This window comes from Tamandua tetradactyla, chromosome 12 (genome assembly GCF_023851605.1).
Source record: "Tamandua tetradactyla isolate mTamTet1 chromosome 12, mTamTet1.pri, whole genome shotgun sequence".
NCBI classification, from domain to species: Eukaryota; Metazoa; Chordata; class Mammalia; order Pilosa; family Myrmecophagidae; genus Tamandua; species Tamandua tetradactyla.
The window spans coordinates 8,385,967-8,447,644 of NC_135338.1; the positions used below are offsets into that span (position 1 = coordinate 8,385,967).

A 61,678-nucleotide genomic window follows, 5' to 3' on the forward strand; every position below is an offset into this window, starting at 1 on the left:
CAGTTATGTCAGAGCTCTATTCCACCCCAGCTGAGCAGATCCACCACCATGTGTAAAATTCTTCCCCTTGTTGCTAAGTGTTCTAGTTTGCTAGCTGCCAGAATGCAACACACCGGAGACGGATTGGCTTTTAATAAAAGAGGATTTATTTCATTAGCTCTTCAGAGGAAAGGCAGCTAACTCTCAAATGAGGTTCTTTCTTACGTGGGAAGACATAGGGTGATCTCTGCTGGCCTTCTCTCCAAGCCTCTGGGTTCCAACAACTTTCCCTGGAGTGATTACTTTCTGCATCCCCAAAGGCCTGGGCTGAGCTGCGAGTGCTGAGATGAGGTATGCTGAGCTGCTTGGACTGTGCTACACTGAGCTCTCTCATTTAAGCACCAGCCAATTAAGTCAAACATCATTCATTGCAGCAGGCACGCCTCCTAGCCGACTGCAGATGTAATCAGCAACAGATGAGGTTCACATACCATTGGCTCATGGCCACAGCAACAGAACTAAGCATGTTCATCTGGCCAAGTTGACGCCTGAACCTAACTACCACACCAAGTAAATCCAGGACAGATCACATATCCTGTTTGTGTTGGTCCCCACAATAGCCAAGGTAGGAAAAGTTCAGGTGCAATCAACCAGTCCCCCCTTCCAAGGGAGAAATGAGTTATAGAAGGAAGATGAGCTTTAAAGGTGCTCTCCACCATTAAAAATCACTGTCTAAGGCAATTATAGTTGTGACTGTTTACAGTTTTTTATTGGGGGGAAAAGTTGCCTATTGGATCTGTAAATGGAGATAATAGTAGTAGATGCCTCATAGAATATAATGAAGATTATAAGAGTCAGTTCTTGCGAAGCAGTTAACCTAGTACCTGGATTAAGTACTCAAAAATGCCAGTAGTTATAAGTACCAGCTATTAGTTAGTATATTGCCCACTAAGCTACACTTCATCATAAAACTGGGCAGTGTTGCAAGTATTTAAACATAAAAAGTAGTGCTTTTTTTAAAAAGTGTGTATTTTTCCACCTGAATTTGTAATTTAAATGATTTTCACAAAACACTGGTATCCAGTGAAGAAAATAGGTTGTCACTTTAGGAGCCCTAGTTTTTTGTTTTTAGACTTTTTTTTTTTGGTCTTCTTTCTAGTGGTGCAAATCCAAATGACAATTAGTGGCTGCCTGTAGTGCTGTGCTGAAAAGGGATCTGAGGACCAGTCTGGGACACAGTGTCAGGATGAGTGAGCCTGGTACCTCCCACGTGTCTCACATTTGCTAACTCAGACCAGAGCTTCCAACCGCAGAGGTATGAAGAGTTCCACAGATTTACCCCAAGGTCAAGGGTCCAAGATATTAAGACTTTTTCAAAATCTAGCAAAAACAAACAAAAACCCCAGTACATTCATCAAGCAACTGTGTTCTGAGGAAGAGTCATCTGCAACACTACTGTTTTTCATGTCTCTGAGTGGCTTTAGGGAAAAGCATAGGAGGGAAGGGACCTGACGTGATAAATCTCATTACCGAATCCGGGTTTTATCTGTCTTCAACGTTTTTCTTAGTATAACAGGTTTACAAAGAAGGAAATAGAATTCATAATAGCGCAAGCATCATTTTTCTTTCTTACCTTTTTTTTTTTTTGCATGGGCAGGCACCGGGAATCGAACCTGGGTCTCTGGCATCACAGGCGAGAACTCTGCCTGCTGAGCCACCGTGACCCACCTGCTTTCTTAGTTTTGGTTTTCACTATATGGGAAGGAAAGGATGAGACATCTCACTTTGGGTTCAGAACTACACAAAATTATTTTGATAGATTATTTCAAACCACATATACATCCAGAGTTACCTATAGTCGAGTTTCAAATCTCATTAGTGGAGATTTCTTACGGTTCCTCGGATTGTTTTAGGTGGAGCTGGGACTGATAAGAGATAAGGCTTGCCTGTAAAATTTCGGAGGCTTCAAATAGAACAGAAAGCTGGAAATGATTCAGGGAATTCTGGAGCACACAGTCAAAGGGCGTTTGTGAGAAGTACAAGGGGCTGCTGGTTTGAAGAACTGGTAGATTTATTGGATCGCTGCATTATTTTTTAATCCAAATCCTCACTCCTAGAGACTAGAAAGCCTTTTATAATTTGAAGATTATTTGATACCTGCTAGTGAAGAAATGTCCAAAAAAAATCACCTCCTTTATAATTCGCTAGGACTATATTCTGTGAAATGCCAAATAAACTAAGAATTAGTTTGGGAACAATCACCTGATATTTTGCTTAAAATTCTCTCTAAACTCAGTAGAATTTCAAGAGATTCTGATTCTAATTGTGCACACACACAAACACATACTGGCAAATATTTTTTGGGTAAAACAAATTGCAAGGTATTTCTCACCTGACTTGAGGAAAGCTATCCTTACTGATATTTTTATACATGTCACGAAAAGGCATTTTTTTCAAAAAATTTTGACTGTCGAAATTGGGGGTACAAAATCTAAAGCACCCAGAGTTGAGATGTCATACATCACACTAGCTGCTGCTTCCAAGGAATCACATACACTCAACCACAAGGCCAGCATCATCAAATCCCTCCTTTCATTGCCTTAGTTCAAAATGCTAAACTCAAAAACTTCACTGCCGCATAATTTCTAAAACTCCTGCAGTCAATAGGAATCTCATGTACAAGTTTTTGCATGGATGCATGTCTTAAATTCTCTCTAGAATAAACCTAGGAGTAGAATTGCTGGGTCATATGGTAACACTATGTACAATTTTTTGAGAAACTGCCAAACTCTTTTTCTAAAGCAGCTACATGATTTTACATTCTCACCAGCAATGTATGAAGGTTCCAGTTTCTATATATCTTGTTAACACTTATTATTATCTGTTTTTTTTTTTTGATTATAGCCATCCTAGCGGATGTGAAGTGGTATCTCATTATGGTTTTGATTTACATTTCCCTAATGACTAATGATATTAATCATCTTTTTATGTGTTTATTAGCCATCCATATATCTTCTTTGGAGAAAAATCTTTTCAAAACCATTCCTCACTTTTTAATTGGATTCTTTCTTTCTTTTCTTTTTTTTTTTTTTTGGAGTAATGAAAATGTTCTATTTATCTTCTCATTGTTCTGATTTCTATTTGTGAGTTTGCCAACAGCCAGACCACATACTATCAATATTTCAAAATAAAGGAAAATTCCTGGCAGATTTTTAATAGGGAGAAAAAATCCAAATTTTCTTTTCCTACATCTTAGTGAAAGATATGATTAATAGACTTCCTTTTGCAAATACACAGCTAAATGAAGAAATTTTAAATATTTTTACATGAGTTAAAAAGACATTGGGGTAGTAGTTTAAGAATTTAATGAACATTTTATTTGACCACTGTATCAGTAGAACTTAGTAATAGTAGACAATAAATACAGATTGAATAAATTCAGAAAGTCCCCATAAGAGTCCCTCAAACACCTCAGTGAGTATGTGCTCCCTCCCCATTCTCTTTGGGAAACTCGAAAGAGGAAAGAAAAATGACACTAGCAGATTCCTTTGAAATAACTGAATTATTGTACATTCTGAGTTCAGTCACTTGTCTCCTAAATGCTATGAGACTTATGGAACCCAATAATTAAAGGGATGTGAGCACTGCAACCCCACCTGCCTTCACCGAAGAACGAGAGATTGAATGTGTGAAGGGCACTTGGTTTGGGAAGGTAAGAAGTCCACATAAGCGAAGCGTTTCTAACTTTGTGAGACTGGCAAGGCTGTGAGACCCTTGTCAAGGCATTTTAAGGCTTGATATTCTGAGGGTCAGTAACACAGACTCCCAGGGAGGGGAGTACATCACCCTGCAGTCTAGAAACAGAAATAAGGAGAAGGTAGGTGGCATACCAGGCAATCAGGACACTACGGGGAATCAAAGACAGGACTGTTGTTTGTTCAGAACCATTGTAGGGCTTGTGTTGCCATAATTAACATTTCAAGTAAACTTTGGTCTCACTTCCCACTCCACAACTCCCCCTCCCCTGCCACGTACACTAAGTTTATTCCTCCAGAAATACTGAAAGAAAATTCATTGCCCATCCTCTAATACTATAGAATATTATAATACGAAGAATTCAACATAACTCCAAATGTCCTGCTTATTCATCTTCATAAAAGCATTTCACTCTGGACCTGGGTAAAGAAGCTACTTACTGCAAATTGGAAATTGCAGTTCCTGTGATATGAAATTGCCTGTTAGGAGCATGACTCTTCATAATGCCTAGAAAGTAGAAATGACTTACTAATGCAGTTTAAATTAATGCCACATGAATAGCTGAAGGCAAGAATTAAAATCATTAGCTTTTTAATATTTAAAATGTAGACAAATAAGAAAAATTTTAATTTGAAAAAGTACTGTAATGATCAACAAAATTCAGGTTGCATTTTTTTTTTAAATAAAGACGACCCTATTTTAAAATATATGTATATTTAAATTGCTGAGCGCCGGTAATAACGATGTTTGACCAAAAAAAAAGGAAACTTTCCTCTTTAAACTATTAGACTTCAAGAAAAACATCATGAATCTATTCTGCTGTTAGTTCCCAACCTAGGTTGTAGCTAGTTTCATTTTGAGAGGGAGACAAGAAGCAAAAACTGGAAGATGAAGATATTCTGGCAAATTTAATGAACTCTCCAAGGTCGATGATTTGGAATATATCGTCTAACAATGAAGAGAGGCTTTCACATCTGTTAATTATGTGCTACCCTAAGACAGTTCTTAGCTTTACTGGGCCTGAAAAAACAGGATTTCCTTTTAACATCTGGTATTTCTTAGCAGCTGCTGCCTGTGGTATGGGCACCTGATGCTGTACTTTTGGCCAGCTGTGTAAGTCTCTTCACGGGGGGTTTGTCTGAATTAAAGAACATTCAAAGAAAAGGATTGGCTAATTGCAGATAGGAAATCTCACTAGCTGAGATCTAGGGAAGACTTCGAGATAAAGCTAAAGGGAGTAGGATGTGCTTTGCGGAGGAAGGGATAGCAGCTGTAAGATTATAGGAAAACATTAGAAAAGATAAACTTGGAGGAAAAAAGATCTATGAAAACAGGTGAATGTCTGTTTTAGCTAGTGGTCAAATCCTTGGAATTCGGGGCGACCAAAGACAATTGCGCAGTTCCGCCAGCGCGTGGTTTATTCGGAATCAGCAGAGAGTTTAGTCCACCGGGATTGAGGAGCGGAAAGGCGGTAGCAGAGAACCATGGAAACACATCACTAGGACAACTCGGGCAGATGCCCGAGGTTTTAACATGACCAGTCACGTCCACCGCTCTCGGTGCAGCTAGCTCTAAATTGGATTTTGCTTGTGGATATATTTTTAACTCGGGAAATTCAAAATCCACAAAAGATGGCACTGGCATGTTTCGGAGACTAGGTGGAATGAGTAAAGGGGACCTCAGGATCCAACCAACTCACCTGCTCCATTCCTCAGGCTCTCTGTTAACTTATGATTTTTTAAAGCCTGTTCTGATTTTTTTTTTTTTTAATTTAACGAAGTACTGTTTTAACCTGCACTTATGTGTAAATACACTTAACCACCCACATAGGGATGAGGCCATGATTTCAAGTATATGAGATAAAGACTCACCTCTGGAGAGATAGGCCTTTTGAAAATACCATATTACATAACAAGAACCCTGTGAATTGGTTTTTTTTCCCCTCCAAGCACGTGCTTTTCAAAGTCATAGCATCCTGCCAGAACGATTGTGCTTATTATGCTTACAAGAGGCAAAAATGGAAATTGTTGAAACAAGTGGCAAAAATGGAAATTGTTGAAACAAGTTGCTCAAATGATCTAACAAATTCATAATTGAGCTATAATTTAACCTGAATTGCTAGGGTCCTTGCAATCATTTTTGCTGCTGTTTGTTCAAATAAAAGGACATTGATTTTAAGGAGCTCACAACTGAGATGCAGTTAATATTTCTAATAATTTTCTCAGCAATACGGTTTCATTTCTCACCTGGAAGTAAAAGCATGTGTAAATGTGTTTAAATTGTGCATTGTGACAGTAGCGTCTCTACGTTTTCTTAAATAAAAAAAACTATAAAGTGAGGATTTAATAAAGAGTCCAAACAAGAAATGTTAAGACGTATTAATACATAAGGTACATATAATACTTTTATTTCTTGGAGAAACAGCAAGGTGAAGAAATAAGAGCCTCAAGGAGGGAAATCATATTAAGATACTAAGACTGGCTTCCAAAGTAAAACAACACCTGTGTCTCTACCAGGTAAACCCAGCAATGGGGTTTATTTCATTGGTTAACTGATTTTTTAAGTTTTGAATTTATAAATGATTCTCAGCTTCAGCTAAAGTTAGTATTCCTAGGCATAGATTATTGAAAACTGAACAATTAACCCATATTCATTTTCCTAAGATAAAGATGGGCTATAATAAATTATTCTAGATAACTTCCTGGAATACTTGGCAAAATGGAAACTTGGAATACTTGGCAAAATGGAAATTGCCAAGATTATGGCCATAGAGTTTCATTTTTTGGAAAGGATAAGAACAATTTTAAAAGATCACTAATTGAAATGAACCTATCTTCTGAGGAAAAATGGAAAATAATGGCATAATTAAGCACATATAAAGTAAAAGAGATCTTATTCAAGAATGCCTACAGAACAATTACATTTATGTTGACATTGACATCAATAACATGCATATATTCAGATATGTGTACCATATTTTCAACAACTCACATCATCACATTTTATCATTGACAATAATAAATAATAGCAAGATACCCATCTTAATGAATACACCTTTTATGCAAAAAAATTAAATAATTAATATAATCAAAAGCAAGTCTCCTTTATTGTGAAATAAAGGGATCAGAAACAATGTAGTTAACAGAGAACACACACACAAAAATCTCTCAGGCAAGGGAATGGCTGATCAACTGTAACTATCAAATCACTGCCGGGAAAAAGAATCATTACAGAAATTACTCATTATAACAGCAACCGCTCCAAATCCAGCTGTAGGTTCAAGGGCATGTGTGTGTGTGTGTGTGTGTGTGTGTGTGTGTGTGTGTGTTTTGTTTATCAGAGCATTTTGATGTTTTTTATGTATTTTATTCTAATTTTTAAATCAAGAATGATTTTATAACCCACATATTCAGGTGATCACAATCCTTTTTCCACTGAAGAAAAAAATGCCAAACCACACAGACTCTTTTACCAGTTTTGTTTTGTTTTTAACCTGTCTCAAATGTTTCTTGTTTTACTATCTTCTACTTCACTGACTCCATTTGCATGTTTTATTCTGTGGCATAGTTCTGCTACCTCAGGAAAACCTTTATCTTTGTAATCAGGAATATTTTTTTTTCTTTCCTTTTTCCATTGAATAGGACTATTTAAAGCCTTCCTTGGCAATTATGATACATCTTTCTTTGGGGAACAAATTCTTGTTTCTTAGACTCTAAAAAATCTTTTCTAAACTTTTTTCCACTATTCTTTCTGTGGTGCCTTATCTCCAGATCTGGGAATTTATGTTGGCTTTAATCAACATTGTTTTAAAGGTAGAACATTGCACATGACCTCTAACCTCTTCTATCTGACAATCTGTTGAGTCCAGCGTTTCTGTTCTGTCTCAGTTTTTCTATTTTTCTTCCACTTATATGCATCTTTTAAATGGCTCCTTGAAGTCTTTCAACTTCAATTTTATAAGATCAAAACTTCCTATGAATATTTCTTTCAGAGATTCCATGCTTAACTCTTTGACCTTTGTTTTCCACATTGCATCTCGTTTACAACATTCTTTTCATAGGTTCCCTTCATTGACATAGGTCCTTCTTATCTTCCGTCTTTTAACACTGACAAGTGGGATAGGAAGTCTGTCTCTCGCTTCTTGCTTTTGCCTACTAATTATTAAAAAAAACTGCACAGCAACATAAAAGGCACAAAAATCGCTAATTAATTACACTTGCATTGTCCTTTCAGAAGCAGACATGGGATCCTTCTTCTAAAGCTTGCATTTGACCCAGAGTGTAGTAGAGTGAGCCCCATCTAGGAATAATGCACCCTGCAGGGAGCAACCATTTCTGATAAATACTTGAGACTGGCGGCAGACACACGGAAGGACCACCCTCCCAGAGCCACACTCTGCCTTGCATGTGAGCAGGGAACTGAGACTTGCTTAATCAATAGAATGTGGGTGGTGCCTCTTTGATTAGGTCATGTTATATGGCAAAGGTAATAGGATGCACTTCCTTCAAATACGTTTCCCCATATAATACTGTGTCTTGGCTGATTGCTGGGACAGTCTCCTGCTAGCCTTGAAGAAGTAAGCTGCCAGGTTGTGAGAGGGCCTGGAAAAAGATACATAGGGTGGCCTTAAGCTGACAGACTTTAAGGAGCCAAGAGCTTCATTCATGTGACTGAAAGAAAATGAGTGCAGTCTGAATTAGCTTGGGAACGATTCTTCTGCAGTCGGGCCTCCAGCTGAGAACACAAACTGGCTGACACCTTGACTGGGCCAAGGACACTGTGGTCTCCTGAAACAGAAATTGCGAGATAGGAAACCTGCGTTGTTTTAAGCTGCTAAGATTGTGGTAATTTGCTACAATAATAGAACACATACGGTTTTGTCACCCTTTTTTTTCCTATTGACACCTTCCAAAATATCCACACTTTCTATCTTTCCTTTCTGTGTGTGATTTATTTTTTTATCTATGAGGTTTTTTTAGTAAAGATTTTCATTCACATACAATCCATCCTAAGTGTACAATCAGTGGCTTCTGGTACAATCACATAGTTATGCATTCACCATCTCAATCTATATAAGAACATTCTCACTTCTTCTGAAAAGAAAGAAAAAAAATCCCATACCTCTCCTTTAAATCCCCCTATTAATAACATTGAGCTTTGGTGTATTGCTTTTGCTATAATTAAGGAAAGAATGTTACAGTGTTAGTGTTAGCTATAGATACCTTAGTTTGCATTAATTGTGTTTTTCCCCTGTACCACCCCATTGTTAACACCTTGTAATAGTGACATACATTGGTTCTAACTCATGTCAAAGCTTTCTTATAGTTGTACAATTAACTACTGACATCACCCACTCTAGATTTCACTGTTATACAGTCCCAGTTTCTATCCTCTAGCTCTCCTTCTGGTGACATACCTGACATAATCTTCCCTTCTCAGCCCTACTCATCTATGAGTTTTAAAATACACTTAAATTTGTGGTGCCATTCATCATACCTCTTTAGTTGGAACACATTCAAGCACTGGAGTTATATGTAAAAGTATAGAATTCTTTAAAAGTGCATATTACTTCTTGAATTTTGTAACTGAGCCAAGTTCTCGTATTAATTTTTTTTTAATGTTTGCATTAAGAAATATCCACACACACACAGTCCAATCATATCAGAAAATCAAGGGCTTACAATATCATCACATAGTTGTGTATTCTTCACCATGATCATTTTTAGAACATTTGCATCACTCCAGAAAAAGAAATAAAAAGGAGAAAAAAAGAACTCATACATCCCATACCCCTTACCCTTCCCACAGGGTTTCAATCTACCCATTTTTACACCTTATCTCCCCCTATTATTTATTTTTTTATCTTTATTATTATTATTATTTTTACTCATACCCTGGATAAAGGGAGCATCAGACACAAGGTTTTCACCATTGCACAGTCACATTGTAAAACCTATGTAGTTAGGGTACATGGGTGGTTCAGTGGTAGAATGCTCACCTTTCATGCAGGAGACCCAGGTTCGACTCCTGGGTCATGCACCCCCCCACCCCCCCAAAAAAACTATATAGTTATGCAATCTTCTTCAAAAATTAAGGCTACTGGAACACACAGTTCAACAACTTGAGGTACTTCCGTCTAGCCTCTCCAAAGTATCATACACTAAAAGGGGATATCTATATAATGAGTAAGAATAACCTCCAGTATAACCTCTTGACTTTTTTTGCAATCTCTCAGCCATTGAGACTTTATTTTGTCTTGTTTCTCTCTTCCCCCTTTTAGTAAAGAAGGCTGTCTCATTCCCATGATGCCGGGTCCCAGCTCATCCCTGGGAATCAGGCCCCATGATGCCAGGGAGATTTCTACCCCTGGGAGAATATTTCCTCCTTTCTCCCAAATCCCCCAAGGGGACTTTGCAAATACTTTTTTGTTCTCTGCCAAAATTACTCTGGGATATATTGGGGTATCACACTAACTTGTACAAACCAACATCTCGTGCTCTATTCAAGATTCCATGTAATGATGGTGTTCAAGTAGACTGACTATCCAAGTTAAATTAGATAATGTGCTACCCCAAATATAAATTTTGCACCCAATAAACATCTCTCCTTTCATCTCACAAAGAGGCTGAAGTTTGAAAATATGGGCCATATCATCCTTTACCCAGTATTCTGATTTACCCTAGTCCTGCCCAGATAAGCTTCATTCATATCTTCATTCATATCTAGACAAACTCTAATCACTTTTTCAGCTTTTTTAAAGTTGCCAACTTTCATCGCTTCAGTGCTCTAACTCTCAGTCTCAGATATTGCATAAATACCCAAAGTTTCAGGGCATGATCAGATTATATACAAATAGCTCAGCATCTCAGAATTTAGAAATATCGGTTACAGCTACTAAATATGTGTGAATGTTGCAAGGGCTTACAATCTAGGAACCTTGAAAATACGTGACACCCTGATAACCCATGCTCTCAACTTCAACTCTCTGAGTTTGTACATCATAGTTAATCCAGGTGAGTGAGGCATTATAATATTTGTGGTTTTGTTTCTGACATTTCATTCAACACTCTGTCCTTAAGGTTCATTCACCTTGTTGCATGCCTCACTATTTCATTTCCTCTTGCAGCCACTCAGCAGTCCATTATATGTTAGCACCACAGTCCTCCCTTCCATTCCTCAGTGGTTGTACCCTTAGGCCACCTCATCCACTGCTGCCAAAAACACCCGTGTGCAAATGTCCATTTGTATCCCCGCTCTTAGTTCCTCCAGGTATGTACAGAGCAATGGGGTTCCACGCTAGCCTCCTGTGGAACCACCACACTGCCCTCCAAGGGACTGCACCTCTCAACTTCTCTACCAACAGTGAATAGGTACATCTCTTTCTCCACATTTTCTCTAGCACTTGTTTTTCTCTGCTCATTTTTTAAACAATTTTATTCACACATCATGCAAATCAACCTAAGGAAATAGGCATGCCTTCACCACCATAATCTATATGAAGACATTTCCTTGCCTTTGACACAGAATCCACACCCCTTCCCCAAGACCCCTGCTTGTTCTGATATTAATTTTTACCAAGTATATAGATTATTAAAATCACTTCTTTTTAATTTTTAAAAAAAATTTTATTGTATAGTATAGCATATATACAAAGCAAAGAAATAAAAAAGCAATAGTTTCTAAAGCACTCTTCAAAAAGTGGTTACAGGACAGATCCCAGAGTTTGTCATGGGCTACCATACAATCCTCTCATATTTTCCCTTCTAGTTGCTCCAGAATATAGGAGGCTAGAAGGCTTAAATACTTTTTTATCATCACAATTGACTTTTTTCCCTTCTTTTTTTTGTGAACAATAGCATATATGCAAAAAAAGCTATACATTTCCAAGCACAGCACCACAATTAGTTGCAGACCAAATTTCAGACTTTGACATGGGTTACATTTTCACAGTTTTAGGTTTTTACTTCTAGCTGTTCTAAAATACTGGAGACTAAGAGATATCAATTTAATGATTCAGCATTCATTTTCATTTGTTAAGTCATATCTTCTATGTATAATTCCACCACCACCTTTGATCTTTCCATACCTCTCATTGGCATTGTTTGAGCTATGGCAATTCTAAATTTTTGATATTGGAAGGATCTGTCACTAATATGGGGTAGGGGGGTGGAACTACCTGATATTCTGGAGAGGCTGGGCTAGGTTTCAGGTCTTATCTGGACCAGAGACCCATCTGGTGTTTGTAGGTTTCTGGCAAGTTACTCTACTGCCTGGAACCCTTGTGGAATATTATAAATTGCCCTAGGTATTCTTTAGGATTGGCTGGAATGGTCCTGGTTGGGGTGGCAGGTTATGATAGGTAGCAAGGTCTACCTGAAGCTTGTGTAAGAGCAACCTCTAGAGTAGCCTCTGGACTCTATTTGAACACTCTTTGGCACTGATACTTTATTAATTACTCTTCTTTTCCCCCTTTTGGTCAGGATGGAATTGTTGATCCCATGGTGCCAGGTCTGGATTAATCTCTGGGAGTCAGCTCCTACGTTGCCAGCGAGAATTTCACCCCTGGATGTCATGTCCCACGTAGAGGGGAGGGCAATGATTTCACTTGCAGAGTTGGGCCTAGAGAAACTGAGGCCACATCTGATCAACAACAGAGGTCCTCCGTAAGTAACTCTTAGGCATGCCTATAGGTAGTCTTAGCTTCTATGCTACCTACATGAGCTTCACAAGAGTAAGTCTCCTGATTGAGAGCATGGCCTAGTGATTTGGGTGTCCCTGATGTTTGACACAGTATCAGGGGATTCCCTGATGGTAAAGTTTAATAGTTCCATAGTCTTTCTCCCCTCCCTCAGGGGACTTTGCCAATACTTGTTGATTATCTGGTTAATATACTCTAGGATGTTTCCAGACATTACAATAATCTATATAGGATTAAAGGACCTCCTTCTCATTCTGTGCTCTCTGTGTTTCAGTTGTTCAAATGAGCTATACAGGTAGGTTGAATTAGATCATGCACTACAGAAAATTTCAGTTCCAGGTCAAATAAACCTGTCTTCCATTGGTCTCAAAGAGTATGTGTGGTTCTAAAATACAGACACTGTCTTCCTTACCCCTATGTTCCGAATTACTTTATGTAGACACAGATTTTGTGGCCTTTGTCAATGAAGAATCTTTCCTTAAGTCTAGACTAGGCGGCACTTTATTTATTTATTTATTTATTTATTTTGCTCTTTTTTTAATTCAACATAACAATATACAAACACAAATATTCTTACCATATGATCATTCCATTCTTGATATATAATCAATAACTCACAGTATCATCGCATAGTTGTATATTCATCATCATGATCATTTCTTAGAACATTTGCATCAATTCAGAAAAAGAAAACAGAAAAAAAATTGTACATGCCATATCCCTTACCTCTCCCTTTCATTGATCACTAAAATTTCAAACTACTAAATTTATTTTAACATTTGTTCCCCCTATTATTTATTTACTTTTAATCCATATGTTCTTACTCATCTGTCCATACTGTAGATAAAAGGAGCATCAGACACAAGGTTTTCACAATCACACAGTGACATTGTGAAAGTTATATCATTATGCAATCATCTTCAAGAAACATGGCTACTGGAACGCAGCTCTACATTTTCAGGCAGTTCCCTCCAGCCTCTCCATTACATCTTGACTAACAAGGTGATATCTATTTAATGGGTAAAAATAACCTCCAAGATAATCTCTTGACTCTGTTTGGAATCTCTCAGCCATTGACCCTTTATTTTGTCTCATTTCACTCTTCCCGCTTTTGGTCGAGAAGGTTTTCTCAATCTCTTGATGCTGAGTCCCAGCTCATTCTAGGACTTCTGTCCCATGTTGCCAGGGAGGTCCACACCCCTGGGAGTCATGTCCCACATAGAGAGGGGAGGGCAGCGAGTTTACTTGTGTTGGCTGAGAGAGAGAGGCCACATCTGAGCAACAAAAGAGGTTCTCTGTGGGTGACTCCTAGGCATAATTTTAATTAGGCTCAGCCTATCCTTTGCAAGGCTAAGTTTCATATGAACAACCCCCCAGATTGAGGGCTCTGCCTATTGCTTTGGTTGTCTCCACTGCTTGTGAGAATATCAAGAATTCTCCACTTGGGGAAGTTGAGTTTTCCCCCCTTTTTTTGTATTTTTAAAACTGAAATAACAAACTTCAATTAATGGCTTCAGCTCTGAGTATGTATAGTAAGATTGATCAGACTGTTTCTGTAAGGCGTATTGTACTACTCAGGCAATTTTTAATGTTTCCTGAATTTGTACTTTCCATTCAGAATATAACATGGAACAGAGATTAATAATGATTTAATAAGAAGTCAAGATTAAGATCAATTCTGGGTGCTTTGTAATAAAGGCTATTTAATCTACTCTGTTTTAAGACACCATAAATATTATAGTCCATATTTTCATGTTTTTGTTACAACCACTTCTTGCTTGAAATAGATACAAATGCATAACAGCATGTTTTTATAAATAACTATTTAGTGTTAGTATAAATAAAATCCTGAAGATATTTTCTACTGAACTGTCATTAAAATGAGTCACCCGTCTACATGAAACCAGGGACTTATCAAGATGATAACTACTCCTTCATTTAACTTTTTTCCTCTGCCAAAGTGAAAATCTTTTTTATTTTTTGTGATGTTTTTACTGAGAGAGTCGTGTCAGCAAATGCTCTAAAACCATCAGTATTGTAAAAATAACGTAACATCCATGATGAATCCACTGCCCTGTTTGACTGTACAAGTTGTAAGAGCTTATAATCAGCAGTATAATACTTGTTCAAGATTGTGCATTTTCTACCTATGTATTCAGTTGTTTAAATGTACTCAGAAACTAGATTATATACTACTTTATTCTTGAAGTCATCTTGTGTGGGAGTTATCCATTTGTGAATTTCCATAGAAACTATTTTTGGCAAGTGATTGACTTGTATCTTCCAGAGCCTTCAGTTGAATTGTGGTAAAATATCTGTAACACAAATTTTGCCATTTAACCATTTTCAGGTGTACAATTCATTGGCATTAATTACATTTACTATGTTATGTTACCATCACTACCGTCCAATATCAAAGCTTTTTCATCATCCCAAACAGAAACTCTATGCTCATCAAGCAGTCATTCACCATTTCCCTCTCTTCCCAACCCCTGGTAATCTGTAATCTACTTTCTGTTTATATGACTTTGCTTATTATATAAATATATATATATATATATTTTTTTTCAGTTGCATGGTTCAGGAATCGAACCTGGGTCTCCCACATGAAAGGCGAGCATTCTACCACTGAACCACCCATGCACCCTTATTCTAGATATTTTATATAAGTGAAATCATACAATATTTATTCTTATGTAGCTAGTTTGTTTCACTCTGTATAATTTTTTTAATGGTCATACATGCTGTAGCATGTATGAGAACTTCAGCAGCTGTAGCATGCTGTAGCATGTATGAGAACTTCATTTCCTTCTATGGCTGAATAATATTCTGTAGTAGGTATACATATATACACATATATGTATATATATGTATATTTATATATATATATGCATGCTCCATTTTGTTTATCCATTCATTTATTGATGGACACATGGGTAGTTTCTACTTTTTGGCTACTGTGAATGATTTCCTAAGCCATTTGCTTCCATCACTGTGATTTGCACCCTTACATGCATTGTGAGGGCTGACATGGTCCATACGGAGAGATTACATGATTAACCATAAATGAAACAATCACAATGTCGTTTTTACCTATTTTTTTTTCAATTGGACTCTGTTTTAGTTTCCTACGTTGCTCAAGCAAATACCATGAAATGGGAATTTGTTTGCTCACAGTTTTAAGGTTAGGAAAAAGTCCAAATCAAGGCATCATCAAGGTGATGCTTTCTCTCCAAACACTGTGGTGTCCTTGCACACAACAAGGCACGTGGCAGCAGCTCCTGGTCTCTCCCTTCTCTTCCAGGATCCATTAATGTTTAGCTTCTGTCTGCTCCCTCTGTGGCGTTCTCTCTGTCTGTCTGAGTTTTATTCTCTTATAAAGGTCTCCATTAATAGGATTAAGATCTATCTTGATTGAGATGGGACACACATTAACCGAAGTAACTTCATCAAAAAGTCCCAGTTACAATGGGTTCATGCCCACAGGAATGGATTAGGCTGAAGAACATGCTTTTCTGGGATACATACAGCCCCACACCACCACAGACTCTGTGAATGAATTACTAAAATATATGTGGATTACTAGATCTACTATGAAATAACTATGCTGTGGACTCTTTCACAGAGCATTCTTTTAATCTGTTGTGGGAACAAACTCTAGGGATGAATTTTAAGAGTTAGAGATAGTTATCACAGTTTTATAAACTTCTTCAATGTTTTTATACGCTACAGCCACAGACAATATTTGGACTTAATCCACCTTGTTCAACCAAGAAAATGTTTCTTATGGGAATTCTTTTGACTCTTTCCACCTGCCACACAGTATTAGCGGATTAGAGCAAGCAACGGGCAGTGGCCTATGTCATCTAAGTGAACAATAGCCCACTTGTTTGCCTTTCTACCTTCAAGGATATTTGAAGGTTAACTTTTGAAGGCAGTGTTTTGTGAACATAAAAATAGCCACGTACTTCTGTAGAAGTAGACAAATATTTAACAGAAAGATCTTCCAACCACATAACTACATATATGAAAGAAAGCCTAACACAGGGGGTAGGTGCACCTGCTTTTTTCAGTGTGCCTAGGTTTTACCCCACCCTAGATATTTCTGGCTCATCTAATGGATACCTAGGATCACTAGAAGCTGAGAACACTGGTCATTGATCTTATTCTAGGGTTGATGAGGAGAAAATCCAATGGGGAAGTAGCAAGAGAAGTGTTTTTTTCTTTTCACAACTTTGCATCCCATAAAAGGTGAAATGTGCAGATTTCTTTTTATATACATATTTTTTTAATTTTTAAATTTTTTTTAAAAATTGACAAGAAAGAAACACAAACGTTCTTAGCATATGATCATTCTGTTCTACATATATAATCAGTAATTCACGATATCATCACATAGTTGCATATTCATCACCATGATCATTTCTTAGAACATTTGCATCAATTCAGAAAAAGAAGTAAAAAGACAACAGAAAAAAAATTCATACATACCATACCCCTTACACCTCCCTTTCATTGATCACTAGCATTTCAATCTAAATTTATTTTAACATTTGTTCCCCCTATTATTTATTTTATTCCATATGTTTTACTCATCTGTAGATAAGGTAGATAAAAGGAGCATCAGACACAAGGTTTTCACAATCACACAGTCACATTGTGAAAGCTATATCATTATACAATCTTCTTCAAGAAACACGGCTACTGGAACACAGCTCTACATTTTCAGGCAATTCCCTCCAGCCTCTCCACTACATCTTGACCAACAAGATGATATCTACTTAATGCATAAGAATAACCTCCAGGATAACCTCTCGACTCTGTTTGGAATCTCTCAGCTATTGACAGTTTATTTTGTCTGAAATATGCAGATTTCTTGATGTGCTCCTTCATAGAAAACTGCAACATAACAGAGCTAAATTATCTTTTTTGGGTGGTTGTGCCAATTTGAAGCTATTATGTACGCCAGAAAAGCCATGTTTTAATCCTGATCCAATCTTGTGGTGGTGGAGGGGGGGGGCGCAGAGACTCTTGATGAGATTGTATCCAAGAAGGTGCCCAGTTGTGGGTGTGACCTTTTGAGTAGATGGAGATGTGACTCTGCCCATTCAAGGTGGGTCTTGATTAGTCTACTGGAGTCCTTTAAAAGGGGAACGTTTTGAAGAAACCTCAGATGTAGATGCAGATGCAGAGTCTTGGGAAACAGTTGCTTCACCACTGACAGAGACATGGATGTTTGGAAATGCTTGGAGAGCCCACAGAGAGAGAGCTGATATCCAGACACAGGCAGAGCCCAGCAGACATCTCCATGTGCTTTCCCGTGAGATGCTAAGCAAGCTAGGACCCAGAGCTGTGTCCCGGAGGAATTAAGTGAAGACCCACAGACACTCAGAGAGGAAACCACTAGCATAAGAAGCTACAAGAAACCAATAGGGAACAAGGAGCAGCAGACACCAGCCACATGCTTTCCCAGATCAGCCTTCCTTGAGCCAAGGTATCTTTCTCTGGATGCCTTAGTTTGGATGTATTTATGGCCCTAGACCTATAAACTTTTAACTTATTAAATTCCCTTTTGAAAAAGCCATTCCATTTCTGGTGTAATGCATTTCAGCAGCATAACAAACTAATACAGCAGTATTCCTGGAATTTATCATTGCCCCACTGACAGTGTGGGACTTTTCATATATCATGCAACTGGCCTCTCTTCTGTATGATAGGTAACAGGATGTTTTATACACATTTAAGAAATGTTCACTTAAGAAATTAACACTATAGGCAGACAGTTCTTAAGAGACATAAATACGTTATTTTTCTTGACATTCATATTGTTATATGAAAGAAAATGCTGTTTCTTTTGACTTCTTATTGAAAATAATATTTTTTAAAAATTTGGTATGCCTCGACAACTGACAGAAAACACAAATGAGTGGTCTGTGAGAATTAACATTAAGCAGTGAATGCATAATTGAAAGGGTGGTAAATTTGGGTTGTTGGAGGCATGAATGGGAGACATACGTGCCAATATCCCAATATGGATGGGAGACAGAAGTGCCAGGGATGTGGTTAATTCCATAGACTTCCAGAAAAAAGGAAACTGCACTGGATTTGGTCATTGAGGAAGAAATTATTTTTAAGGATAGTGTCATGCCTCATTTTATAGCTCATTTAAAAACAACAAAAAAGTTGAACTTAAAATAACTGAAGGCTTGGGGTGCACAGGTAGCCCAGTGGTTAGAATGCCCACCTTCCATGAGGGAGACCCAGGTTCGATTCCCGGACCATGCACCCCCCCAAAAAAACACAAAAAAATAGGTGAAGGCTGAGAAGTAGAAATCACCATATGAATAAGGCATTAAACATATACAGAAATAAAGGCCTTTCAATGGCCACAGCCCCATCTTCTAGCTGTGGCATGTTTTGCAGGGGTCCAGAGGAGGGGCTATGGCCAGGCGTCAACTGGACGCAGGTGCAGCCACTCTTCCACAAGGAAGGAACAGTGTGTAGGGTCAGCATTCACTGGGCTGGCATACCCCATGGTGACTGCCAGTCCTTTGCAGGCTTCTGTCTATTCATCATGTAGTGTTTGACTCGGCTTGAGCCAAAGAATCAGCTGCTAAAGCCGGAGGCTACCTTTCCACAGAGAGCACAGTATTTGATGTGTCTGGACATTTTTGAAACGTGTAACCCCTGCCCCGAGCTCCTGCTGCCCATACCAGCACTTCTCACATGAAAGTACAAAACTCTAAAACTGTACCTTCCACACACTACACCCTCATTCGCGATGCAAGCAAACAGGGTTTCCTGACAGCTGCTGGCCATTCGGTGTTTGAAGTGTGGCAGGAAAGCACGGTGGAGGAATAAGGAAGACAGATGTTCCTCTGAGGTGACAACTCGACATCCCTGAGTGCAGACATCCCTGTGCTTTCTGCTCCTCTGCCCTGTACACTGCCTCTCCCGACAGGATCTCAGACCTGGTCTTCTAACTGTAGTGCAGAGTCTTACCTATCTGACTTTTCATTTATTCACTGTTTCTTGATCACAGCAAACATTTCAAGCACTTTGTGATGGTGCCATCAGCACAAAAACATGGGTAAAGGTTTTTAACAACATCCAGTCCTTTTCAATTTTTTTGTTCTTACCTGAAATTCTTCTTTACTTTTATTCATTTGTGAATGTTTTCCAGCTTCCTTTTTCCAGAAAACTAGAAAGAATATTTATGCTAAACAACAAAGCTATAACTTTGCATACCATGTCAGGCCAAAGACTTTTTTTTTACGTTTTGATAATCTTTGGTTTGCTATGTTTGAGGTTTATAAAGAATTCAAATCTGTATATATTATTGCTGTATTATGGATATACAGTTTAAGAATTGCTCAGAGAGATATCTTTTGAAATGACCACATTTTTAAAAATTGCACTTCCTATACACAAAAATGCTTTGCACTTTTAACAGAACAAGTGGTTTACAAGTAATAAATAGTAAAGAAGCATGAATTATTTAAATGTCAGAATTTTTAAATTGCTTGTTGTGGATAAAAATGATGATTTTTAAAGCCACGAAACACCAAATGTATAAAAACCAACAATGTATAAAACTTAAGACATAGAAATATTTAAAATTTTATCTTCAGTCTCAGTGTGTGATTTCTGTTTGTTTGTTTGTTTTTGTTTTTGCATGGACAGGCACCAGGAATCAAACCCAGGTGTCCGGCTTGGCAGGCAAGAACTCTGCCACTGAGCCACCATGGCCCATCCTCAGTGTGTGATTTTGAAACAAGCACCACTTACGATAGATTATGGAAGCACCCAAAAGCTGTCATTTGAAGAGGCACAACCACTCTAAGTGATGATTATCAGGAAATCCACCAGGAGGCAGAGAAACCTCCTAAGGAGTAACCTGGGCTTGTCACTTAGAGCGCCCTTCTGGGATCTACGAGCATTTTGCTCCAAAGATCTCACCAGCCTCCTTCTTCGCTGTCCAACATTATTCTCTCTGTTTATATTTTTCTTCAACCTCCTTGCCCGTTTCCACTCAGCAAGGCCCTCAGGAACATCTGCGAGCCGTGGCTTGGAATCTAGTCTCAGGAATCTTCTTAGTTCACAGGTGGAGAGAAAAGAGCTCAGGGATGGCCAAACCCAGCCAGACCTGCAACGGGGCTTGTTCTCACTGCCCATACTCAACAACTGAGAGTTTCTGTGCTCTCCTGCGAAATGAAAGTAAAACCGATAGATTGTCTTGCTGATTGTGAAGCAAAATTGGCTGAGTCTGCAGTATAACGAAAATAGAAAACCCTGCTGGGGTAGCTATCAACACAAAGAAATGACTAACATTAATGGCTTTACATAAATGAATGGACAACTACATCTCAGATGTTAAGGACATTACTGTTTGTCTCACTTAAAATGGAAAAGAAAGGGCAAGTGGCTCAGTGGCAGAGTTCTCACCTGCCATGCCGGAGACCTGGGTTCAATTCCTGGTGCCTGCCCATGTGGAGAAAAAAAAAAAAAAAAAGAAAGAAACAAATGGAAAAGAAAATCTTTTGTTTTAAAGGGCAGTTTTACAAAGCCCAAGCAGACATCTAATACTTGTGGTTAAGCAGATTAAGAGGTAAATCAAGGAAAGGTGCAAAAACAAAAAGATGCCAAAACAATGTAAAACAAAATTTGTTCAGAAAAGAAACACTATAATCAGATATTTCAGTGTGTGCAATTATGTAGTTTCTGACTGCCAAACAAAGAGAAGGGGGGAAAAGAAAAAAGGAAGGAAGGAAAAAAGAAAGGAAAAATTTAAATATGTAAATTTCGTTTTAAATATATATTTTCTTTCCCAGCCCATGACCCTCCCCCCCAAAAAATATATATTTTCTGATTTAAAACACAATGTTATAATGTGGCTTTCAAGAGGTTTTTTTTTTTTTTACCTGAAATGCCCATTATGCAGAAAACGTTGCTTACTCCCGAGCTAGAGCAAGGCCAGAGAAAAAGCACAAACAGCAGAAGCAGAAGGGTCAAGTGAAAGAAAGGGTAACCACAGTGACAAGACTCAAGGATAGCCTTTGTCTCTTTCTGCACCAATGCTGGACTAGTACTCTATATTGCCCTATTTCCCGGAAGTAGATGCACTCTACATAGCATTAATGAGCTTTCCTGTTGGCACTGAATTTTATGGAAATACAGAGGACGGGAATCATACAACACAGATCACAGTTTTTATTCAATGTCTAGCTATGAACAGCTCTTTCCCATCTTTCTATTTAGCCACCAACTGTCAGGTATTGAAGCCTCTCCCACAAATGGACTTTCCAGGCATCTTCACTTTCTGGTTTTTGTAGTTTATGATGTGTCTAGACATGGTTTTCTGTGAATTTATCCTATCTGGGGTTCACTGAGTTTCTTGAATCCGTAAATTTATGTCTTCAACCAAATTTGGGATCTTTTCAGCCATTGCTTTTCGAATATTTTTTATACAGCAATCACCTACTTCTCTCCTTCAGGGATTTCGATAACATGAGTGTTAGACCATTTGATATTGTCCCACAGACCTCTGAAGCTCTGTTTTTATTCTCTCTCTCTCTTTTCTGATTGGACAATTTCTAATGATCTTTCTTCAAGTTTATTGAGTCTTTCGTCAGTCATCTCCATTCAACTGCTGAACTCATTAGTAAGTTTTTTAATTTCAGATATTGTATTTTTCAGCTTTAAAATTTCCATTTAATTCTCTCTATATATTTTTTTAAATATTTTCTATTCCTCTGCTGAGAATGTCACCCTTCAATGCACTTCATAGACTTTAAAGTACTGCTTTAAAAGTCTTTGATTTAAAATTCCAACATCTGGGTAATCTGGGTTGGTATCTGTCAATTGCCTTTTCTCAACAGAATTGGTCATATTTCCCAGGTTCTTTGTATGTCAACTGACTTTGGCTTGTACTATTAGAATGCTTTCAGCTGTAAGAAACAGAAACCCCCAATTCTAGAGTCTTAAATAAGAATGGTATTCACTTTTTCATATAATAAAAAATCCAAAGGCAAGTAGTTCCAGGGCTGGTTGACTCAGTAGCTCTGTAGTATCACCTGCCATCCTTGTGTTTGGCTTTGGCCACAGGCAGATTCCCCTCATAGTTGTACAATGGCTTCAGCAATTTCAGGCATCACATCTTGACAAATCAACATAGAGATGCTGGAAATGGGTCATCTTTTTATTTGTGCTAGTTGAGATTAGGATTGATTGTAAATAACAGAAAACACAAACTAACACTGGCTTAACAATAGAGGTTTATTTTACTCACATGTAGAAGACCGTAAGTAGATGGTTCCATGTTTGCTTTATACTCCATGGTGCCAGAGATCCAGAATCCTTCTTTCTTGTTCTGCTACACGTAGCCTCCATTCCCAAGTTCATCCATCATCCAAGGTGGTTGCTCCACCCCCAGCTATCTCATGTGCATTCCATGCAGCAGAATAAAGGAAAAGAGGAAGGGTAGGCAAAGGGTACTTGTCAGCTGTCTAATAAAGAAATTTCTCAGCTGCTGCACACCATACTCTTGCTTTAATCCTACTGGCTAGAGCACATCAGGCCACTCTGGGCTACAAGGGAGGCTGAGAAATGTGTTCTTTAATCTGGATGGCCATGTACCTGGCCTAACTTTCTACTACTATGGAATAAATGGAACATGCATAATGGAGTACCAAAAAAAGCAGTCACTGCCACATCCTTGCACCTCCTTAAGGACAAGGGAACCTTTCCTAGAAGTCACCAGCAGACTGCCCCCCTTATGTTTTATTGGCTAAAAGAGTACTGCATGCCCATGTCTAAGTCAATTCCCACAAAGGAATGAATGGCATAATCACTATTAACTTATACCAGTCAAGATTCACTACCTGAGCTTGGGGTTGAGGCTAGCCTCTCTTGAAGGATATAGCTTCCAGAAGGAGGGAAGATACCTGAGAAAGGTCAAAATCTTAGGAAGGAAGAAGGGGAGTAGGAAAAGAGGGTTCCCAAAGTGGACTTCATAGGCAAGGAGTGTCAATCCATACCTTCTTTGTGGTGTACAATTGTGTTCGGGTTCCTTATTTTGTGAAGTGCAAATAAAATGTTTATTTGTGACAACTCCTTACAGCCCCATCTCTCCATAACTGCCAAAATCAATAATAGATTTATTGTGTCTATGTGTGGGAATAGGAGAGTAGGGGAAAGAAGCAAAGCCAGTCAAACCCAGGTGTGGCTAGCTGCTCCCCAATATGCATTCCCTGCTTCTTCTACCTAAGAACTCATTTGAATTAAGATATGAATACTAAAATTATGTTACTCATAAGTATTGATTAGATAAGCTTCCCAGGAAAAATAAAACTGTTCCTTACCTATGATTTATCAGGAGGAGTGCTGAACAGTATAAAACAGAACATACAAATTAGCATTTAGAATTTAGATTGTTTTGATTAGTCATATAAGCTCTGCTTGCTATGCCTAAACATTTTTGGAGGAAGGAAATCAGCATGGAATAAAGGATAAAAAAATTGATAGAATAAAATGATAATGAACGAAAAGAGATGAAAGAAAAAGCAACAAGGCATTGATGTGAGAGGGAGGGAAAGAGCTCTGTGCTTTTGTTACTATTATGTTGCTATGGTAATGAAGTAAAATGGGGCTGATGTTGCTCTGTAGGTTTTGTTTTGAAAGAGGGAAAAAATATGTGTAAGCAGTATGCAAAATTAAGTCTTTGGTAAATCAATGAGGCAATCTAAATGCATGTAATCTAAAAATTTAATATTGTCTTTGTAAGAACTCCCACATCCAGGTGAAATGGTAAGGTCTAAAGAAGATTCCAAAGATTTATACAATAATTTTAAAGTTTCTTTTTGTGAATTAATAGTGAGTAAATACTTTTCAATTATAAAATGCATTCACTATGGAAAACAATTTAAACAGATAAAAGAACAAAGAAGAAGATGGAGATAATTTTCCCATCTGTTGACTTTTTGATGTCCTTTCACATATATGTTTTTTACTGACTGAGATGGTACTTTAGATTGATTCCAGTTTTACACGGTTTTAAAAACTCTTCAAGGAACAAAATTCATATATATTTTTGTACAACTCCATAAACGACTTAGAGCCATTCAATAAATGGAGAATATTATTATCACTAACAACCACACATAAATGTAGCATGGTCAATAATTAGTTGTTGACTTATCAATTGAGGTTGCTATTCAGTATTACAGAGGATGCACTGCAGGTGACATGTTCAGGTGTATAGTCAGAGGAATTACTGAGACTTCTGCCAGAAGGCTTCACAGGTGGCATTTACCTTGGGGTCAGAATCTACATCCACCTGGACGTAGTCTGGCTTTGGAGATACCAACTCACACAACTAAATGCTTTAGATATGACTGAATCAATACAAATGTATTAACTGGCAATGAGATATATAGCTCCAGGGAAGATGGTGCATTTCCATCTGTACAACCAGTATATTCTCTCCTTGTGGACATACAACAACTACCAAAAGAAAATCAGAAGGTTACTAATGAACAGAATCAGATAGAGTTTAAATCTGGATGTAGCTGTGGTATTCAAATAGGTTCCTCTCTTTCCTAGATGGTTCATTCAGTCTATATCCAATCTTGGTACTACATAATTAATTATATAAGCTTTTTCTTTCCAAATACACTTTCCTGATAACCTTGATTAGAATTATGGGGTTTTTAACTGTGGACATTTAAGTCACACATTTACAATCAAGGTTTATTTTTTTGGAACTTCTTCACATGGCTGTTCATCTTCATTCTATATGGATACCATTAGTTTAACTCTAAGGGTAGCTGGGGAACCTTAATGCTCTATTCCGTATTGTTCAATGGTGTTACACTTTCTTGTTGGGTTGAACATTTTGGTAGTGAGGAGTAACAGATTCAGTCTATTTGTTTAAAATGGTTGCAGAATAAATTTTTGGTATGTCCTGCAAAAGACACCATCAAGAAAGTGAAAAGACAATACACAGAATGGGGGAGAATATCTATAAATTCCACACCCAACAAAGGATTTGTACCTAGAGTATATAAAGACAACCCAACATAAAAACATGGTCATTCTTGACCCAATCTCTTGGGCAAAGGATCTGAAAAGACAGTTCTCTAAAGAAAACACACAAATGGCTAACAAGCACATGAAAGGATGCCTGTGGCACCAGCCATCAAGGAAATGCAAATCAAAATCACAATGAGATATCACCCACACCCACCAGGATAGCTAGAACAAAAAAGATAGTTAAAAACAGTGTTGGTCATGCAGAAAAAAACAAAAAACAAAAAAAAAAATCAGAGTTCTCACCTGCCATGCTGGAGACCTGGGTTTGATTCCCGGTGCTTGACCATGCCAAAAAAGGAAACAGTGTTGGCAAAGAAGTGGAGAAAACAGAATCTCATTGTATTAGTTAGGGTTCTAGGAAGAAACAGAACTGACAGGAGATATTTGTAAATATTATGAGATTTTTAAAGAATTGTCTCACATGACTGTAGATGCACAAGTCCAAATTCTGTAGGACAGACTGCAAGCCAGGAACTCTGTCAAGAGTCCCCAATTAACTCTCCAGGAGAAGCTGGCTGGCTGAAGTAGAGATGGAAACTCTCTTCTGACAGTTGAAATCACTTCTTCCTCTAAAGCCTTCAACTGATTAGATTAGGCATCTCTCACTGTTGAAGGCAATCTTCTCAGTTGATTATAGATGTGATCAATCATAAATGTAATCAACTTACTGATGATTTAAGTCCATGAAATGCCCTCACCTAACAATCAGGCCAGTGCTTGCTTGACCTAACAATTGGGCACCATAATCTGGCTAAGTTGACACATGAACCTAACCATCGCATTCATATACTGCAGTTGGAAATGCAAAATGGTGCAGCCACCCCAGAAGACAACTGGCAGTTCCTCACATAGAACTTCCATAAGTCACAGTAATGTTATTCCTACACATTTACCCAAGAGGTCTGTAAGCATATTTGTACATAAAAATTGTACATAAATTTGCACATAAATGTACATAGCAGCATTAAATACAATAGCCCCAAAGTGGAAATAACCCAAATGTCCATCAACCAATGAATGAACAAACAAAATGTGGCCAATTCCACACAATGGCACACTGTTCAGCAAAACAGGAATAGAGTGCAGGTACAGAACAGAACATACATGAACCCCCAAAGCACCAAGCCAAATGAAAGAAGCCACTCACAAAAAACCATATACAGTGTGATTCCACGAATATGAAATTCCCAGAATAGGGAGATTGTTCTGTAAGTCTTCAGGGCCAAGTGGACTTTTCCCATGTGGAAATAGGTTTCTGTGCATTTTTCATGACACTTCAGAGCCCGGCCACACTCCATTAGTGCCTTCTGGCAGTTCCCGAGTTTTATATAAGCCTGGGCTCATTTGGTGATACAGCACTTACATGTCCTTCTCCAAACTCTCACTGCAGCGCAGGACAGCTATTTCATAAATGCCTTTGGCAAATGCTTGTAGAACTAAATTTTTAGAGGCTACAGATATAATTTGAAAATATCATTTTTATTGTCTAGTTTAACATATATACAAAGCAAAGAAATAAAAAAGCAATAGTTTTCAAAGCGCTCTTCAAAAAGTGGTTACAGGACAGATTCCAGAGTTTGTCATGGGCTACCATACAATCCTCTGACATTTTTCCTTCTAGCTGCCCCAGAATATAGGAGGCTAGAGGACTTAAATGCTTGTTGGTCATTGCAATTGACTTTTTGTTCCCTTCTTTTTTTGTGAACAATAATGTATATGCAAAAAAGCTACAAATTTCCAACACAGCACCACAATTAGTTGTAGAACATATTTCAGACTTTGACATGGGTTACAATTTCACAATTTTAGGTTTTAACTTCTAGCTGCTCTAAAATACTGGAGAATAAAAGAGATATCAATTTAAGGATTCAGCAATCATATTCATTTATTAAGTCCTATCATCTGTGCAAACTTCCATCATCACCTTGGATCTTTCCATACTTCTCACTGGGGTTGTTTGGGCTATGGCAATTCTAAATTTTTGGTACTGGAAGGGTCTGTCACTAATATGGGGTAGAGAGATGGAACTATTTGATGTTCTGGAGAGGCTGGGCTAGGTTTCAGGATTTATCTGGACCAGAGACCCATCTGGTGTTTGTAGGTTTCTGGCAAGTTACTCTACTGCCTGGAACCCTTGTGGAATCTTATAAATTGCCCTAGGTATTCTTTAGGATTGGCTGGAATGGTCCTGGTTGGGGGTTGGCAGGTTATGATAGGTAGTAAGGTCTACCCGAAGCTTGTGTAAGAGCAACCTCTAGAGTAGCCACTGGACTCTATTTGAACACTCTTTGGCACTGATACTTTATTAATTACACTTCTTTTCCCCCTTTTGGTCAGGATGGAAATTGTTGATCCCACAGTGCCAGGTCTGGATTCATCCCTGGGAGTCCTCTCCTATGTCTCCAGGGAGACTTTAACCCCTTGATGTCATGTCCCACATAGTGGGGAGGGCAATGATTTCACTTGCAGAGTTGGGCTTAGAGAGACCAAGGCCACATCTGAGCAACAAAAGAGGTCTTCCAGAAGTAACTCTTAGGCATGCCTATAGGTAGTCTAACCTTCTGTGCTACCTCTATAAGCTTCACATGAATAAGCCTCATGATTGAGAGCATGACCTATTGATCTGGGTATCCCTAAGATTTGACACAGTATCAGGGGATTCCCTGATGGTAAGGATTAATAGTTCCATAGTCTTTCTCCCTTCCCTCAGGGGACTTTGCCAATACTTTTTGACTATGTGGTTAATATACTCTAGGATGTTTCCAGGCATTACAATAATCTATACAGGATTAAAGGACCTCTTTCTCATTCTGTGCTCTCTGTGTTTCAGTTGTTCAAATGAGCTATACAGATAGATTGAATTAGATTATGCGCTACAGAAAATTTCAGTTCCAGATCAAATAAACCTTTCTTCCAGTGGTCTCAAAGAGTATGTGTGGTTCTAAAATATAGACACTGTCTTTCTTACCCCTATGTTCTGAATTACCTTAACTCCAACTTGTTTGGCTTCATTCTTATCTCTAGATGTCAGGTTATATATATAAAACAGCCTCTCAAAATCCAGAAATAATAATCACCACTCCGGACTAAATGTATCTGCTCTCAAAGCTTACAATCTAGGCCCCTGTTTTCTTATAAGCATTTTCTAAAGGTGACCATACAATTGTTGTTTCTGTTTCTGGCTTATTTTATCTCACCAAACGTCCCACATATTCATTCACATCGTTACATGCCTCACGACATTGTTTCTTTTTATAGCAGCACAACCTTCATTCATAAGTATACACCATCGTTCACCATTCCACTTCTTCTATCAGTGCATCCTTCAGCTACCTGCATTCATTGGGCATCATGTAGAGGGCCCAAAGTATGTAGTATATCAACATTCTCAATTTTAGATAATTTCATTGTTCCCAAGAGACAGAAAACCAATCAACACAACCTCACCAAATAGGAGATCTAAACCTTCTCTTAACTCTTGTCCCTCACCCCATTATTTACCTCTGCTATTGTTGTGGTAGTGCTGATGGTTTCCTTTTGAACATAGCTCATAGCATGCAATAGCAGTTTCCCCCTGTACTCCGGACTTAAACACTCTTTATACAAGAATCATATCTTTGAAGTAATTCTTACAAGAACTCATTCGTATTTCCAGTGTGAGTCAGTGGGACACATAGGTCTATAAAACCCCTTTCAATCTTGCTCATCTTCAATATGGTAATATTACTTCTAGACCCACTAGAGAATCACCTTCACTCCTATCTATTCCCTTACAATGGAGTTCAACCTCATTAGCTAACGGTTCACCCATCTAGCTTCTATGTATCTCTAAGTTCCCTGTAATCTATATTATAAGTCTCTGATCATACCATTATGCTGGCCATAAAAGTGGAATCATAGTATCTGTCCTCTTATGTCTGGTTAATTTCACTCAGCATTATGTCTTCAAGGCTCATCCATCCTGTCAGGTGCTTCAGGATGTTATTCTGTCTTACTGCTGCATAATATTCCATATGTATATCCCACATTTTGTTGATCCACTTGTGTGTTGATGGGCATTTGGTTTGTTTCCATCTTTTGGCGATTGTGAATAATGCTGCTATGAACAATTGGTGTGCAAATGTCTGTTTGCGTCGCTGCTTTCAGCTCTTCTAGGTATATACCAAGTAGTGCTATTGCCAGGTCACAAGGCAGCTCGGTATTTAGTTTCCTAAGGAACCACCAAACAGTCTTCCATAGTGGCTGCACCATTAAACATTCCCACCAGCAGTGCATAAGTGTCCCAGTTTCTCCACATCCTGTCCAACATTTATAGTTTCCTGATTGTTTAATAGCAGCCATTCTTATAGGTGTGAGGTGGTATCTCATTGTAGTGTTGATCTGCTTTTCCCTTATAGCCAGTGAAAATGAGCATCTCTTCACGGGCTTTTGAGCCATCTGTATTTGCTCTTCAGAAAAATGCCTAGTCATATCTTCAGGCCATTTTATAATTGGATTGTTTGTTCTTTTGTTATTGAGTTGTATAATTTCTTTATATATACAGGAAACCAAACCTTTGTCTGATATGTGATTTCCAAATATTTTCTCCCATTGAGTTGGCTGCCTCTTCACTTTTTTGACAAAGCCTTTTGAGGTACAGAAGCATTTGATTTTGAGGAGTTTCCACTTATCTGTTTTTTCTTTTGCTGCTTGTGCTTTGGGTGTAAAGTTCAGGATGCTACCTCCTATTACTAGGTCTTGAAGATGTTTCCCTACATTTTCTTCTAGAAGCTTTAAGGTGCTAGTTCTTATATTTAGGTGTTTGACCCACTTTGAGTTAATTTTTGTGTAGGGTGTAAGATAGAGTCCTTTTTCATTCTTTTGCCTATTGATATCCAGTTCTTACACGCCCAATTATTGAAAAGACTATTTTGTCCCAGTTCAGAGGATTTGGGGGCCTTGTCAAAAACCAGTTGACCATAGATCTGGTGATCTATTTCTGCACTCTCAATTCAATTCCATTGGTCAATGTTACTGTCTTTGTGCCAGTACCATACTGTTTTGACCTCTGTGGCTTTATAATAGGCTTTAAAGTCACGGAGTGTTAATCCTCTCACTTTGTTCTTTTTTAGGGTGCTTTTAGCTATTCAGGGTCTCTTTCCCTTCCAGATGAATTGGTAGTAAGAGTTTCCAAATCTTCAAAGCGCATGGTTGGAATTTTGATTGGTACTGTGTTGAATCTGTAGATCTAATTTAGGGAGAATTGACATCTTATCTATATTTAGTCTTCCTACACATGAGCAGGGAATGTCTTTCCACCTATTTAAATCTCCTTTGATTTATTTTAGCAATGATATGTAGTTTTTTGTGTACAACTCTTTTACATCCCTAGTTAAGTTCATTCCTAAGTATTCAATTATTTTACTTGCTATTTTGAATGGAATTTTTTCCTTAACTGACTCCTCAGCTAGCTCATTGCTTGTGTATAGAAATGTTACTGATTTTTGCACATTAATTTTATATCCCGCCACCTTGCTGGATTATACCTCAAGTAACTTTGCTGTAGATTTCTCAGGATCTTCCAAGTATAGTATCATATAATCAGCAAATAATAATGAGAATTTTACTTCTTTCCAATTTGGATGCCTTTTATTTCTTTGTCCTGCCTGATTGCTCTAGCTAGAACTTCTAGCACAATGTTGAATAATAGTGGTGACAGTGGGCATCTTTGTTTTGTTCCTGATCTTAGGAGGAAGGCTTTCAGTCTCTCTTCATTGAATATGATGCTGACTATCAGTTTTTCATATATTCCCTTTATCACATTGAGGTAGTTATCTTTGATTCCTATCTTTTGAGGTGTTTTTATCAGGAAAGCAATTTTCTTGAATGCTTTTTTCAGTATCAGTCGAGATGATCTTGTGATTTTTCCCTTTTGATTTGTTAATGTGCTGTATTACATTAATTGTTTTCTTTTATTGAACCATCCTTGAATTCCTGGTATAAAGCCCACTTGATCATTGTTCTAGTTTGCTAGCTGCCAGAATGCAAAATACCAGAAACAGAATGGCATTTAAAAAGGGGAATTTAGTAAATTGCTAGTTTACAGTTCTAAGGCTGAGAAAATGTCTGAATTAAAATAAGTCTATAGAAATGTCCAATCAAAGGTATTCAGGGAAAGATACCTTGGTTCAAGAAGGCTGATGAAGTTCACAGTCTCTCTCCCAAGCGGAAGGGCACTTGGTAAACACAGTCAGAGTTTCTCTCTCATCTGGAAAGGCATATGGTGAACACGATCAGGATTCCTCTCTCATCTGGAAGGACACATGGTGGACACAGTGTCATCTGCTAGCTTCTTCTCCTGGCTCCCTGTTTCATGAAGCTCCCTCAGAGGTATTTTCTTTCTTCATCTCTAAAAGTCGCTGGCTGGTGGACTCTCTGCTTTGTGGTGCTGCAGCATACTCTGCTGTCTTTGAATCTCTCATTCTCAAAAATGTTTCCTCTTTTATAGGACTCCAATAAACCAATCAAGACCCACCCAAATGGGTGGAGACATGTCGTCACCTGATCTAGTTTAAGAACCACTTTTGACTAAATCACATCATCTATGGAGATGATCTGATTACAGTTTCAAACATACAGTATTGAATAGGGATTATTCTACCTTTATGAAATAGGATTTTGATTAAAACATGGCTTTTCTAGGGGGCATACCTCCTTTCAAACCAGCACAGTCATGATGTATAATTCTTTTAAGGTGTTGCTGGATTCGATTTTGCTAGTATTTTATACAGAATTTTTGCATCTATGTTCATTAGGGAGATTGGCCTGTAGTTTTCCTTTCTTTTGGCATCTTTACCTGTTTTGGTATTAAAATGATACTAGCTTCATAAAATGAGTTAGGTAGAGTTCCTTTTTCCTCAATTTTTGGGAAGAGTTTGGGCAGAATTGGTGCTAGTTCTTCCTGGAATGTTTGATAAAATTCCCCTGTGAAGCCACCTAGCCCTGAGCTTTTCTTTGTAGGAAGATTTTTGATGACTGATTGAATCTCTTTCCCTATGATTGGTTTGTTGAGGTCTTCTATTTCTTCCTGAGTCAGTGTAGCTTTTTTGTGTGTCTCCAGGAATTTGTCCATTTCATCTAAGTTGTCTAGTTTGTTGGTGGATAGTTGTTCATAGTATCCTCTTATGATTTCTTTTATTTCTTCAGGGTCTATGGTTATGCACCCCTTGTCAATTCTGATTTTGTTTATTTGCATCCTCTCTTTTTTTCTTTGTCAGTCTTGCTAGTGGCCCATCAATTTTATGATTTTCTCAAAGCACCAACTTTTGGTTTTATTGATTCTTTGTATTGTTCTTTTGTTCTCCCATTCATTTATCTCTGCTTTAATCTTTCTCTTCTCCTATTTGCTTTGGGGTTAATCTGCTGTTCTTCCTCAAGTTCCTCCAGGTTTGCTGTTAAGTCCTAGATTTTTGCTCTTTCTTGTTTTTTAATATAGGCATTTAAGGCAATAAATTTCCCTCTTTGAAAAGCCTTTGCTGCATCCCATAAGTTCTGATAAGTTGTATTCTCATTTCCATTCATCTCCAGATAGCTACTGATTTCTCTAGCAATTTCTTCTTTGACCCACTTGTTGTTTAAGAGTGTGTTATTGGGCAGGCCACGGTGGCTCAGCAGGTAAGAATGCTTATCTGCCATGCCCGAGGACCTGGGTTCGATTCCCGGTGCCTGCCCATGTAAAAGAAAAAAAAAAAAAAGAGTGTGTTATTTAATCTCCATATATTTGTGAATGTTCTCATTCTTTGGTGGTTATTGAGATCCAGCTTCATCCCATTGTGATCAGAGAAAGTGCTTTGAATAATTTCAATATTTTTTAATTTATAAAGACCTATTTTGTGCTCCAGCATATGATTTGTCCTGGAGAGTGTTCCAGGAGCACCAGAGAAGAATGTATATCCTTGTGTTTTGGGGTGTAGTGATCTAAATATGTCTGTTAGGTCTAATTCATTTATCAAGTTTTTTAACTTCTCTCTTTCCTTGTTGATCTTCTGTCTGGTTGTTCTATCTATAGAGGAGAGTGGTATATTGAAGTCTTCTACTATTATTGTTGAAACATCTATCCCTCCCTTCAGTTTTGCTGATGTCTGTCTCATGTACTTTGACGCTCCTTGATTGGGAGCATAAACAATTATGATTGTTATATCTTCTTGGTGAATTGACCCTTTACTTACTATATAGTGTCCTTCTTTGTCTCTTATGATATCTTTGCATTTAAAGTCTATTTTGTCTGATATTAGTATAGCTACTCCTGCTTTCTTTTGGTTGCAACTTTCGTGGAAGATCTTTTTCCATCCTTTTACTTTCAATCTATTTGTATCCTTGTGTCTGAGATGAGTCTCTTATAAGCAGCATACAGCTGGATTATGTTTCTTACTCCATTCTGCCAATCTGCATCTTTTAATTGGTAAGTTTAGTCCATTAACATTTGTTATTACTGAAAAGGCATTTCTTGATTCCACCATCTTATCTTTTTTATTTTATTTGTCAGATCTATATATTCTTTTCCCTCTTTCTCTTTGTATTCTTTAAATTACCCTTACTGGTACTCTTCACTTCTGTGCCCTCCTCCAGATTTCCTCTCCTGTCTTTTTTTTTTTTTTCCAGCTGGCAGAACTTCTTTTAGTATTCCTTGTAGGGCCGGTCTCCTGTTGACAAATTCTTTCAGGACTTCTTTGTCTGTGACAGCTTTATCTCTCCCTCAATTTTAAAGAAAATTTAGGTGGGTACAGAATTCTTGGCTGAAAGTCTTTCTCTTTCAGGATCTTGAATATTCTTTCAAATTCCTCTTTGTGCTTTTCTTGATCTCCCTTTTGCCATTTGTTATCCCACTTGTTTTATTAAGTAGAGTTGTATGAACATCTTTGATTAGTTGTTCCAACATCTGTGTCTCCTCAGGTGTTTTAATTTGGCCATTAGGCAGGGCTGTATCTGTCTGTCTTGTGATATGCTTAGTGATCTTCTGCTCTTTTCGTCACATGTAGATATATTGATTATTTACTTTGGGAGTTGATTTCTTTCAGTAGTCTAAGGCCTTGTATCTGTGGGATGCAGGTCATGGGATGGAGCACTCAGTATGGTGATTTGTTTTAGGGCAGGTATAGGCATAGGTTGGGGATGTTAAGCTGAAGCTTGTGAATATGGGTGCCCAGCAGCCAGGGAGGATGTAGCTGTGTGGGTGCACTGGTCTAGGGGGCATAACCCTGGTGTAGGCTGGTCTAAGGCATGAGGCTCTTTGTGTGCATATGTAGAGCTGTGGCAGCAGGTCTGCATTATGTCTTCATGGATTGGGGGCAGATATGACTCAGTTGTGCAGCTCCCCCCTTTCTCAGAGCTGGGAAGTGAGGCTGAGGGCTGTGTTCAAGTGTGGTTCATGTAACGTGCAATTCTCAGAGCTGAATGACATGACGTGGGCCATGCATATGCGTGAGTTTGTAGTGCTGTAAACGGATGTGCTGAGCTGGGGTTGGGGGGAGGCGGGGGGAGGCTATGCAACACTATGGGCAGGGGGCGGGGGTAGCCTAGTTATGGAGGTTTGTGACGCAGCCTTTCTACGCTGACAGCAGCCTGCAGGGAACAGGGAAGGGGAGGCAGTGCTCAGGAGGGGTGCAGGAGAGGTGGATTGGGCTGCACTTGGGGTGGGTGGGGGGCAGGTACGTGCACCAGGGGCTGGTAGGGTAGGGGTGCCTAGAGTGTAGGGAATGGGAGCAGGTGACGGGGTTCAGGTGCGTGGGGTGTGGGGTTAGTCGCCAGTAATGGGGCTGCGCCAGTGAGGGTGGGGCACCCAAGGAGTGTGGCCTGGCTTACTTCCTAGTCCCGTGTACCCGTCCATGCACTCCTGTGGGCTCCGCCACTCTGCGCCTCCATGCCAGGCTCCCCTCAGCCTCTGTAACCAGGGCTGCCCCATGTGGTGCAGGAGGCTCTCCCAGGTCAGCTGCCCTCCCGAATCGCTACCTCAGTCACCCTCCTGTCCCTTCTCTAACTTTTCTGTGGAGCAGGGATAATCTCAAGCTGCTCTAGTCTGCCATCTTCCCGGAAGTCTTGAAAATATCATTTTTACACAAATATTTATGAATACTTACTGAAAAATATAAGTGGAGTAACCCATCACATCCAGGAACTGTGTGATTTCTTTAAATAACACAGAGAAGCTGTCATTTCAAAATTGTGATCACTTTCACCGGCCTCTTATGAATTTCCTAATGGGAAGGAAAAGTCCCCAGAAATTCAACCTCAGGCCACCTTAAAGCACACTTGGTCTTGGAGTATACAAAGGGAACCGTGCGGAAGCTAGCTGGGCATCATCTGATCTGGGGTGTTTTGGGTGGACATGTCAGGGAGTATAAGAATATTCAGATCTGAGTCCAAGATATGATTCAGGATGTACCTGGCCCTTCCTCAGGCTGGCCAGTGTCTTCTATGGGTTTCCTGAGATCCTGGATGTATTCACAGTCGGACAAGTATGACTGTCCACAGTCTAGACTGGATAGGAAAAGAAGTAAAGCTGGGAGGAGTCTGGAGCACTGGAAGAATTCAGCAGAACTGGAGTTGTGAATGAAGCTGAAAATTAAGTAAAGTGTGAGCATGAGATTGGGAGAGCGAGGCAGCTGCGGCGAGAGAAGGAGATGGTTGGAGAACAGAATTTCTGAGATATTTCTGCGAAAGAGAAATTCCTGCATTGTAATTTGCCACTATGTATTCATGAGAATGTGTTTTTGCTTTAGAAGATAATTGATGAAGGAGCAGAGGGGTGTTGGGGACATTTACTTCTTTGCATGGCATTCTCATATCTTTGAGAAAGAAAAAGGACTCTTCAAAGCAGATGTTAAATCCAGGCTGCCTGCTCTCTTGGCCATAGGGGCGGACATGTGGTCCAAGCCAAATCAGAAACCTACTTTGGGCTTTTCCAATGTTTAAGCAGGCATGGAGAGTGGCAAATGGGTAGTTGGGGGAGAGAGTTCCTCTCTGAGCACAGTCCTGGAAGGATTCTGGAGAGATGCTCTAGATAACTCCCAAATATATTTCTCATTCGAATCTCTCTTATCTCCCTGAACCCCTATAGACATCTTCACCCCAATATACTATTAATATATGGTGGCAGGAATGATTTTTTCAATCTTTCCCTACCCAACCTGATCTCCATCTGGCATTACTATCAATAACACCAGCCTTTCAAACCAGAAATCTGGCAGTCATTCTCAACATTTCCCTCTCCTTCATGTCCAACATGAAATCAACCACTGAGCCCTGTCTTTCCACTTCATAAATATTTGCAAATTTCTTCCCTCCTTTCTATTCACACTGATGTGGTCTTAGCACAGACCCTCTCATATTCATTTCTATTCTCTTATAGAGGAGTCCAGCAACAGGGTTAAGACCCATCTTGAGTGAGGTGGGTCACATCTTAACTGAAGTAGCCTCATCGAAAGGTCCTACTTGCACTTGGTCTACACCCATAGGAACTCTCATAAGCTCTTAATTTTCTTGCTGCTGGCCTTATAAATCTCCAACCTATACCCCACTCGCCTGCTGCCTGTCTATCTGCCCCCTTAGAATGAGTTTTCTCCTCCCAAGTCTCCCTTGGGGATTGAAGGGTCAGTTCCTTACTGCAGCACCCAAGGCACGTGATGGCTCCACTCGGGCTCAGTTTGCAGTTGTCTGAAACTTCCATATTTTCTCACTGCTCCATACTTTGGCTCAAAGGTTGTTCTTTTTTCCTAAAATGCCCTTTTCTTTTAGTCCCTGGCTAACCCCTGTTCATGCTTTGAGTTCAGACTTGAGTGATGACTCTTCCAGGAATCCTTTGGCGACAGCTTTCACCCCTGTCTTCCCCGTGTAGAAATCCTCCAGCCATGTTCCCCAAGCACCGAGGCATATGTTAGTGGAGCGCTCACTGTCCTGTATTGTGACTATAGACCCTCGTCTTTCTTCCCCACTCAGCTGCAAGTTCTTTGGAGGAAGAAATTGAGTCTTATTTAAATTTGAATTACAGTGACATCTTTGGGACCCTTAATAAACATCTACCAAAGAATAAATAAGTGAATAAATCCAAGGAAGACATGTCACTATAGTTCTATGAACCAATTTTCTTCTTGAACAATGATGGTTCAATGAAAACCTGTTAGGTCATGCCTTTTCTGAACATTAAATCTGCATTAAAATTTCTTTCATCAAAAAATATGTATATAGGATTGTTGTTCATAGAAAACAGTTCTAGTGTTGTGCCTAAGTCATGGTAATTTGAGTGTTTTCTATTTTCATCTCTCACTTGTTTCCATTTTCTAATTTTCCTGCAACTTGAGTGTTTGTATAATAAACACCTTCAGAAGTGAAAAAAAATTCTTTCATCATCAAAGACTGAGCTGGAAAAACAGTCTTCATTTCACAGATGAAGAAACTGAGGCACAGAGAGGTTAAATGACTCTCAAGGGCACACAGCTGGGCTGAGCTGGAATAGATGCTGGGTGCCAATGCCCTGCTTTTCCCCAAGAACTGCATTGCTTCCCCTCAAGCACCTGTCATTCCAAATACTTTTGATCTTGTTTCTTTGAGGAACAGCGTGCTTCTAGCTCAGAGAAAGGAACGTTCACACCTGGCAAGCAACTCCCAGTAGATGTTTTATTCCTTTCTGAAATGATTTTACTCTGTTTTCATTGCAAGCAGGAGGCTACATGGACAACCTTTTATTTTGGCTGCTCCTGGCCTCTATCACAAACTTCAAATATTCTGCTGAAAGAAAAGAAATTCTGCTTCTTATCTCACCCTGGGTGTGAGAGTGAACACATCCTCCAAGTAGGGTCTGCTTGGTTGAGTAATGCATCTCCCTGATGGGTTTTTATTTTATATATATTCTCATATAAGTCACAAACTGAAGCATTTGGTGGTGGAGGTGATGAGGTGAGTATACAGACGGTAAAATGCAAGGCTGAGAGTTACTCCCATGGTCTTTTCTCAGACTAATTTGGACTTCTTTTCAAGCCAAACCTGAGTTTAATGCTTGCTTCTATTTCCCTCTTTCTTCCATTCTCTCTGTGCATCTACTACCATCTGTAAAATGATTTTTCTTCAGTTTATTTCTCTGATCACTGTACTTAACAATTTTAGCACTTACAGCAAGTCAACTTGACTGTGGTTTCCTTTAGTTTTATGACATACCCAGTTTAGATATTTGATTTGTTTCAGTTGCTGGATCCAAAGTACTGCTGGGCATTTTAATTTTTTTTTTTTTTTTTGCATGGGCCAGTTCTGGGAATCGAACCCGGATCTCGGGCATACAGGCATAAATTCTGCGACTGAACTACCAGTGCACTGCCCTTTCATACTTTTTAAAGAGGGTATTTTATAGATGGCCAGCTTGTTTGCCAAGTTAATTACTTTTGATCAGTTCTCAAAAGTTTTCCTATTTCTTCTTGTAAGTGGTGAAAGATGTTTACATACCCAAAGATAATAGGAAAAAGCCATAAATCCGGCACCTGGGGGTAAACCGATGGTGCTACTTTCCATCTTCTTGAGGCTTTTCTAGGTTCCACTAGATTGCACCACACTGTGTGTATATATTTGTGTGTGCCTGTGTGCACGGATATAAATGCATAAAAATAGCCACGTGCATGCTTCTGGGGGGAACAGACCAAAGAATCCCAAGCCACATATCCTCTATTAAGGACAGAAACAATTGCGAGCATAATGGGGGGAAACTCTGAGGAAGTCCAGTTAAGATCATCATATGACCTGATATTTCTTTTTCCCACTAGGTATTTATCACAGACTTTTAACCTTAAAAACAGAAAGCACTCCAAATATTTTCTTAGTAAATAACATTCTGGGAGATAGACCTGTGATCTGTGATTACACGACAGAAAATAAATCATTCTGGGACTGATGATGCGCTTCAATCCCAAATCGTCTCCCCCTGTCAGATGGAGGTCTGAGCACGCTGTCAGATGGAGGTCTGAGCACGCCCATGGCTTCCTTTCCAGGCCTGTCTGGGCAGCCTCCAGTGTCCGGTAGGGAGTGCTGTTGTCTAATCCAAGATCCATTGTTCTCACTAGAATTTGGTTATCCCTTCAGATCATTTCTAACCCTTGACCCTTCCCAGGATTTAATCTGTTTAAATTGATATTGGTTATTTGCTCTTGAGTTTACTGAAAAAGTAATCTTACGTTACTGTTTAATACATTGAAGTGCTATTTTGTTGCTACCACAGCACTGATTAACATTAGTTTTTCCCCAAATACGTTCCAATTATCAATGAGCTTGTTCAAGAGAGAAAATGATCATTTTTATCTGAAAAAAAAAAGAAAGATTTTATTATTTAATAAAAGGCAGGAAGTGAATTTTGACGAGATAGGTTCTAGAACCAAACTAAGACTTTAGGAGGAACGGAAACATTAAACTAACATGCAAATCTTGCCTTTAAATTTTTATTTTTCTGCCATTAGAGAGGTATTATATTTGCATTTTCGAGCCTGAATAATTTTAATTCCATTTTTATTGTACAAACCCAAGAGGAACATTTACTTTGTTTTCACTGATTAGTTATACAATTACTCTTTTCAGATACTACATGAACCATGAACCATAATATTATTTTCCTCGTTAATACATTTTGGCAAAAGTATTTACATGAAAACACAATACATAAATGTAATGACTTTCTCAAATGAGTCCATTGCTGCCATGAAGCAATCGCTTTTATTTTAATACGCACAAAATTCATTAAATTTTCTCAATTAGCAAAGCGACTTTTCCAAATGAACTAGTGAAGGAAAAACATTGCCTGTTTTATCCCAAAAGGAAGTGTTTAATTTTAATAAACTGGACGCGGTGCTGACTCTTAGGGGATTAGGTATGGCTTTAGTGCACCTAGTTTCTTTTCAGTTAGTTTCAAAGTAGAAGCTAGACCTGAAATCAAAAGCCCTTGAAGCAAAGACTCTTTCACGTCAAATGATAAAACTTGGAGGCTCAAGTCCTTTGACTTGCAAAACTTCACCTAAACAATAGAATATTTAATTTTTACTGCCTCTCACTAAAACAGTTAAATCGCTCTTAAGTCTAATAGCTCAATTATGTCATCTGGCACAGACACTATCAACAGTTGAGTTGGCCCTTGTGTATAAATGCCCTGTTTGGGGGGAGAAAAAGAACAATTAGGCTAGAATTCACAGATATATGGAATAGATTTTGATTATGTAACCTTAACTGTCCCTTTCTCACGTAATTTTGTTGTTGTAGTATTGGTGGTTTGTTTTAGGTGTTGAATGAAAATGTCATTTGTCTTCTTCAGTCTAAAAAAGTGAGACTATGCACACTGAATGACTTACTATGTGGGATTTATAAAATCTGTTTACTGTTCTTAATAAAATGAAAATACTAAGAATATTAATTATCCTATATTTATGGGGCTCCTGCTCTTAAAATACTTAGTCTCATCAAATCTAATTCTTAGAATATCTGTTAAGTATTCTTCAGATAGATTGTTAAATGCTAGTTAAGTAGTACTTATAAAGGTATAAGGCTAATACTGAAAATTCCATCTTCCAGTATAGTTTTTCTAGGATAAGAGAAAACGAATATAGTTTTTCTCTTACAGGAAACTGGAGGAAAGTGTTCAAATAAATTACATATTCAACACGAGGGAAGTCATCCATATCTTTTACTTTTCCTGATATTTCTAATAACGCTTATGTCGGGGGGAGTAGTGTCTTTAAAAATTTTTTTCATAGCAATAAAGATTCAGGAATATGTAAGATGAACCCAGAACACCTTGCAATGCCAGAAAGTGAGGAAGTGCTCAAAAAAAAGAAACCACGAGGCTATGTCAAAGGGACACAAGAGCTAACCTGAAAGAGCTGCCAATGGACAATTTGGCCAATAAAATAAATAAGATAGTATTAGTCTACAACCTAAGGTTTAAATATCCATGAGTCCACATCGATATAAATGACCAAATAAATAAATAGGGAAGAAGAGACAAATTTTCCATACAGAAGAATTCCAAATAATTTATGTAGATACTCATCAACCCCATACACTCCAACCCCTCAACCCCCCAAGGAGGTGAAGCTTAACTCCCTACCCCTAGAATGGGTAACCTTTAATGACTTGCTTCCAAAGTGTAGAGTACTGAAAAGGGAAAAAAGAAACTTTACAGTGGAGAAATTGACAAATGACCCGGGCCTGGTGATCTACGCCATCAGTGATAGAGCTGATAGCATGGACGCTTGGGATGATGTGATGAGGACACTGCACCTGTGTTCTCCCTCCCCAAAACCCATTACCCAGTCTAAGCATGAAGACAATAGACAAACACGTAATGAGGAACATTCCCCAAAATACCTGACCAGCGTGACTCAAAGCTGCCAAACTCATCCAAAACAAGGGAAATCTGAGAAATTATCACAGACTAGAGGAAGCTAAGGAGACATGGTGACTAAACGTATATGAAAACCTCAATGGGATTGGAAACAGGGGAAAACTAGTGAAATTGGAAGAAACTGTGGAGTTTCGTTAATAGTAATATACCAATATCGGTTCCCTAATTGTGATAAATATAAGGTATTAACAGTAGGGAGACCGGGTGAGGGATAGAAGAGAACTCTCTGTACTATTTCTGCAACTTCTCAGTAAATCTAAAACTATTCTAAAACATGGTTTGTTTTTTAAGAAAGAGAAAGGGTATGTAAGAATTCATTTGTGTTATATAGGTCTTGATAGGTTTGGAAGAAGCTGGGATGGAGAAATAGAATGATGTGAGACAAGGATTAATCCTCTTTTTGAAAAGCATAATTGATTTGAGAAAAATGCTTCCCTCCCACACTTACACCCAAAGCTTTTCCATCACCCTTCTGAGTATTAGTGACCATGATGTAAACTGGGTTTAAAATAAATTCATGTTTGTATTTAATGGTTTGTATATAAGGCTAATGGTTAACATGATGCATATACTCAACATGAAGCATAGGCTATAACTTTGACTCTGACATATCCTGAGCTGGCATCTTCCATCACTATTTTCCTTGGGATACCCTTTGCCTTTTGAATGTGTGAGATCCCCAGTCAATTGGATTCCAAGTTTTCTTAAATTGACTTCCTTTTTTTTTTTTCTGAAAAAGGAGATAGAGGAGGTCAATCTGTTTTTATTTATACTTTGTCCTTTATGGCAGAGGGATTATACCTGCCTGCCAGCAGAGAGTGGATCACTTACCGAAAGTTCTATGCTTAGCATGGGAAGCTTGAAGACTACGGATCTCACTTTAGAGGGATTGACTGGGCTGTTGCTGGGAACCCCTGCCCCTCGTCAATATTTCTAGGTCTTTTCTCTTGGTTGGGTCATATTTCCAAAGGAGAAACTTTCAGTCTCCTCCTGGGTGGTATAAATCTTGCTGCCTGGTTTCTGGAAACCAAGTAGAAGAATGTTGGCTGTGGTTTCAACGTTTAGCATGTAAACATATTTTTTATAACCCCTGTTCTAGTTTGCTAGCTGCCGGAATGCAATATACCAGAAATGGAATGGCTTCTTAAAAGGGGAATTTAATAAGTTCCTAGTTTATAGTTCTAAGGCCATGAAAATGTCAACAATTACAGCAAGTATATAGAAATAACCCAAATTAAGGCACCAGCAAGAGCTTATCTTCACTCAAGAAAGGTCAATGAAGTTCAGGGTTACTCTCTCAACTAGAAGGGCACATGGCGAACATGGCAATGTCTGCTAGCTTTCGCTCCAGGCTTCTTGTTTCATGAAGCTCTCTTGGGGGCGTATTCCTTCTTCATCTCCACAGATCTCTGGGTGCATGGGCTCTCTGCTTCATGGGTTCCATCATTCTAAAGCTTTCTCCAAAATGTTTCCTCTTTTAAAGGATTCCTGTAAACTAATCAAGACCTACCTGGAATGGGTGGGGTCACATCTCCATGGAGATAATCTAATTAACTTTCCAACATACAGTGCTGAATAGGATTTAAAGGAACGGTTGCTCCCACAAGATTGGATCAGGATTAAAGCATGGCTTTTATAGGGTACATAAATTTTTTCAAACGAGCACAATCCCCCTTTTCTCAATACAGTTTCCATACTGTTCCTAGGGCCCCCTCCAGTCAAGGACCCCTCTTTTTACCTTTCTAGGAAAACTCAGGCACCAGTTTTCTTCCAGGGAGGGAGACGGGATGGAGGTCCAATTACATCCTAAACAGTCTTTCTACCATTGCTCCTTTTTTTCAACTTCAACATTCATGTATATTTTCATAAACATCTGGGGCTACTAATCCTTGAGTCTTTAGGAAATAAGTTGTGCAAATCATGCTGATCTTTGTCTTTCCCCACTGATGCCTTAGGATTCCACTTTCTCAGGTTTACTAGGTGAGACTCCAGCTGTCTTACGCCCCAGCTTCCAACACTTTGTTGCTATCATCCCCTTTCTCATTGTCTTTGCACTTGCACCTTCATGTTGCTTAAAAAATTCCTTTTCTGTTGTTAAGTGGGCTTTGGTAAGGGCAGGAGAGGAAATGCATCTGTCTAACCTTTCATCTTTAACCGGAAGTCCAACATGTGCTTGTGGAGCATGCACCACAGACTGGACTGGTGATGATGGAGATACAAAGAGATCTCTTGGATCAGGCAGTCGAATCAGTCTCAGGTCTTTGTTTTGACATGAAACTCAGGATTGGTCTTGGAAAGAGCTGATAATTCGAGGTGCTGGTGTTTTCATGATTCAGTCAAATCAAAGGTGGAAAGAAAGCTGATGTATGTTTATGTCAGTTGGAATGAGGAAGGAAACTTCCTACATTTCATGTACTGGGATTTGTATGCACTTGTGATTTTTAAATCTGTTCTTTGACTGTTAAACCAAAGAAAACTAATGAGAATTGTTTGCTGAGTATATCCAGGATAGTCTAGAAAAAATAATTCTTCTTTGAAGTATTATCGAAGTCCCACAGGATTCAAATATAGCAAAGTGAGAGTCAAACAATCAAACATCCGTAAGAGCAACATCGGTAATTTATTGGGCCCTGTCAAAGAGAAACAATAGTGCATGAGATATAATCCTCATGATTAGGATGATCATAGGGAGCAGATGGAATGACAGCAGACTGGAAAGGGAATTCCCTGTTTAAAGGGAGTCATACTCAACTTCAGCCTAATGTTGCCTTATAGAAATGAAGGCTGCAGGCTGTAAAGGGAAACCAGAAGTCTAGATTTTCAATATGAAATAACCCAATTTAAAAATTTTAACTTTGGTAAGTGGCTGTTTTTTTTAATACTGTACAGGCCAAAGAAAACATTTGTGAAACAGACTGAATTGTAGGTCTCCAATGTACCATCAAATACCACAGGCTGCTATTCACAAGTTGCCCTGGGTTCAATTTTAAAGATTATATAGGGTCTATTAGTCAGGGTTCACCAGAGAAACCGAACCAACAGGAAATAACTAAAAGCGTGCACCTGTTTGAAAGGATTATGTGCCCTAGAAAAATCATATTTTAATCCTGAGTCATCCTGTGGAGGCAGCCATTTCTTTTAATTCCTATTCAGAACTGTAGGTTGGAAAGTTGATTAGATTTTAATGACACACTCAATTGGGGGCATTAAACTTTGATTATAGAGGGAGATGTGACTCCACCCCAGTCCAGGTGGGTCTTGATTAGTTTACAGGAATCCTTTAAAAGAGGAAACATTTTGGAAAAAGCTTCAGAATCACAACACCCATGAGAGCCCATGGAGCCAGACCTTTGGAGATGAAGAAGGAAAATGCCCCCTGGGGAGCTTCATGAAATAAGAAGCTTAGAGAGAAAGCTAGCAGAGGTCACCATGTTTGCCATGTGCCTTTTCAATTGAGAGAGAAAACCTGAACTTCATCGGTCTTTCTTGAGTGAAGGTAACCTCTTATTGGTGCTTTAATTTGGACATTTTATAGACTTGCTTTAATTGGGACATTTTCACAGCCTCAGAACTGTAAACTTGCAGCTTAATAAATTTCACCTTTTAGAAGCCATCTGTTTCTGGTATATTTATTGCATTCCGGCAGCTAGCAAACTAGAACAAAGTATCTCCATGTGACCTTGGGAATCCAAGAGTCCTGTTCTAGTTTGCTAGTTGCCGGAATGCAATATACCAGAAACAGAATGGCTTTTTTTTTTAAATACCAAAAAAACATCAAACACAAACATTCTTAACTTTTGATCATTCCATTCTACATATATAATCAGTAATTCACAATATCATCACATAGTTGCATATTCATCACCATGATCATTTCTTGGAACATTTGCATCTATTCAGAAAAATAAATAAAAAGAAAACAGAAAAAAATTCATATATACCATACCTCTTACCCCTCCCTTTCACTGATCACTAGCATTTCAAATTAAATTTGTTTTAATATTTGTTCCTCCTATTATTTATTTTTATTCCATAGTTCTACTCGTCTGTTGACAAGATAGACAAAAGGAGCATCAGACACAAGGTTTTCACAATCACACAGTGACACTGTGAAAGCTATATCATTATACAATCATCTTCAAGAAACATGGCTACTGGAACACAGCTCTACATTTTCAGGCAGTTCCCTCCAGCCTCTCCATTACATCTTGGATAACAAGGTGATATCTACTTAATGTATAAGAATAACCTCCAGGATAACCTCTCGACTCTGTTTGGAATCTCTCAGCCATCGATACTTTATTTTGTCTCATTTCCCTCTTCCCCCTTTTGGTCGAGAAGGTTTTCTCAATCCTTGATGCTGAGTCTCAGCTCATAACAAAATGGCTTTTAAAAAGGGGAATTTAATAAGTTACTAGTTTACAGTTCTAAGGCCAAAAAAATGTCCCAATTAGAACAAGTCTATAGAAATGTCCAATCTAAAGCATCCAGGAAAAGATACCTTCGTTCAAGAAGGCCGATGAAGTTCAGGGTTTCTCTCTCAAGTGGAAGGGCACATGGTGAACAAAGTCAGGGTTCCTTTCTCAGCTGGAAGGGCACATGACGAACACGGCATCATCTGCTAGCTTCTTCTCCTGGCTTCCTGTTTCATGCCCTGGGAGGCATTTTTCTTCTTTATCTCCAACGGTCGCTAGCTGGTAGACTCTGCTTCTCGTGACTATGTCATTTTGCTCTGCTCTCTCTGAATTGCTCTCATTCTCCAAAATGTTTCCTCTTTTATAGAACTCCAGAAACTTATCAAGACCCACCCAAATGGGTGGAGACATGTCGTCACCTAATCCAGCTTAACAACCACTCTTGATTAAATCACATCTCCAGGGAGATGATCTAACTACAGATTCAAACATACAGTATTGAATAGGGATTATTCTGCCTTTACAAAATGAGATTTAGATTAAAACATGGCTTTTCTAGGGAACATACATCCTTTCAAACCAGCACAAGTCCCAAATCCATAGGGCAAGCTGTGAGGCTGGCAGCTCCAATGAAGGGTCTTGTTGAACTCCATAGGAGAGGCTTACTGGCTGAAGAAACAGTGAAAATTTTCTCTTCTCCCTTAAAAGTCTTCAGTGGACTGGATTAAATCCAGCTGATTGGGTTTTCTGATTTGCAGGAGATGTGCCCTTAGTTGATCATAGACGTAATCAGCCACAGCTGCAATCAAGTGACTGATGATTTAATAAACCAAACTTCCGGTTTGTAGACCAGGTACAAAATGTCCTTGCAGTAATGGTTAGGCAGTGCTTCCCTGGCCAGACAACTGGGCATCATCACCTGGCCAAGTTCCATCACATACAGTCATTAAAAATTGTCATGGAAAATGTCTCTCTGAAGTTTGGTATTTTCTGGGGAATATTAAGTTTGTTAAGATGAAAAAAAGGAGGTTTAGATATACTTAAAAAATGGATCTAGAACTCCTATATGCTCTTTGCCATAGAGCTACCCTATTTTCTCCTATAAAATTGACTCAACAAAAAACCAGCCTGGGGCGGGCCGCGGTGGCTCAGCGGGCAAAGTGCTTGCCTGCTATGCCGGAGGACCTCGGTTCGATTCCCGGCCCCAGCCCATGTAACAAAAACGGAGAAACAGAATACAATAAAAACAAGAAAATGTTTAAAAATGTTTCCCTTTCTTCCTTCCATCCTTCCTTCCTTCTCTCTGTCTTTCCTTTAAAAAAAAAAAAAAAAAAAAAAAAAAAAAAAACCAGCCTGCCTTCCCAATATTCTTCTGATAAGAACGGATCTGTAATACTATTTAGCTATATAAAGGAGTGAAGAAACTCATTATTATTGGCAGGAAAACATTGACAAGATATATTGTTAGGAAGGAAAACAAGGTGCTGAGAGGTATGCCTTTTTGTATTAAGAAAGGAGAAAATAAGGATATATATATATATTTGTATATGCATAAGGAAAATTATGAGGACACATAAAAAATTAAAAACATCCATTACTAGGGGGCAGTGTATATCAGTCAAGGTTCTCCAGAGAAACAGAACCAATAAAATATTTTTATACATATTAAGAGATTTATTATAAGGAATTAACTCACCTGATTGTAGGGGCTGGCAACTTCAAATTCTGTAGTGCAGATTAGAGGCTGGACGTTCTGGTAAGGGTAGTATTGAAGTACTGAGTCTGAATTCCTTAGGCTGTTTCTCAGGAAGGAGTGGAGGGTATAATCTTGAGGCAGAATTCCTTTTCATCCCTGGACCCTTTAGTTTTCACTCATAGAACTTTCAACTAATTGGATGAAGCCCATCCACATAACAGAGGATAATCTCCTTTCCTTAAAGTCAGCAACTAGGTCAGTGCTCCACCAAACAACGAGGCACCATCACGTATCCAAGATGACCCATAAAATTAGCCATCAGAGCTGGGAACTGGGCAGATGGGGACAACCTGGAGATGAAGCTTCACTACGTAGATTTTTCTTTTACTTTCTTTTTTCTGATGTGAATTTATCACCTTTTTGAAAAGTTAAAATTTAAAAACGTGTCCTGTTTTAATCATAAATCTATCTTAAACTAACTTCAGTTTGGAAAGGTATTTTATTGGCGTGTACTTGAAGAATTCAGGGGCAGGTTTAGCAGGAGAAGGCATGGCTGGATAAATCAGGACTTTTCACTTTCTTCACTTTTTCTCTCTCTCAGCTCCAGTTGTCTTGGGGATTGGCTGTCTTTTCTTTTGCAGCAGATGGCTACTCCCCGGCATCCCCCTCCCCCCAGTTCTGGGAAAATGGCCACAAAACACATGAGTCACAGGCTTATGTTATTCTTATAGCTTGCGGAAGAGAACTAGAAGACTTCTTTCCTTCTCTGGCAGTGAAGTTTCAAGAGGGACACTGATTGGACCACTTGGGTCATACATCTCTCCTTGATCCCCTAACCTGTCATTGTAGCCAGAGGAAGCACTCTGATTGGCCAGGCCTTGGTAGAGGAAGCACTCTGATTGGCCAGGCCTTGGTAGCTAGAGGAAGCACTCTGATTGGCAGGCCTTGATAGCTAGAGGAAGCACTCTGATTGGCCAGGCCTTGGTAGCTAGAGGAAGCACTCTGATTGGCCAGGCCTTGGTAGCTAGAGGAAGCACTCTGATTGGCCAGGCCTTGGTAGCTAGAGGAAGCACTCTGATTGGCCAGGCATTGGTAATGTGAGGATGGTGAGGTTACCCTCAGTTGTTACTGTTAGAAAGGGAGGAACATTTTCCAAATCTAGGAGTAATGGGCAATGAATATATCTACTATAGAGCCAAATGTATCCCAAACTAGGACAAGCCTGTAAACTTCTGTGGCTCAGATCTCTATATTTAGATCTGCTGCAAAACTCAGTGAACTGAAAGGTGCTAGAGACGTGGAAAATGGTCACTAAGTATTCAAAATTATGTTTTCTATTGAGAGAGACTGTGAAGTTGAAACTGACTTATTTCTATAAGATCCTACCCTGACTAAATCAAAGCAGCTATTACAAACCTGGGGAGCTCATCAAGCCCTTTTCCTCTCAGGCAGTTCTTTCCCTCTGGGTATGAATATAATTCCCTCCGGGTATGAACTTAAATGATGAGACACACTAAAAATGCTTGCCAAAAAGCATTTTTCAGAAATGCTAAATTAATCTTCACCAGTCTGCCCAATTTTTAGAAAATAAAAAATTCAGCTATCTCTTTGAAAAGTCATTTAACAAGAGGATTGTGGCAAGATGATGGAGTAAGAAGATCAGGCAATCAGTCCCTCTACCAGAACAACAATTAGACAACTATTTTGAACTTTCTGGATCAACTATTTTGAAATTCTAAAGTCTGACATCCAGGGGAGAGTGAGAAGAAGAGACTTGTAAATTATGGTAAATATGGTGAATTGCACTATTTTTTGCAGCAGCTACCATTGCTCATCCAACAATCTCATGACAGGTAGCAGTGAAGTCCTCAACCCTGGTTCCTAGTTGAGCTTGTTCGTCACAGTGTGAGATAAAAAGAACTGGTTCCCAAGGTCTGGATGTGTGCAGCCCAATAGCTGATCACTGTTTTTTTCTTTTTTAAAAAAATATTTTTATTGAGATAACTTCATGTACATACAATCCATCCAAAGTATACAATCAATGGCTCGCAATATCATCACATAGTTGTGTATTCATCACCATGATCTTTTTTAGAACATTTGCATCACACCAGACAAATAAATACAAAGAAAAAAACCCCATACTTCCTTTACCCCTTACCTTTCCCCCTCATTGACCAGTAGTATTGCAATCTACGCAATTATTTTACCCCGTATCCCCTCCTGCCACTATTTATTTATTTTTTGTTCTTATTTTTTTACTCATCTGTCCATACCCTGGATGAAGGAAGTGTCAGCCACAAGGTTTTCATAATCACATGGTCACAAGCTATATAGTAACACAATCTTCTTCAAGAATCAAGGCTACTGGAACACAGCTCAGTAGTTTCAGGTGCTTCCCTTTAGCCACTGTGATACACCATAAACTAAAAAGGAATATCTATATAATGCATCAGAATAACCTCCAGGATAACCTTTTGACTCTGTTTGAAATCTCAGCCACTGAAACTTTATTTTGTCTCATTTCTCTTTTCTCCCTTTTTTGTCAAGAAGGCTTTCTCAATCCTATGATGCCAGGTCCCAGCTCATCCCCAGGAGTCATGTCCCGCATTGCCAGGGAGATTTATACCCCCTGGGGTTCATGTTCCATGTAGCGGAGAAGGTAGTCAGTTCACCTGCTGAGTTGGCTTACAGAGAGAGGCCACAAATGAGCAATAAAAGAGGCTCTCTGGGGGGTGACTCTCATGCATAATTATAAGGAGGCTCAACTTCTCTTTTGCAGGAATTAGTTTCATAGGGGCAAGCCCCAAGAAGGAGAGCTCAGCCTATTGAATCGGTTGTCCCCACTGATTGCAAGAATATCAAGAATTCCCCAGATGGGGAGCTTTAATATTTCCTCCTTTCTCCCCAGTCCCCCAAGGGGCTTTGCAAATACTTTTTTATTCTCTGCCAAAATATCAGGGCATCAGACTAAACTGTACAAACCAACAAGTTCTCACACCCTATTCAAGATTCCATGTAATTGTGGTGTTCAAGTAAACTGACCACACAAGTTAAATTAAATAATGTACTACCCAAAATATAAATTTTGCACCCAATAAACATCACAAGGAAAAGACATGAAGAATATATCCAGATAGAAATGACAAGGGACTTTTTTTTTTCTTTTTTTTTTTTATTAATTAAAAAAAGAATTAACAAAACAATTAGAAATCATTCCAATCTACATGTACAATCAGTAATTCTTAATAACATCACATAGTTGCATATTCATCATTTCTTAGTACATTTGCATCGATTTAGAAAAAGAAATAAAAAGACAACAGAATAAGAATTAAAACAATAATAGAAAGAAAAAAAAACAAAAACAAAAAACCTATACCTCACATGCAGCTTCATTCAGTGTTTTAACATAATTGCATTACAATTGGGTAGTATTGTGCTGTCCATTTCTGAGTTTTTATATCCAGTCCCGTTGTACAGTCTGTATCCCTTCATCTCCAATTATCCCTTCTCTTTTTTCTTTTTTTTTTTTTAATTAACGGAAAAAAAGAAATTAACCCAACATTTAGAGATCATACCATTCTACACATGCAATCATTAATTCTTAACATCATCACATAGATGCATGATCATCATTTCTTAGTACATTTGCATTGGTTTAGAAGAACTAGCAACATAACCGAAAAAGATATAGAATGTTAATATAGAGAAAAAAATAAAAGTAATAATAGTAAAATCAAAACAAAACAACACAAAACAAAACAAAAACCTATAGCTCAGATGCAGCTTCATTCAGTGTTTTAACATGATTACTTTACAATTAGGTATTATTGTGCTGTCCATTTTGAGTTTTTGTATCTAGTCCTGTTGCACAGTCTGTATCCCTTCAGCTTCAATTACCCATTGTCTTACCCTGTTTCTAACTCCTGCTGAACTCTGTTACCAATGACATATTTCAAGTTTATTCTCGAATGACCGTTCACATCAGTGGGACCATACAGTATTTGTCCTTTAGTTTTTGGCTGGATTCACTCAGCATAATATTCTCTAGGTCCATCCATGTTATTACATGGTTCATAAGTTTATCTTGTCTTAAAGCTGCATAATATTCCATCGTATGTATATACCACAGTTTGTTTAGCCACTCTTCTGTTGATGGAGATTTTGGCTGTTTCCATCTCTTTGCAATTGTAAATAATGCTGCTATAAACATTGGTGTGCAAATGTCCGTTTGTGTCTTTGCCCTTAAGTCCTTTGAGTAGATACCTAGCAATGGTATTGCTGGGTCGTATGGCAATTCTATATTCAGCTTTTTGAGGAACCGCCAAACTGCCTTCCACAGTGGTTGCACCCTTTGACATTCCCACCAACAGTGGATAAGTGTGCCTCTTTCTCCGCATCCTCTCCAGCACTTGTCATTTTCTGTTTTGTTGATAATGGCCATTCTGGTGGGTGTGAGATGATATCTCATTGTGGTTTTGATTTGCATTTCTCTAATGGCCAGGGACATTGAGCATCTCTTCATGTGCCTCTTGGCCATCCGTATTTCCTCTTCTGAGAGGTGTCTGTTCAAGTCTTTTTCCCATTTTGTAATTGGGTTGGCTGTCTTTTTGTTGTTGAGATGAACAATCTCTTTATAAATTCTGGATTCTAGACCTTTATCTGATATATCATTTCCAAATATTGTCTCCCATTGTGAAGGCTGTCTTTCTACTTTCTTGATGAAGTTCTTTGATGCACAAAAGTGTTTAATTTTGAGGAGTTCCCATTTATTTATTTCCTTCTTCAGTGCTCTTGCTTTAGGTTTAAGGTCCATAAAACCGCCTCCAGTTGTAAGATCCATAAGATATCTCCCAACATTTTCCTCTAACTGTTTTATGGTCTTAGACCTAATGTTTAGATCTTTGATCCATTTTGAGTTAACTTTTGTATAGGGTGTGAGAGATGGGTCTTCTTTCATTCTTTTGCATATGGATATCCAGTTCTCTAGGCACCATTTATTGAAGAGACTGCTCTGTCCCAGGTGAGTTGGCTTGACTGCCTTATCAAAGATCAAATGTCCATAGATGAGAGGGTCTATATCTGAGCACTCTATTCGATTCCATTGGTCGATATATCTATCTTTATGCCAATACCATGCTGTTTTGACCACTGTGGCTTCATAATATGCCTTAGAGTCAGGCAGCGCGAGACCTCCAGCTTCGTTTTTTTTCCTCAAGATGTTTTTAGCAATTCGGGGCACCCTGCCCTTCCAGATAAATTTGCTTATTGGTTTTTCTATTTCTGAAAAATAAGTTGTTGGGATTTTGATTGGTATTGCATTGAATCTGTAAATCAATTTAGGTAGGATTGACATCTTAACTATATTTAGTCTTCCAATCCATGAACACGGTATGCCCTTCCATCTATTTAGGTCTTCTGTGATTTCTTTTAGCAGTTTTTTGTAGTTTTCTTTATATAAGTTTTTTGTCTCTTTAGTTAAATTTATTCCTAGGTATTTTATTCTTTTAGTTGCAATTGTAAATGGGATTCGTTTCTTGATTTCCCCCTCAGCTTGTTCATTACTAGTGTATAGAAATGCTACAGATTTTTGAATGTTGATCTTGTAACCTGCTACTTTGCTGTACTCATTTATTAGCTCTAGTAGTTTTGTTGTGGATTTTTCCGGGTTTTCGATGTATAGTATCATATCGTCTGCAAACAGTGATAGTTTTACTTCTTCCTTTCCAATTTTGATGCCTTGTATTTCTTTTTCTTGTCTAATTGCTCTGGCTAGAACCTCCAACACAATGTTGAATAATAGTGGTGATAGTGGACATCCTTGTCTTGTTCCTGATCTTAGGGGGAAAGTTTTCAATTTTTCCCCATTGAGGATGATATTAGCTGTGGGTTTTTCATATATTCCCTCTATCATTTTAAGGAAGTTCCCTTGTATTCCTATCTTTTGAAGTGTTTTCAACAGGAAAGGATGTTGAATCTTGTCGAATGCCTTCTCTGCATCAATTGAGATGATCATGTGATTTTTCTGCTTTGATTTGTTGATATGGTGTATTACATTAATTGATTTTCTTATGTTGAACCATCCTTGCATACCTGGGATGAATCCTACTTGGTCATGATGTATAATTCTTTTAATGTGTTGTTGGATACGATTTGCTAGAATTTTATTGAGGATTTTTGCATCTGTATTCATTAGAGAGATTGGTCTGTAGTTTTCTTTTTTTGTAATATCTTTGCCTGGTTTTGGTATGAGGGTGATGTTGGCTTCATAGAATGAATTAGGTAGTTTTCCCTCCACTTCGATTTTTTTGAAGAGTTTGAAGAGAATTGGTACTAATTCTTTCTGGAACGTTTGGTAGAATTCACATGTGAAGCCATCTGGTCCTGGACTTTTCTTTTTAGGAAGCTTTTGAATGACTAATTCAATTTCTTTACTTGTGATTGGTTTGTTGAGGTCATCTATGTCTTCTTGAGTCAAAGTTGGTTGTTCATGTCTTTCCAGGAATCCGTCCATTTCCTCTAAATTGTTGTATTTATTAGCGTAAAGTTGTTCATAGTATCCTGTTATTACCTCCTTTATTTCTGTGAGGTCAGTAGTTATGTCTCCTCTTCCATTTCTGATCTTATTTATTTGCATCCTCTCTCTTCTTCTTTTTGTCAATCTTGCTAAGGGCCCATCAATCTTATTGATTTTCTCATAGAACCAACTTCTGGCCTTATTGATTTTCTCTATTGTTTTCATGTTTTCAATTTCATTTATTTGTACTCTAATCTTTGTTATTTCTTTCCTTTTGCTTGCTTTGGGGTTAGCTTGCTGTTCTTTCTCCAGTTCTTCCAAATGGATAGTTAATTCCTGAATTTTTGCCTTTTCTTCTTTTCTGATATAGGCATTTAGAGCAATAAATTTCCCTCTTAGCACTGCCTTTGCTGCGTCCCATAAGTTTTGATATGTTGTGTTTTCATTTTCATTCGCCTCGAGGTATTTGCTAATTTCTCTTGCAATTTCTTCTTTGACCCAGTCGTTGTTTAGGAGTGTGTTGTTGAGCCTCCACGTATTTGTGAATTTTCTGGCACTCTGCCTATTATTGATTTCCAACATCATTCGTTTATGGTCCGAGAAAGTGTTGTGTAAGATTTCAATCTTTTTAAATTTGTTAAGACTTGCTTTGTGACCCAGCATATGGTCTATCTTTGAGAATGATCCATGAGCACTTGAGAAAAAGGTGTATCCTGCTGTTGTGGGATGTAATGTCCTATAAATGTCTATTAAGTCTAGTTCATTTATAGTAATATTCAGATTCTCTATTTCTTTGTTGATCTTCTGTCTAGATGTTCTGTCCCTTGACGAGAGTGGTGAGTTGAAGTCTCCAACTATTATGGTATATGAGTCTATTTCCCTTTTCAGTGTTTGCAGTATATTCCTCACGTATTTTGGGGCATTCTGATTCAGTGCGTAAATATTTATGATTGTTATGTCTTCTTGTTTAATTGTTCCTTTTATTAGTATATAGTGTCCTTCTTTGTCTCTTTTAACTGTTTTACATTTGAAGTCTAATTTGTTGGATATTAGTATAGCCACTCCTGCTCTTTTCTGGTTGTTATTTGCATGAAATATCTTTTCCCAACCTTTCACTTTCAACCTATGTTTATCTTTGGGTCTAAGATGTGTTTCCTGTAGACAGCATATCGAAGGATCCTGTTTTTTAATCCATTCTGCCAATCTATGTCTTTTGATTGGGGAATTCAGTCCATTGACATTTAGTGTTATTACTGTTTGGATAATATTTTCCTCTAACATTTTGCCTTTTGTATTATATATATCATATCTGATTTTCCTTCTTTCTACACTCTTTTCCATATCTCTCTCTTCTGTCTTTTTGTATCTGACTCTAGTGCTCCCTTTAGTATTTCTTGCAGAGCTGGTCTCTTGGTCACAAATTCTTTCAGTGACTTTTTGTCTGAGAATGTTTTAATTTCTCCCTCATTTTTGAAGGATAATTTTGCTGGATATAGGAGTCTTGGTTGGCAGTTTTTCTCTTTTAGTATTTTAAATATATCATCCCACTGTCTTCTAGCTTCCATGGTTTCTGCTGAGAAATCTACACAAAGTCTTATTGGGTTTCCCTTGTATGTAATGGATTGTTTTTCTCTTGCTGCTTTCAAGATCTTCTCTTTCTCTTTGACCTCTGACATTCTAACTAGTAAGTGTCTTGGAGAACGCCTATTTGGGTCTAATCTCTTTGGGGTGCGCTGCACTTCTTGGATCTGTAATTTTAGGTCTTTCATAAGAGTTGGGAAATTTTCAGTGATAATTTCTTCCATTAGTTTTTCTCCTCCTTTTCCCTTCTCTTCTCCTTCTGGGACACCCACAACACGTATATTTGTGCGGTTCATATTGTCCTTGAGTTCCCTGATACCCTGTTCAAATTTTTCCATTCTTTTCCCTATAGTTTCTGTTTCTTTTTGGAATTCAGATGTTCCATCCTCCAAATCACTAATTCTATCTTCTGTCTCTTTAAATCTATCATTGTAGCTATCCATTATTTTTTCTATGTTTGCTACTTTATCCTTCACTTCCATAAGTTCTGCGATTTGTTTTTTCAGTTTTTCTATTTCTTCTTTATGTTCAGCCCATGTTCTCTTCATGTCCTCCCTCAATTTATCGATTTCATTTTTGAAGAGGTTTTCCATTTCTGTTCGTATATTCAGCATTAGTTGTCTCAGCTCTTGTGTCTCATTTGAGCTATTGGTTTGTTCCTTTGACTGGGCCATATTCTCAATCTTTTGAGCGTGGACAGTTATCTTCTGCTGCTGGCGTCTGGGCATTTATTCAGATTTCTCTTGGTGTTGGACCCAGCAAGGTTGTAATATTTTTCTGTGAAATCTCTGGGTTCTGTTTTTCTCATCCTGCCCAGTAGATGGCGCTCGTGGCACCCGTTTGTCTGCGGGTCCCACCAGTAAAAGGTGCTGTGGGACCTTAAACTTTGGAAAACTCTCGCCGTCCTGGGGGTTCGCTAGCCGAAACGGCTTGAGCCGGCCCGGGGTCCGAACGCAGGGAGGGTTGCTGGTCGCCACAGCCAGGGAAAGAGCCCGTCCGAATTTCCTAGTCGGCCCTGGGCAACAAGCGTGGCGGGAGGGCGCCAGCGGCAGCGGCCCGCCCGAGAGAGTGCACGTTCCCCGGGAGTCACGGGTTTGGAAGGGGCCTCCCCCACCCGTCACCGTTCTCCGCGGCCTGGGGGTTTCCGATCCATTTCTCTCAGTTGGTCCGGGGGCTGCGCGTGGTGTGGGCGCCAGCCGTCTTTGTTTCAGGGGACCGCCTCTCCAATTCTCCCAGCCGGCCCGGGAAGGGGGAAGGGAGTAACTCCGGCCGCTTGCCACCCCGCCCGGTAAGGCCCGCGCGCCTCGGCGATCTCACCCGAGCTGCTTCTCTCAGCCAGCCAGCCGTTCCAGGATGGGGTACGCTGTCTTTTTTATCTCTGTTGTGGCTTTGGGCGCTTTCTGTATCGTTTCTACTCCCCTAGTAGGTGTCCTGGAGAAGAAACTAAGATCCGCGCGTCTTACTAAGCCGCCATCTTCCAGGAAGTCCTCTGACAAGGGACTTTTTATTGTACAATAAAAATTAATATGAAAGTGGAAATTAGCAGAAGAGTTGAAGATCAAAAAAGATATATGACTTTCAAAGACTATACAACAAAATTGCAAAATGGCAGAAGAAAGTCCTGCATTATCAGTAGTGACTTCAAATGAAAATGGAATAAATTCCCCAGTCAAAAGGCAGAGCTTGGAAAAATGGATGCCTTAGACCCAGGCAGGCTGCTGCTGCTCTCAGCTGCTGCACCATGACGTGGTCTGGGCTACTGCTTGGAAAACTTCTCCAAAGACATGACCCAGGCCCTTAATATTCACAAGATTTTACTGCTGATCACCTGAGAAGGCCCAGAGCCCTCATTGCTCAGGAGAAAAATACTCATGCAGGCTTTGCTCAAATAAATTCCGGGGGTGCAGAGCAGTAGTAGCTCAGTCACCTCTCCTTCAATTGATTGTTGTACAGCGAGCCTATTTTACCCTTTAGATTTCCTGGCAGGACTTTTCATAAATGCTCATGGTAGTTCCTTGGAAGTATTTCCCTCTATGCTTGACATAACACCTCTCAAAAAAAGTTATTTCTCCTTCCCAACTCTTTTATGCCTTCAGTGTGGAGAAAAGGTTCAGTGGTCAAAATCAATGCTACTTCACATATGGTCCTGGGAAACTAATAGGGAGCTTGTAAGTCAAGGATGTACTGCTTCCTTCTTCGAGAAAGTCTTGCTATGAAAAAAAAAATCATCTGAACTAAACAATAAGCTTAGGGACTTGGTTGATTTATTCTAGCACGAGCTCCTTATTTCACCACGGACTGAAAAGAAACAGTTCACGTACTGGCTTACACAGTTCTTGGCCATTCACTTTGGAATTTACCCAAGGTCAAACATTGGGATAGAGGATTTGGTTTTTCTGTCTCAATCAAAACTGAGACAAGAAGAGTCCTATAGTAACTGCGAGTTATGTAAGAAAAGAGTAAGGACTTGAACCTACATAGAGAAATTATAATAATAATTAAAAAAAAGACTTAGATGGACATGTTTCTAAAGAGGATACATAAATGGCCAAAAAAGCACATGGAAAGATGCTCAGCATCATTCGCCACTAGGGAAATGCAATTCAAAATCACAATGAGAGACCATTTCACAACCACTAGAAGGGCTTTTGTTTAAAAAATGGAAAATTGAAAGCATTGGAGAGGATGTGGAGGAAAAGAAACCCTCCTACATTAACGGTGGTTATGTAAAATGGCAAAGCCATTGAGGAAGACATTTTGGTGGTATCTCAAAAAGTTAAACATAGAATTACCATATGACCCAGCAATACCACTTCTTGGTTTATGTACCAAACAGTTGAAAGCAGGTACTCAAACAGATAATTGCACATTGTTGGTCGGAGTGGCATTATTCACATTTGTCAAAAGATGGAAGCAACCTAAGTGTCCATTAACCAATGAGTAGCTAAACAAAATGCGGTATGCACACACAATGGACTATTTATTATTCAGCCAGAAACAGGAATGAAATTCTGATATATGTGACAACACAATTGAAACTTGAAGACATTGTGTTGAGTGACGTAAGCCAGACACAAATGACAAATATTGTATGACCTTACTGAATTGAAATAATTAGAATAAGCAAATACATAGAGTCAGACTCTAGAATATAGTTTATACCAGTTTATACCAATATAGAATATACCAGTGGTTTGGGTTCAGAGTAGGGAATAGAAGTTAAATTGTACAAAGTTTCTATTTGAGTTGATCATAGAGTTTTGGTAATGATTGATGGCGATGGGAGCATAAAATTTTGAATGTTATTAATAGCACTGCATTACATATCTGAATGTGGTTAAAAGGGGGAAATTTTAGGTTATGCATATGTTATTAGAAATAAAAATTTCCAAAAGCATAGGGCTTTACAACACAAACAGTGAAACTGATTGTAAAAATGATGAACTATGGTTAATAGTACAATTACAAAAATGTTCTTTTGTGAATTATAACAAATGCACCACACTAATGCAAAGTGTTGATAACAGAGAGGTATATGGAAACTGTATTTTATACATGATTTTTCTATAAACCTACATCTATAATAAAAAAATTAATTCAAATAAAATTTTTTTCATTTAAAAAATTTTAAAAATCCATAAGAATGTACAACACAAACATTGAGCCCTATAGTAAACCATGGGCTATAGTTAATAATACAATTATAAAAATGTTCTTTCATCAGTTGTAACAAATGCACCACACTAATGCAAGCTGTTAATATTAGTTAGTGTACCGGGATTCTGTATTTTACGCATGATTTCTCTGTAAACCTGTAACTTCTCTAAAAAAAGAAAAGCTCCCCCTACCCAAAGTAATCTAACATGATGACTGTAGACAGAAGGATGGATCATCTAGACAGCATGTTAATTAATTTGTGCACTTTGTTTTTTCCATAGCCTTGGAAGAAATCATCTGCTTCAAGCCAAAATGCAGGTACATCCCCAAATACCCACAACTTACGTGTTGTGAGAGGAAGCAGGGAGAGATAATCCACTTGACTCCTTTGAAACATTAGCTTCCTCATCTGTAATGTGGAGATGATAATTTTTGTTTTGCAAAATTGTTAGAAGTTGTATTTGTTTCCTGATGTTCAAGTTTAGTGGCATGAAACAATAGAAATTCATTACCTCGAGTTCAGAAGTTTGAAATGTTTCTTATGAGGCTAAAATCGAGGAGCTGTGTTCCTGCTGGAGCATTTAGGGGAGGAGAATCTGTTCCTTGCCTTTTCCAGCTTTCAGAGGCCACCTTCATCCCTTGGCTTAAGGCCACATCACTCTGGCCTCTGCCTCCATAGTAACATCTCCTTCTCTGACTCTCATCCTCTGTCTTTCTCTTATAATGCCCGTTTTTTATTCCTCAGACTTTTTACATACAACTCAAAATTTCCTGTTTTAAACTGGTTCAAATGTTCAGTTCAGCAGTAGTTAATTACACTCACGATATTGTACTACTATTGCCAGTACCTGTTTCCCCTACTTTTCATCAGCTCAAGCAGAAACTCTTCATCGATTAAGCTGTAACTCTCTCTCTTCCCCTATCCTTCCCATCCCTAGTAACCTGTAAACTATCTGTCTCTATGAAGTTTTCTTTTCTAGGTGTTTTATATAAATGAGATAGTACAATATTCGTCCTTTAGTATCTGGCTAATTTCATTCCACGAGATGCCTTCAAGGTTCATCATGTTGTAGCAGGCATTAGACCCTCTTTCCTTTTTATGGCTGAATAATAGTCCACTAGTGTGTATTATTATAAAATAATAATATATAATATCATTATAAAATAGCATAATATATTATCATATTTTGTTCATTCATTCATCAGTTGATGGACACTTGGGTTGCTTCCACCTTCTGACTATTGTGAATAATGCTGCTTTGAACATTGGTGTACACATATCTGTTTGAATACCTGCCTTCAATTCTTTAATGTATAGATCAAGAAATGGGATTGTCAGGTCATCTGGTAATTCTGGTTTCAATTTTATAAGGAACCACCAATCCAATTTCCACAGTGGCTGCACCATTCTACAGTGCCACCAGCAATGTCTAAAAAGACCCTTTTAATTGCACTGAGCCCATCAGATATTTTAGGCTATCTCCCCATCTCAGGATCCTTAATTTAATCACATTTGTCCCTTCTTATGCATGTAAGGTAAAATTCACCAGTTTCAGGGATTATGACATGGCTATCTTTAGGGAGGGGCATTTTTCAGCCTACCACAGCATACAAAATGAAATAATACCTGTAAAGTTTCCTAGCACCGTATTAGCCACATAATAAGAACTCAACCAATGCTAATTTGCAGTTGTAAGGTTTAACCATTCAGGTATTAGATTTTTAGATGTCTAGAATCCAGGTGGGGTGACTACACACATCTCCTTAAACAGTAGATTCTCGTGGATGCCACCCTAATTGTTGACATTTCTGGACTCTGTGCACTTACCTTAGGAGAGATTTTGTGGCCAAAAAATGAAGGGCAAACCTCGAACGGAATTAT

General features: G+C 38.6%; 2 long non-coding RNA genes across 2 annotated transcripts; one reads left to right on the forward strand and one right to left on the reverse strand.

The window, feature by feature from the left end:
• The first annotated feature begins 8,095 nt into the window (after positions 1-8,095).
• LOC143651204 (uncharacterized) lies at positions 8,096-60,197 on the forward strand. The gene is made up of 3 exons (XR_013159909.1): positions 8,096-8,141; positions 12,216-12,398; positions 60,078-60,197. It is a non-coding gene; the product is annotated as an uncharacterized LOC143651204 (long non-coding RNA).
• Positions 14,630-24,011, reverse strand: LOC143651203 (uncharacterized). The gene is made up of 3 exons (XR_013159908.1): positions 23,794-24,011; positions 22,722-22,865; positions 14,630-14,748 (listed from the first exon to the last, which is right to left on the reverse strand). It is a non-coding gene; the product is annotated as an uncharacterized LOC143651203 (long non-coding RNA).
• Positions 60,198-61,678: the final 1,481 nt, after the last annotated feature.